This window comes from Lolium perenne, chromosome 2 (genome assembly GCF_019359855.2).
Source record: "Lolium perenne isolate Kyuss_39 chromosome 2, Kyuss_2.0, whole genome shotgun sequence".
In the NCBI taxonomy this organism is placed as follows: Eukaryota; Viridiplantae; Streptophyta; class Magnoliopsida; order Poales; family Poaceae; genus Lolium; species Lolium perenne.
The window spans coordinates 48,372,167-48,444,255 of record NC_067245.2 but is presented as its reverse complement, the minus strand read 5'-3'; the positions used below and the strand labels follow the sequence as shown (position 1 = coordinate 48,444,255).

General features: G+C 43.9%; 2 protein-coding genes and 1 long non-coding RNA gene across 3 annotated transcripts; 2 read left to right on the top strand and 1 right to left on the bottom strand.

Moving 5' to 3' along the window:
• Nucleotides 1–36,215: 36,215 nt before the first annotated feature.
• On the top strand, nt 36,216–40,225 carry LOC127329921 (uncharacterized). The gene is made up of 4 exons (XR_011750870.1): nt 36,216–37,371; nt 37,461–37,601; nt 37,882–37,985; nt 39,938–40,225. It is a non-coding gene; the product is annotated as an uncharacterized lncRNA (long non-coding RNA).
• A 745-nt stretch (nt 40,226–40,970) lies between these two features.
• Nucleotides 40,971–43,893, bottom strand: LOC127332049 (uncharacterized). Its single transcript, XM_051358304.2, has 4 exons — nt 43,706–43,893; nt 43,002–43,183; nt 42,471–42,845; nt 40,971–42,367 (listed from the first exon to the last, which is right to left on the bottom strand). The coding sequence occupies exons 2-4, from the start codon at nt 43,177–43,179 to the stop codon at nt 41,652–41,654; spliced, it is 1,269 nt and encodes a 422-aa protein (XP_051214264.1). The 5' UTR covers nt 43,180–43,183; nt 43,706–43,893; the 3' UTR covers nt 40,971–41,651.
• Nucleotides 43,894–48,436: 4,543 nt separating this feature from the next.
• On the top strand, nt 48,437–50,172 carry LOC127332048 (putative E3 ubiquitin-protein ligase SINA-like 6). Its single transcript, XM_051358303.1, has 2 exons — nt 48,437–49,111; nt 49,272–50,172. The coding sequence occupies exons 1-2, from the start codon at nt 48,566–48,568 to the stop codon at nt 50,007–50,009; spliced, it is 1,284 nt and encodes a 427-aa protein (XP_051214263.1). The 5' UTR covers nt 48,437–48,565; the 3' UTR covers nt 50,010–50,172.
• The last annotated feature ends 21,917 nt before the right edge of the window (nt 50,173–72,089 follow it).

The following is a 72,089-nucleotide window of genomic DNA, read 5'->3' as shown; positions in this document are numbered from 1 at the left end:
AGGTGCGGGCACTATTAGTACACTATGCATGAGGCTTGCAACTTGTAAGATATAATTTACATGATACATATGCCTTATTACTACCGTTGACAAAATTGTTTCATGTTTTCAAAATCAAAGCTCTAGCACAAATATAGCAATCGATGCTTTTCCTCTATGGAGGACCATTCTTTTACTTTCAATGTTGAGTCAGTTCACCTATTTCTCTCCACCTCAAGAAGCAAACACTTGTGTGAACTGTGCATTGATTCATACATACTTGCTTATTGCACTTATTATATTACTCTATGTTGACAATATCCATGAGATATACATGTTATAAGTTGAAAGCAACCGCTGAAACTTAATCTTCTTTTGTGTTGCTTCAATGCCTTTACTTTGAATTATTGCTTTATGAGTTAACTCTTATGCAAGACTTAATTGATGCTTGTCTTGAAGTGCTATTCATGAAAAATCTTTGCTTTATGATTCACTTGTTTACTCATGTCATATACATTGTTTTGATCGCTGCATTCACTACATATGCTTTACAAATAGTATGATCAAGGTTATGATGGCATGTCACTCCAGAAATTATCTGTGTTATCGTTTTACCTGCTCGGGACGAGCAGAACTAAGCTTGGGGATGCTGATACGTCTCTGACGTATCGATAATTTCTTATGTTCCATGCCACATTATTGATGTTATCTACATGTTTTATGCACACTTTATGTCATATTCGTGCATTTTCTGGAACTAACCTATTAACAAGATGCCGAAGTGCCAGTTGCTGTTTTCTGCTGTTTTTGGTTTCAGAAATCCTAGTAACGAAATATTCTCGGAATCGGACGAAATCAACGCCCAAGTTCCTATTTTCACCGGAAGCATCCAAAACACCCGGGAAGGACCAGAGGGGGGGCACTGGGCCCCCAGACCATAGGCCGGCGCGGCCCAGGCCCTGGCCGCGCCGCCCTATGGTGTCGTCGCCCCTTCGACCCTCCTGTACCGCCTCTTCGCCTATTTAAAGCCCCTGGATCGAAAACCCTGATACGTTCGACGAAACCCACAGAAACCTTCCAGAGCCGCCGCCATCGCGAGGCCAAGATCTGGGGGACAGGAGTCTCTGTTCCGGCACGCTGCCGGAGCGGGGAAGTGCCCCCGGAAGGCTTCTCCATCGACACCGCTGCCATCTCCACCGCCATCATCATCACCGCTGCTGCTCCCATGAGGAGGGAGTAGTTCTCCATCGAGGCTCGGGGCTGTACCGGTAGCTATGTGGTTCATCTCTCCCATGTACCTCAATACAATAATCTCATGAGCTGCTTTACATGATTGAGATTCATATGAGTTTGTATCACAATTTATCTATGTGCTACTCTAGCAAAGTTATTAAAGTAGTTCTATTCCTCCTGCACGTGTGTAAAGGTGACAGTGTGTGCACCGTGTTAGTACTTGGTTTATGCTATGATCATGATCTCTTGTAGATTATGAAGTTAACTATTGCTATGATAATATTGATGTGATCTATTCCTCCTACATATGCATGAAGGTGACAGTGTGCATGCTATGTTAGTACTTGGTTTAGTTGTATTGATCTATCTTACACTATAAGGTTACTTAAATATGAACAAATTGTGGAGCTTGTTAACTCCGGCATTGAGGGTTCGTGTAATCCTACGCAATGCGTTCATCATCCAACAAAAGTGTAGAGTATGCATTTATCTGTTCTGTTATGTGATCAATGTTGAGAGTGTCCACTAGTGAAAGTCTAATCCCTAGGCCTTGTTCCTAAATACTGCTGTGTTACTACTGCTTGTTTACTGTTTCACTGTGTTACTACTGCTGCAATACTACCACCATCAACTACACGCCAGCAAGCTATTTTCTGGCACCGTTGCTACTGCTCATATATATTCATACCACCTGTATTTCACTATCTCTTCGCCGAACTAGTGCACCTATTAGGTGTGTTGGGGACACAAGAGACTTCTTGCTTTGTGGTTGCAGGGTTGCATGAGAGGGATATCTTTGACCTCTTCCTCCCTGAGTTCGATAAACCTTGGGTGATCCACTTAAGGGAAAACTTGCTGCTGTTCTACAAACCTCTGCTCTTGGAGGCCCAACACTGTCTACAGGAAAGGAGGGGGAACGTAGACATCAGATACCACCAACTGAAGATCCGAGCCACCGACATTCCAAAAACTGCCTTTACCACCAGATATGGGTTGTATGAGTACAACGTCATGTCGTTTGGACTGACCAATGCCCCCGCTTATTTCATGAATCTCATGAATAAGATCTTCATGAACTTTTTGGACAAGTTTGTCGTTGTTTTCATCGACGACATCCTCGTCTACTCCAAGTCCGAAGAGGAACATGAACAGCATTTGGAGATTGTCCTAGAAACCCTTAGACAGCACAAGTTGTATGCCAAGTTTAGCAAATGTGAGTTTTGGCTGGAAGAAGTTGGATTCCTGGGACACATCTTGTCTGCAGGAGGAATTGCTGTAGATCCCGCCAAAACCAAAACTGTTATGGAATGGCAAGCCCCAACCACACAGACCGAGGTTCGCGCTTTTCTTGGATTAGCCGGATACTACCGCAGATTTGTAGAAGGTTTTTCGAGCATCGCTCGACCAATGACCCAACTGCTGAAAAAGGACAGAAAGTTTGAGTGGACCGACAAATGCGAAGAGAGCTTTCAACAGCTCAAGAGTAGATTGAAAACAGCCCCAATCCTGATCATGCCAGATATCGCAAAACCCTTTGACGTATATTGCGACGCCTCCAAGACTGGACTTGGACGCGTGCGTATGCAAGAAGGCAAGGTTGTATCCTACCTTTCAAGACAACTCAAGCAACATGAACAGAACTACCCAACTCATGACCTCGAGCTTGCAGCCGTGGTCTTAGCCTTGAAAGTTTGGCGTCATTACCTCATGGGTAATCGATGCGAGATCTACTCCGACCACAAAATCCTCAAATACATATTCACCCAGAAAGAGTTGAACATGAGACAACGCCGATGGATCGAACTGATCAAGGACTACGACATGGAGATTCACTACCACCCTGGCAAGGCCAATGTGGTAGCGGATGCTTTGAGTCGACTGCCGTGCCAGTTGAACTCCATGCTCGCAACCGAACAGCCCAGCTTGCATCAAGAGTTTGAACAATTCAGACTTGAACTTGTTAGTGAGGGATTCCTAGCCAGCATAGAACTGCAACCCACCTTGGTTAGTCAGATCAAGGAAGCCCAGAAGGACAACGCTAGCATTGACGGAATCAAGAAACAGATAGCCGCAGGAAAAGCCCCCGGATTCACAGTAGACGAAGCCGGAGTTCTTTGGTACAAAGAACGTCTATGCGTACCATCGGACTCTGACTTGAAACAAGTCATCCTGCAAGAAGCCCATGACACCCTTTATTCAATCCACCCCGGAGGTACCAAGATGTACCAAGACCTAAAAGAACAATTTTGGTGGCACGGAATGAAGAGAGAGATCGGTAGCTATATCGCTAAGTGTGACATCTGTCAGAGAGTCAAGGCAGAACATCAACGACCCGCCGGACTGTTACAACCCCTCCAGATTCCGGAATGGAAATGGGACTCCGTAGGAATGGACTTTATCACCGGACTGCCCAAATCCAGCAAAGGCAATGATTCAATATGGGTAGTTGTCGATAGATTGACCAAAGTCGCCCATTTCATCGCCGTCAAAACCACTTATCAAGGCCCAAAGTTAGCTGAACTTTATATCTCCAGAATAGTCGCCCTGCACGGAACCCCCAAATCGATAGTGTCAGATAGAGGATCACAGTTCACCTCAAGGTTCTGGCAGAAAGTGCATGAAGGACTAGGCACTCGCCTAAATTTCAGCACCGCCTATCACCCTCAGACCGACGGACAGACTGAGAGAGTAAACCAGATACTGGAAGACATGCTTAGGGCATGCGTACTGGAATACGGATCCAAGTGGGAAGACTGCCTACCTTACGCAGAATTCTCCTACAACAATAGCTATCAAGCCAGCCTACAGATGGCCCCCTTCGAAGCCTTGTACGGAAGGAAGTGCCGTGCCCCCCTGAACTGGTCAGAAGTCGGAGAGAGCCAAGTTTTCGGCCCAGATGTTCTTCGTGAAGCCGAAGAGAAAGTCCACAAGATCCGCGAGTACCTCAAGACAGCGCAATCGAGACAGAAGAGCTACGCCGACAAGAGACGTCGGGAGATGACCTTTGAGATCGGAGACTTCGTCTATCTCAAGGTATCCCCCTTGAAAGGAATGCAAAGGTTCCAACTGAAAGGAAAGCTTGCACCCCGCTATGTCGGACCTTTCAAAGTCCTCAGCCGCCGAGGTGAAGTATCTTATCAACTGGAGTTGCCTGAAGAAATGTCGGCTGTGCACGACGTGTTTCACATCTCACTTCTCCGGAAGTGCCTTGAAGTCCCGGAGAAGACCGAAGTGTTCAAGAACATCGATCACCGATCGGTGGATATCAACAAGGATCTGACTTACCGCGAAGTGCCGATTCGCATCCTGGAAGAAGCTTACCGAACCACCCGCACCCGAAGCATCAAGTTTCTGAAGATCCAATGGAGCAATCATACCGAGGATGAAGCCACTTGGGAACGCGAAGACTTCATGAAGAAGGAGTACCCAGATCTCTTTAGTACCTAACTTTCTTTTCGATCTCGGGACGAGATCTTTTGTAAGGGGGAAGGGTTTGTAACACCCCAAATTTCAATAAAAAGAAAGTTAGAGAATTCCAGAAAGCAAAATTTCAAACCAACAAAAACTTTTCTATTTGCATATAGTACCATGCATAGGACTTGTGCATTTGAGTGATATGCCATGATGATTGTTATTACTGGTATTTGATATGCTCTAAAACCCTAGTGTGATCATATGAAGATCACCAACCAAATAAATCAAAGAGGAAGAAATTCCATAAAATGCAAAACCCTAAAAACCCTCACATATGCCCTATGGCATTTTTATAAATTTTGACCCTAGACCTATTTGGTCTTCACCATTAGTTGAGTAATGTTATTAAACACTTACTACAACTTTTGGAATCAAAGATTCACAATTCAAATGAAATTCAAACACAAATCGAACTCACATATGATAATGGTCATTTTGGACAATTCTAGTCTGATCACCACTTTGAGCCCTTGCCATTCATTTTTTCCCAAACCAACTCTTGCTAACTCTTTGCATCATTTCAAAGTCAACATCAAGGTGAACAACTTTGGTGAAGATCATCATGCCAAATTCATCTTTGATCATGAGCAAGGATCATCCAAAGTTCCAACTTTCTCACATATGCAACAATCTACACATAGCCATTTTGGCCAACTTTTGAATTCTAATTTTTCCACCACCACCTCAAAACCTCTCTGGTCATTTACAACTTATATCAACACTCACATTTCAAAAACTTTCACCTTTTGAATTAATTCAAATTTGGATATTTTTGCATTTTCCAAATTCGGGCACTATTTGCAATAGTTGCAAATAGTGATTCTACACACCTAATCTACTCCAACTCTAATCTAACTTGTTCCCTGGTCCCCTTAAACCTTAATTGAGGCATAGTGAGGCTAAGAGAGAGAGAGAGTAAGCTAGGGCATGGCCATGCCGGCCATGTCCCCGAGCTCGTCGACCTCCCTCTTCTCCCCTTGCTCCTCTGCCAGGACCACCTCGCCACCGTGCACCAACGCGTCCCCTAGCAAGCCCTAGCACCGCCATGGTCGAAGGAACGGCGACCAGACGCCGGACGACGCGCGCCAGCACACGCCCTGGACGCCGCTCACGTCGCACGCATGCACGACGCGGACACGCCCAGTACACGCGCCGCGCCACCACCTCGCTCACTCCCTGGCCCTGCTCTCAACGCCTTGAGCACGCACTCGACACCTGGACGCCGCCAGACACGGCCAAGACCGCGACCCGTGCCCACCGCCGCCGGAGAAGGAGACCCTGCTCCGCCGCGGGCGCCACAGACACGGAAGCAATGCGAGCGATTCCGACGCTCCCCGACCACGCTGTCACTTCCAGTAGCACCACCTGGACCCGTAGAGCATCGCCATAGCCTCGCCTAGCTCGACCAGCCGCCGGAGACGCCGCGCCCATGTCGACCACCTCACTGCCCCGCAACCTCCATGCGATTCTATAAATAGGGAGTTCCCTGGACCAAACCAACCACACCAGCTCACTCCCCACCTCTCACTGCTTCGCCACCACCACTCCACCCACTCGATCATCGCCGGAGTTGCCCCAATTTGGAGATCGAAGCCGCCAGTACCTGGTGGACGCCACCATCGATTGGAGCCACCCCAGGACGAGCCACTGCTACCAGTCGACTCGCCGTCGTCCACAACTTCATCGCGCACCTTGCCAACCCTAGCTGGAGCCACGGTGAGCTCTCCGACCCCCTACCTGAGCCGCCGGTGAACTCCCCTCTCGCCGGCGGGACGATGAACCACAGCCGTTTGATCGCGTTCTAATCCAACGCCTCAGACTCGCCCGTACCGCTTCGGCGTTTAACAATGGCTGACAGGCGGGACCCTCTGTCAGGCAGCCCGCGCGGCACTGGACCATGGCTGGGCTAGCCTTGGGCCGTTTTTAAACCTTTGAGCCCAACTAGCTTTTCCCGCCGGCCCTTTAATTCAAACTGGATCTATTTAATTCAAATAGTTTTGAATACTGCTGCCACTTTGAAATTCAATAGAATTAAATTGGCTAAACCAAATTGGGTGAACTTTATATGGATGGAAAGCTAGAGAAATTATCTAACCAATTCCACTGGTCCCATGGCCAGATTCTTTGTAGAATTAATGTGATAAAAATAACAAGACAGGGACTTTTCCCTATTCAAATAATTCTTAAAAATCAACCAAAATAGATATGAAGTTAATTCCAACTCTAATAGCTCACATTTGACTTACACTAATTGTTTATGCAATAAAATGGTGTGGTCACTTTGTATGATCATGCCATAGTTTAATGAATGGATATTATGTCTAGTTTAACTAGTTGATATTGTCCAAAACTATTAAAGTAAATTTTGTGAAGTCTTATACTTCATTTAAACTTGTCTCACATGAATTCATGGGATGTTTGGACCCCTGGTCCCAAACTCTCTTATATGAATTACTTGAGATTTAAATCAAATGTAGTGTTGTTTAAATAGTATGAGGTGATCTACCTCATTTAAATCATTATCACAAATGATGATGATGAACATTTGACTTAGGTCAATATGAGTTCATACATGATTGTTTGAGAAATGAAATCTTAAGAAGATTTTAGTGAGAGGAAATTATTTCTCAAGAACCGTATGGAAACTATCATTTACATATGAAATACAAAGAAGTGAATTCTATTTAAACCCCACAACCCATGCACCCTAGTTAATTTATTTGTGTGCATAGAGTAGTTTGTGTGTTATATGTGATGTATGGAATAGCCATTGAATTTGTGAGTAATTATACTCGTATTCAAATTTAGACGGTAGCACCGGAGAGTACGCCGAAGAAGAAGGTTGCTACCAAGAGGAAGAGGAGGAACAGTTGAGAGTGGATTTGGTGATCAGGGGGATACGTGAGCACCCTCTAGACACTGTTGGATTTGCTTTTAGATTCGCTCTCTGCTAGTAGATGCTCACGGCGAGCAAACAGCCGTGAAATCCCAATCCCCATCTCGATTCTCCTCTCCTCTCGTTCCGATCCTGCTCCTCACTGCTCCTCCCTCATTGACTTGAGCTCCGGTTTAATCCAATTTGACGAAGAGCTCATGTGGACTCCTCTGGCTAGCAACGATTCCTTGCTCTCTTTCCAATTCCGCTCATACCACAGCTGCTAGATGGCGCATATGTCCCCAAATCGAGATGAGCTCGCGCACGCGGCAGCTACAGCAGCCATGAAGAGCTCGGCCACGGACGAGCGGGTGTTCTGCCCGGACTGCCACCGCGCGACGGACGTGGTGCTCGACCATGCCATCGAGGACACCATCTGCACCGAGTGCGCGCTCGTCCTCGATGCGCACTTCATCAACGAGGGCTCCGAGTGGCGCACCTTCAGCGCCGACGCCGGCGGCGGCGGCGACGACTGCGACCCCAGCAGCGTTGGCTCCACGGGCGACACCTTCCTCGACGCCAAGCTCTCCATCGGCATCGCCTACGCCAACAAGCACCCCGCCGCAGGCGACAACGCCAAGTCGCTGCTCAGGATGTCGGTGCCCAGGATGTTGACCAACCGTAGCAGGGCATCCGGGCGGAGCGGCCAGATGTGGCAGACGGATTACATCCCGCCGGCCAAGCAGTGAAGCAGGCTGCGCACTTTATCCTCGATATCGGAGTGCTGGAAGCTCTTCTCCTCGAGGCCCTCACGGATGGATTCGAAGAAGTCGCTGTCCCCAGAAGGCGGCAGCGACCCGTGTTGGCAGCGGTGCTGAGCAAGCGCCTCGAGAACCAGGGCCTCGTCATCAGGAGCCCATACGCTCCTGATTCTCTTCGGCCTGGGCTCTGGCGACTCGCTGTGCTGCGCCGTGTTCTTTCTCTTCTGCCGTACCGGCGCCGGCACCAGCGACTTACCGATCTTGCCGGACGCCCTCTTCCTGCCGCGGGCGGGCGGGAGGTTCTTGGCCGCGGATTCCTCTGCCTCCGCAGGCCACCGCACCTCGCTTTTCGTGGCACTTTGCGCGCACGTCTGGAAACTCCTGGCGCGGGCCGTCGGCGAGTCCGGCCGGCACGAGATGGCGGAGCGAAGTAGGGCGACGAGGAGGCAGCTATTTGCCGGTCTGGGTGGCATTCCTGCTTTTCGGCCTGCCGGTCCGGGAGCCATATGGCTTGCTCGTCTGCGCAGCCGTATTCCGGCGATGCAACCGAACAGTGGCGCCTCGATGCGCAGCCCGCTCGGCCTCCCGACGACTCCACCAACCGCCGAGGCAAACTGCAGCGGCAAGCACACCGGCGTTGCGGCCGCACACTTTGTGATTCCACAAGCCGGCGGCACCGTCGAGGGAGCCCATGGCGGATCTCGTGGCCGAGCCAGTCCGTGCCTCGCCGCAAGAGGAGGTGTACGGGAGGTCTGTGGCAGCTAGCTTGATTGCATCCAAAACAATCGCAGGGAGCTAGGGGGCTCCGTCAGAAGGCAGAGACTAGGCTCACGTATTGGAGAGTGTTAACGGATTACCGGATGCCGTTAGACACGTGTCGAGTAGTTAGGGGGTGCTCACGTATCCCCCTGATCACCGGGCTTCATCCGAGGAACAGTTTGAGAACTACCAAGGCAAGCTAATATTCTTGCAAAGTGCAAAGCCCCTTGGGGCAAGGCACCATGATTCTTATCTTATCTTACATAAGCCCATCCCAAGTTTACTTTACAAGCTTTACTTGTTTTCTAAATGAGTTACTTTTATAGTTAACTTTGGTCAAAGTACAAGTTGGTTACTAGAGTAAGGAGTTAGTCTCTTCCAAGCAAAGCAAGGTAGCACCCCTCATGAATTAGAGCTAGTGCTAATGAAATAAAACTTGACTACTCTAGATGGGAACAGTGTGAATTTGAAATGAATTTGAAACCTTGGAATGATGATGCATTCCATTGAATGATTTTTGAAGGTGAATGTGAACAAGAGAAGATGGTGATTTTTGATAAACAATGATGTTGGTTTGAATGCGATACCTTTCCAATTACTAAGTACCCCCACAATACCTGATTATGGGTAGGGCTTAACTGGAAGTTTACGCGTCTTAGTATGGGTTCCCTCTGAACACACGTCATAGGGGTTACGCTTTAGGCTGCCTCCGTTGTTGAGAAATGATGTGAAATTGAGGTGAATTGTACGGCCAAGCCTGTGCGATTCGAGGTTGATGATTGGTCTTCACTGGGAGGCCAAGCTCATGGGGAGAGGTGCTCATACTAGGATTTGTAAGTGAAAGGTTATGGTTGATGATCCGCGTACTGTGTTACGATGATTCGGGGAAATCCCGACGGATGAAAACAAATGTTGTGGCACAAGTGTGCAACCTCTACAGAGTGTAAACCTATTCGAATAGCCGCGTCCACGGTTACGGACGGTTGGAAAGGCCATACAGTTTCCAATGTCATATCTTTGAAAATGATGTTGAAAGATGATGGTGAAATGACTTGTGGTGAATTGAATTGAAATCACCACTTGAATGGTGGGAATGACACTAATGTTCCCACTTGAGTTAGTTAGCACTTGAATAAGCTTTCCTCAAAACTTTGTGAACTAAAACTAGCTTTATGCAAAGAAACTAGAGCTTAGCCAACCATACTAGAATGTCTAGCACTTACTTTAGTATTAGTTTGCGAGTACTCAACGTACTCACGGCTTTGTCCCTGGCTATTCAAATGGCCAGAGTATGAAGATGAACAAGGAGATGACCAGCAGGACGCCTACGACAACTAAGCGCCTTCCGACGTCAAGCGTTGGCCTGTGGACTAGAGAGTCCTTGTATCTTACGCTTCCGCTATGTTGAACTATGAACTTGTGTTTGTTCGTTGATCAATAGATCAACTATTCGTGTAATATGGATCATATGATTCCAAATTTGTAAGACTTATGGTTTGTAATGAATGATGACTGTGATACTTAACTATTATGCCTCGCAACAACAATATTCCTGGGATTGCGATGTATGACATAATAGGCATTCGGACTTAAAAATCCGGGTGTTGACAGTCTTCTCTCTCTATTTGACATTTTTTATCAAGAGTATCATCTAGTTATGCTAGACGAACCATGAGATTTGAAACATGCCTTTTAGTGTCACCTTGTAAGTTAAGAATGAACTCATCAAAATCAAGCATTTCTTGTTTCACTTTTAAACTAGCATGATCAACCCCTAGATCGTTTGATATGTTAGGCATAGAGGGGTTAGGAGATGATACCTCGGAAGATTTAGCCATGAGGCAACTTTCTTCCTCCACATGAATGACTTCATTGGGGAATTCACTTGGTGATGAAGAGTTGGTGGAGAGGGAGGCAAGAGCAACCAATCCATTTGAAGTTGCATCTTCTTCATCATCAACATCATCATCTCCGGAGGTATATTCTTCTTGAGTTGGTAGCACAATAGATGTGTCCAAGGTGGACCTTGCCATGAAGCAATGTGCATTCTTGATATGAGGATTCTCATTGGGGGATTCAAAGAGAGATGAAGAGGGAATGCTGGTGGTGGCAATGGTGGCCACTTCCTTTGAGCTTTCTTCTTCATCACTACTACTTTCAACTTCATCGGAAGAATATTCTTCCTTAGTCACAAGCACAATCCTTGATGGCCTCTTGCCCTTCTTGCTCTTGTTGTAGAATTTCTTGTTGGGGGCCTTTGAATCTTTGCTCTTGTCCTTGGGAATGAGCCTTCCACCATGAGTTTCTCTATGCTCATAGGGACAATCGGCTATGAAATGGCGTTTGTCACCACAATTGTAGCACGATCTTGATTTTGGGCTCGAGCTCTCGAACCCACTTGAGTTGTTTCTCTTGATGTTGTCTTCCTTGGCCTTGGATGGATCAACCCAAAAGGTTTTTGCATGGAATGCCATGTGGTCATTGTAGTGGTAATCCAAATCATATGGATAGGACATACTCCAAGATGTCCTATATGGTTCTTGAGGGGTCACTTCTTCCACGGAATTGACTGCCAAGGCAAGTTTGGTCCCTCTAGACATTCCAATGGCACGATTGCGAGAATCATGAGAGTTTTGCTCGAGCACCTTGAGAGCTTGCAACTCGTGCACCGCTTGTTGAGAGGTGAGAGAGGGAAAGAATTATCTTCCAACAAGAGTCTTGACATCAACGGGTTCAAACGGCATCATGCAATCAATATGCTTATCTTTGATCCAAGAGTCATCAATGTGTTTGGCACCCACATTCTGGAAAGCATCGGCAACGGTGATGAGTCTTCTATACATGACTTCATGATCTTCATCCGGTAGCCTCATGAATCCTTCGGCTTGATTCCGAAGGGCATTATACTTGTTACTTCTCATGCTATCACTTCCCATGCAACTAGCGGCCAAACCATCCCAAGCTTCCTTGGCGGTGGATAAATTCCGAACACGAGACAAGTCCTTTGTCCCCACACTAGTTTGAATCATGTGCAAGGCAATGTCATTGAGTTGATTATCAACCGCTTCTCTTCTAGTCAACTTGTCGGGGTTGTAAGGCTTGAAGCCTTCCATGATGATTCTCCAAAGTTCATTGGAGGCACTGCGAACATGAGAGCGAAACTCAAATTGCCATGTATCAAAATCTTTATCATTAAACTTTGGTGGGTCGCCCGTAATGTTTATATGAGGATGAGGAACCGGGATATCGGAAGAGAGGAAAGGCGGAGCCACTTGATTGTAGCTAGCACCTCCACTAGTTCCCCTAGGAGATGCAATGGGAGTTTTAATAGTGGTTAAGTTATCACCACTCAAGGGATTGGTAGAGGAGGGTAATACCGAAGTATCTCCCTCTTCTACCGCACCCTTGTCCTTTTCCTCTATGACGGGAGCCATGGGAGGAACCGGAGTCAAAAGCTCGGAAATCATTTTTCTCATGTTTTCCATTCGAGCTTCCATGGAGGACCTCAAGGATGTTTCCAACGACTTGAGATCATCCATGGAGACCATCTTTGCGGCCCTTTCCGCAGACTCGTGGTCTGGCATACTCTTAGGCGGTTAAGCCCAAAATAAGAGCCGAGGCTCTGATACCAATTGAAAGGATCGTATGCCGCACCTAGAGGGGGGGGGTGAATAGGTGCTAACCAATTTTTAGTTCTTTTTCAATTTAGGCTTGACACAAAGGTAAATTCTCTAGGTATGCAACTATGTGAATTTACCTATATGACAAGGTTAACGACTAAGCAAGATATGGCTACGCAATATATAGAGGAGATAAAGGATAGAGGTAACCGAGAGTGGAGCACACGAAGACACGGAGTTGATTCCCGTAGTTCCCTTCCTTTGCAAGAAGGTATGTCTACGTTTGGAGGAGTGTGGTTGCTACGAAAGCCAGACCAACATCCACGAAGGCTTCACTCAGGTCTCCTGTGAGCAACGCCATAGAGGCCTAGCCTACTTCCACTAAGGGATTTCCTCGAGGTGGAAACCGGGCCTTTACAAAGTTCTTGGGGCACACATCCACAACCAAATTGGAGGCTCCCAAATCTGTAACAACACAACAACAACAAGAACAATATCAAGTACAAATAACTAGGGTTTCTCAAAAGAGGAACACTAGCAAAGGGCCCTCAAGCATATGAGGGGGAAATGAAAATCGCTTCGGTGAAGATGTAGATCGGGGTCTTCTCCTTCGAATCTCCAAAGATCAAGAGCTTTGGTTGGGTGGAGGAGGAGATCCTGAAATTCTTGTGTTTCTTGAGGTGCCTTGACTTAGCTCTAATGTGGATGAACTTCTGAAATGATTGAGCAGGTTGGAAAGAGGAAGAAGGGGGGTATAAATACCCCCTCTCAAAATCCAGCTGTTGGAAGTCTTCGAGGGCTGGATTATCCGGTGTAAGTTAGGGCCGGATAATCCGCCCCCGAAAAATCCGGCCTTGGGGAATTTCCGGGCAAAAATCCGGCCCCCTATCCAGTAAGCTCTGCCGAAAAGTCCTTAGCCGATTTTAATATCCGGCCCGGAATATCCGGCCTGGTGAAACACAACCTGCATCTTTTTGTCTCGTTTTTCCACGCAAGACACCCATATACATGTATATATATATATTCTTTGCACCACTACATCAAACATTAGTGTATCACATATATTGACATCAAACAATCCAAAACATAATGTGAGAGATGTTCTTTCAATGGTGTTCAAAGAATTCATACTAATACCATTTCTACCAGCATGCAAGTAAAGTTCCATAGGATTACGGTCTATGTATTATGTTGTAATACCCAAACGAATCTCATAGTAATCATCTTGTCATGTATGATCGGTATTCTGTCAATTGCCCAGCTATAATTTGTTCATCCAGGATGTTATTTATCTTTATGGAGAGACACCTCTAGTGAACTGTGGATCCCGGTCCTTTCCTTTACACTGATAAATTCATCCACTGCAATCCTTCTCTGTTACTTACCGCAAATCTCTGTTCTCTTTAATTACTGCAAACATCTCTTTCCACTCGATACATCTAATTCTTTGTGTTCAGCAAACCGGTGAGATTGACAACCTCACTGTAATTTGGGGCAAAGTATTTTGGTTGTGTTGTGTGTAGGTTTCACGTTGTTGCTGACTGATACGTCTCAAACGTATCTATAATTTCTTATGTTCCATGCTAGTTTTATGACAATACCTACATGTTTTATTCATACTTTATATCATTTTGATGCATTTTTCGGAACTAACCTATTAACAAGATGCCGAAGCGCCAGTTCCTGTTTTCTGCTGTTTTTGGTTTCAGAAATTCTACACAGGAAATATTCTCGGAATTGGACGAAACAAAAGCCCAAGGCCTTATTTTCCACGGAGTGTTCCAGAACACCGAAGGAGAGACGGAGAGGGGCCACGAGGTGGCCACCCCACCTGGCGGCGCGGCCAAGAGGGGGCGCGCCCAGCTATGGGGTGGGCCCCTCGGGACCCCTCCGACGCCGGCCTTTCGCCAATATAATCCTCCAGATGCGAAAACCCTAAAACAATCGACGATATTCCACGAAGAGTTCCGTAGCCACCGCCATCGCGAAGACAAGTTTCGAGGGACAGAAGTCTCTGTTCCGGCACGCCGCCGGGACGGGGAATTGCCCCCGGAGTCATCTCCATCGACACCACCGCCATCTTCATTTCCGCTGCTGACTCCCATGATGAGGAGGGAGTAGTTCTCCCCCGAGGCTGCGGGCTCTACCGGTAGCTATGTGGTTCATCTCTCTCTCCCATGGTGTGATCTTTATGTGATCATGAGCTTTGTATCACTATTAATCTGTGTGCTACTCTAGTGATGTTATTAAAGTAGTCTATTCCTCCTCCATGATGTAAAGTTGACAGTGTGTGCATCATGTAGTACTTGGCGTAGGTTATGATTGTAATCTCTTGTGGATTATGAAGTTAACTATTACTATGATAGTATTGATGTGATCTATTCCCCCTTTCATAGCTATTGTTGACCGTGTGTATGCTACGTTAGTACTCGGTCTAAATTGCAACGGTATTGTCTTGCATTATGATTTGATGAGAATATCCCTATGGATGGTGTTTGTCAAGTACTTGATGAACTTTGAGCGGAGCTTTTGTAGGCACTACATGATTAGTGATTCCAATAGGAGAGTAATTCAGAGTAGCACAAGTGAAGAGAAGTTATTTATTTATGTGATCATTGTTGAGAGTGTCCACTAGTGAAAGTATGATCCCTAGGCCTTATTTCTAAGCATTGAAACACCATTTTCAACAAGTTTTGCTACATGTTTGCTTGCTGCCATTTTTATTTCAGATTGAAATTACTACTTATAATCATCCATATTACTTGTATTTCACTATCTCTTCGCCGAACTAGTGCACCTATACATCTGCCAAGTGTATTAGGTGTGTTGGGGACACAAGAGACTTCTTGTATCTTAATTGCAGGGTTGCTTGAGAGGGATATCTTTGACCTCTACCTCCCTGAGTTCGATAAACCTTGGGTGATTCACTTAAGGGAAACTTGCTGCTGTTCTACAAACCTCTGCTCTTGGAGGCCCAACACTGTCTACAGGAATAGAAGCGTGCGTAGACATCAAGCTATTTTCTGGCGCCGTTGTCGGGGAGGTAAGGTAAAAGGTATTCACATCCTCCGACTACTAAGCTATTTCCTAGCACTGTTGCCGGTGTGTGAATGCTCGAAGGTATCTCCTTTAGATTCTGCAATTTTATATTTTTATTTCTTGTTTTTATTTTTCACTAGTTAGGCATAATGGAAAACAACAAAAAATTTAGTGAGCTTTTTAATCTTTTTCCTGAGTTAAGACATGGATTGTTTGATGCGAAAATTAAAAAACCTATGGAACCTTATTTGCATGCTAGTAGCAATGTTATTAGTATGAACGCAATTACTGCTAATGCTATGGAAAAGTCTAAGCTTGGGGAAGCTAGTTTATATAAAAATAATTTTTTTGCTCCTCAGCTTTGGAAGAAGTATTTTGCCTTGATAATGCTTTGTCTCCAATATGTGGTGATTCGAATGATGCTTGTGATATTCCAAATCCACCTACTGAAAGTATTCCCTTCAAGATACCTACGAAAATTGTTGAACTTGCTATGAACAATTGCTATTTTGGAGATGGGACTGTCCATCCTAGTGATCATTTACTCTTTATACATGAATTATGCGAGTTGTTCGAGAGTGCATGTATTTCAAAGTACCAAGTTAAGAGGAAGCTATTCTCTGTATCTCTGAAGGGAAGAGCTACGGAATGGTATAAGATGCTAAAGAATGGTAGATCTATTGGTTGGGAGGAAATTGTACCTCTCTTTTATTCTAAATTTTATCCTCCTCATGAAGTGCATGTTGATAGGAATTACATTTATAATTTCTATCCTCGTGATGGAGAGAGTATTTCCCAAGCATGGGGGAGATTGAAGTCACTAATGCTCAAATGTCCCATTCATGAGCTCCCTCGTAATGTTCTTACTAATAATTTTTATGCAAGGCTTTCAGGACATCACAAGGACTATCTAGATGCCTGTTTGGAGGGATCTTTCACAAGCAAGGAGGTTGAAGCTAGATGGGATCTTCTTGAAAGAATTCAAAGCAATACTGAAGATTGGGAGAACGACAAAGGTAAAGAATCAGGTATAAACTATGAATATGAATGCATTAAGTCTTTCATTGAAACTGCTGATTTTCAAGAGCTTAGTGCTAAATATGGTCTTGATCCTCAAATTATGGTCGATTCCTATAGAGCCTTTGGTTCTCATATTAATGCTCCTAAAGAAAATTGGTACATGTATCATGAACCTTTTAAAGACACTTGCATGGAAAATGAAATTGCTGTTAATGATTGCAATGAACATGCTCAAACTCCTGAGAATGCTATTTCCTATAAGCATGTTAATTTTTGTGGAGTTCATAGACCTTGTGAAAAGAATAAAATCGAAGAAGAATATTGTATCCATCACAGGAATGAAAAAAACTAGAAAGTGGTCTAGGGCTCTAGATGATCTTGGTGAAAAAGTGTGTGCCCTCTATCCTTTTATTTGTGAACTTTGCCATAGAGTGGGTCATTTTAATTTTCAATGCTCCTCCAATGATAATTCGAACCCCATGAGTGCTGCAAATTTGTATTGTGATGATGAAATCATTCCTAATCAGCATGATGAACTTACATTATTTTTGGAGTGTGAAGAGTTATTGAGAAAAACTTCTTTGGTGGATATGAGTGCTCTTGATATTAATAGTGTCCTGCATGGGTGTCTTTCTTATTGCATTGATAATTGCCATACAAATACTTACATACAAAATATTTTAGAAGATGACACTTTGCCAAAATATGATAGGACCGCTGTGTGTTTTGAACTTATTAATGAAGAGGAGGAACACCCTCCCAAGTTTCTTCTATTGTTTCTGGAAATAAATCAGGTTATGTGGAGAAGCCTCCCTTCAAGCCTCTTCCTCCTAAAGAAGGGAACGAGGAGAAGGAAAAGAAGAAGAAGAAGAAGGAAACGGAGAAGAAGAAGAAGAAGAAGAAGAAGAAGAAGAAGAAGAAGAAGAAGAGGGGGAATAAAAAGAAAGAGGTAACGGCATATCCCTGCGTGTATGAGATAACGATAGGTAACCGTAAGTATGTTGATCCTAATGATTATTATGATAATGAATCTGAGTACAATGATCTTCCTATGCCCTTTACCTACATTAGTGATCATGATTTAGAAGAGCACACTACTTTTGATATTGAAAATCTCTGGGAAACTAATTCTGAAAATGATGATGTTAATAATTGCCATAGTATTAGTACTATCCATGCTTCTTCCCATAATGATATAGAAAGCTCTATGCTTGGGGATGAGGTGTTTGAAAATCCTTTTGCTACTGATGATTATATGTTTGATACATCTCCTTATAGTAACAATGATGGTATGGTTACAGATGAACATACTGTGGAAGATAACTATTCTATTTCTTATGATGACACTATGCCTCCAATCTTTGACAATTATTATAAAGAATGCTATGACACAGGTTATAACTATCCTTATGAAACTTGTCATAGTTATGATGGGATTGCCAAAAACCATTCCCTTAGTATGCAACTTGTTTACCATGTTCAAATTCTTGATAATGATCCTGCTCCAATTACTATTAATGAGAAGAGTTTTTCTTACGCCAAAATTAATGATACTTTTATGCATATGAACCATGATAAGAATGTTTTAAGTGATGGGTATATTGTGGATTTCATCAATGATGCTACTGAAAGTTATTATGAGAGAGGGAAACATGGTTATATGCATCTTAATAATATTAAGTTTCCCCTCTTTATGTTGAGAATCTTGAAGTTGCGCTTGTGTTGTCTTTCTATGCTTGTTGCATTATGCGTACATGACTTGTTTATTTACAAGATTCCTTTTCATAGGAAGTGGATTAGACTTAAAATTGTTTCTTATTTGCTTTTGATGCTCTCTTTTTGCTTCAACTCTTATTTCTTGCGAGAGCATCATTAAATTTACTGAGCCCATCTTAATGGCTATAAAGAAAGCACTTCTTGGGAGATAAGCCATGTTTTTATTTTGCTACTGTTTTGTTGTGTCTTGGAAGTTGTTACTACTGTAGTAACCTCTCCTTATATTTATTTTATTGCATTGTTGTGCCAAGTAAAGTCTTTGATAGAAGGTTGATACTAGATTTGGATTTCTGCGCATAAACAGATTTTTAGCTGTCACGAATTTGAGTTGATCTCTCTGTAGGAGAGTCTAAAAATTCTGTAAAAATTCATGAGTAATCCCCAGATATGTACTCAACTTTCATTCAATTTGAGCTTCTTCATCTGAGCATGTTAAGTGCATAGAAAAAATTTGTCTTTACGGACTGTTCTGTTTTGACAGATTCTGCCTTTTATTTCGCATTGCCTCTTTTACTGTGTTTGATTGGGTTTCTTTGCTCCATTAAATTTCAGTAACCTTGGGTAATGTCCAGAAGTGTTGGGAATGATTGTGTCCTTGCTGAACATGTGAATTTTTGATTATGTAACCCTCTAATGAGATTGCTTTGAGTTTGGTGTGAAGGAAGTTTTCAAGGATCAAGAGAGGAGGATGATATGATATGATCAAGAAGACTCAAGCGTCTAAGCTTGGGGATTCCCAAGGCATCCCCTTCTTCATCAATAACTTATCAGGTCACCTCTAGTGAAACTATATTTTAATTCCGTCACATCTTATGTGTTTTACTTGGAGCGTCTGTGTGCTTTTATTTTCGTTTTGTTATCTTAGTTCTCTGAATAAATTGGATCCTATCATGTGTGGGAGAGAGACACGCTCCGCTTTTTCATTTGAACACTTGTGTTCTTCGTTTTACTTTTAATGTTCATGGCAAAAGTTAAAAGCTGCTGCATTTATTGCTATTTGGTTGGAAACAGAAAATGCTTCATGTGGTAGTTGGTATATTGTCTTGAATAATTTGATACTTGGCAATTGTTTTGAGCTCTCAAGTAGATCATGTTTAAGCTCTTGCATCATGTGGTTTAAACCTATTAGTGGAGAACTACCGTAGAGCTTGTTGAAATTTGGTTTGCATGATTGGTCTCTCTAAAGTCTAGATATTTTCTAGTAAAAGTGTTTGAACAACAAGGAAGACAGTGTAGAGTCTTATAATGCTTGCAATATGTTCTTATGTAAGTTTTGCTGTACCGGTTCATACTTGTGTTTGCTTCAAACAACCTTGCTAGCCAAAGCCTTGTACTGAGAGGGAATGCTTCTCGTGCATCCAAAACCTTGAGCCAAAACCTATGCCATTTGTGTCCACCATAACTACCTACTATGTGGTATTTCTCTGCCATTCCAAAGTAAATTACTTGAGTGCTACCTTTAAAATTTCATTCCTTGTCTTTGCAATATATAGCTCATGGGAAAGTAGCTTAAAAACTATTGTGGTAAAGAATATGTCGCTTATGTATCTTATTTCTTATAAGTTGCTTGTTGAGCGGTAACCATGTTTCTGGGGACACCATCAACTGTTACACTTCTGTTGAATATCATGTGAGTTGCTATGCATGTTCGTCTTGTCTGAAGTAAGGGTGATTTGCCCTGAGTTGAATGGTTTGAGTATGCATATTGTTAGAGAAGAACATTGGGCCGCTAACCAAAGCCATGTATCATGGTGGAAGTTTCACCTTGGACATTAATCCTCAATCTATTATGAGAATATTATCTGTTGTTGAATGCTTAAGCATTAAAGAGGAGTCCATTATCTGTTTTCTATGTTGTCCCGGTATGGATGTCCTCAAGTTGAGATTTATCAAAAACGAGAAATCAAATGCGATCTATCTCCTTGGACCTTTGTACAGGTGACATAGAGGTACCCCTTTGTGACACTTGGTTGAAACATATGTAATGCAATGATAATCCATGCAAATCCGAGCTAATTAGGACAAGGTGCGAGCACTATTGGTATTCGATGCATGAGGCTTGCAACTTATAGGAGGTTTATGCATAACACATATGAATTATTACTACCGTTGACAAAATTGTTTCCATGTTTTCAAAATAAAAAGCTCTAGCACATGAGTAATGCCCGCTTCCCTCTGCGAAGGTCCTTTCTTTTACTTTATGTTGAGTCTGAAGGAGATATGCCCTAGAGGCAATAATAAAGTGGTTATTATTTATATCTTTATGTTTATGATAAATGTTTATATATCATGCTATAATTGTATTAACCGAAACATTAGTACATGTGTGATATGTAGACAACAAGAAGTCCCTAGTATGCCTCTTAAACTAGCTTGTTGATTAATGGATGATTAGTTTCATAATCATGAACATTGGATGTTATTAAAAACAAGGTTATATCATTATATGAATGATGTAATGGACACACCCAATTAAGCGTAGCATAAGATCTCGTCATTAAGTTATTTGCTATAAGCTTTCGATACATAGTTACCTAGTCCTTATGACCATGAGATCATGTAAATCACTTATACCGGAAAGGTACTTTGATTACACCAAACACCACTGCGTAAATGGGTGGCTATAAAGGTGGGATTAAGTATCCGGAAAGTATGAGTTGAGGCATATGGATCAACAGTGGGATTTGTCCATCCCGATGACGGATAGATATACTCTGGGCCCTCTCGGTGGAATGTCGTCTAATGTCTTGCAAGCATATGAATGAGTTCATAAGAGACCACATACCACAGTACGAGTAAAGAGTACTTGTCAGGAGACGAGGTTGAACAAGGTATAGAGTGATACCGAAGATCAAACCTCGGACAAGTAAAATATCGCGTGACAACGGGAATTGGTATTGTATGTGAATGGTTCATTCGATCACTAAAGTCATCGTTGAATATGTCGGAGCCATTATGGATCTCCAGATCCCGCTATTGGTTATTGGTCGGAGTGAGTACTCGACCATGTCCGCATAGTTCACGAACCGTAGGGTGACACACTTAAAGTTGGATGTTGAAATGGTAGAACTTGAATATGGAATGGAGTTCGAATATATGTTCGGAGTCCCGGATGAGATCCCGGACATCACGAGGAGTTCCGGAATGGTCCGGAGAATAAGATTCATATATAGGATGTCATTTTATGTGAATTAAAATGTCGCGGAAGGTTCTATGGAAGGTTCTAGAAGGTTCTAGAAAAGTCCGGAAGAAACCACCAAGGAAGGTGGAGTCCACATGGGACTCCACCTCCATGGCCGGCCAACCCTAGTGGGGGAGGAGTCCCAAGTGGACTCCCCCTTAGGGGGCCGGCCACCCTAGGGTTGGCCGGCCACCCCCCCATATGGGAGGTGGAACTCCCACCTCTAGTGGGAGTCCTAGCTTGGCTAGGTTTCCCCTCCATATGGAAGGTTTTTGGTTCGGGTCTTATTCGAAGACTTGGAGACCAACTCTTGGGGATCCACCTATATAATGAGGGGCCAAGGGAGGGGGCCGGCCACCCCAAGACCACAAGTTGGCCGCACCCCCTTGAGGCCGGCCACCCCCTCCCAAACCCTAGCCGCCCCCCTCTCCTCCATATCTTCCGCGTAGCTTTAGCGAAGCTCCGCCGGAGTTCTCCACCGCCACCGACACGATGCCGTCGTGCTGTCGGATTCAAGAGGAGATACTACTTCCGCTGCCCGCTGGAACGGGAGGTGGACGTCGTCTTCATCAACAACCGAACGTGTGACCGAGTACGGAGGTGCTGCCCGTTCGTGGCGCCGGAACCGATCGTGATCAAGATCTTCTACGCGCTTTTGCAAGCGGCAAGTGAACGTCTACCGCAGCAACAAGAGCCTCCTCTTGTAGGCTTTGGAATCTCTTCAAGGGTGAGACTCGATACCCCCTCGTTGCTACCGTCTTCTAGATTGCATCTTGGCTTGGATTGCGTGTTCGCGGTAGGAAAATTTTTGTTTTCTATGCAATGTTATCCTACAGTGGTATCAGAGCCGTGTCTATGCATAGATGGTTGCACGAGTAGAACACAATGGTTTTGTGGGCGTTGATGCTCTTGTTATCTTTAGTTTGAGTACTTTGCATCTTTGTGGCATAGTGGGATGAAGCGGCTCGGACTAACTTTACATGACCGCGTTCATGAGACTTGTTCCTCGTTCGACATGCAACTTGTATTGCATAAGAGGCTTTGCGGGTGTCTGTCTCTCCTACTATAGTGAAGATTCAATTTACTCTTCTATTGAAAACATTAGTATCAACGTTGTGGTTCATGTTCGTAGGTAGATTAGATCTCTCTCGAAAACCCTAAACCACGTAAAATATGCAAACCAAATTAGAGACGTCTAACTTGTTTTTGCAGGGTTTGGTGATGTGATATGGCCATAATGTGATGATGAATATGTATGAGATGATCATTATTGTATTGTGGCAACCTACGGCGAGCCTTATGGTTGTCTTTAAATTTCATGTTGAGTAGTATTTCAAAGTAGTTGTAATAGTTGCTACATGGAGGACAATCATGAAGACGGCGCCATTGACCTTGACGCTACGCCGACGATGATGGAGATCATGCACGAAGATGATGGAGATCATGTCCGTGCTTTGGAGATGAAGATCAAAGGCGCAAAGACAAAAGGGCCATATCATATCACATATGAACTGCATGTGATGTTAATCCTTTTATGCATCTTATTTTCCTTAGATCGCGACGGTAGCATTATAAGATGATCCCTCACTAAAATCTCAAGATAATAAAGTGTTCATCCTTAGTAGCACCGTTGCCAAGACTTGTCGTTTCGAAGCATCTCGTGATGATCGGGTGTGATAGAATCAACAAGTGCATACAACGGGTGCAAGACAGTTTTGCACATGCGGATACTAAGGTGGCCTTGACGAGCCTAGCATGTACAGACATGGTCTCGGAACACGTGATACCGAAAGGTAGAGCATGAATCATATGGTTGATATGATGAACACTTTGAGTGTTCGCCATTGAAATCACACCTTGTCTCGTGATGATCGGACATAGGTGCGGTGGATTTGGTTCGTGTGATCACTAAGACAATGCGAGGGATATTGTTTTGAGTGGGAGTTCACCTAGATTTTTAATTATGTTGAATTAAAATTTGAACTCAATTTGTCATAAACTTAGTCTAAACTTTTGCAAATATATGTTGTAGAGATGGCGTCCCCAATCAATTTTAATCAGTTCCTAGAGAAAGAGAAACTTAAGAGCAATGGTAGCAACTTCACCGACTGGTTCCGTCATGTGAGGATCTTCCTCTCTGGCGGAAATCTGCAATATGTGCTTGATGCATCGCTAGGTGACCCTCCTGCAGAAACTGAAACCGATGAAGTAAAAGCTGTTTACGAGACTCGGAAAATTCGGTACTCTCATGTTCAGTGTGCCATCCTGTGCAGTCTGGAATCCGATCTTCAAAAACGTTTTGAGCACCACGATCCTCATGAGTTGATGAAAGAGCTGAAAGCTATTTTTGGGACTCATGCGGCCGTGGAATGCTATGAAGCATCGAAACAATTCTTCAGCTGCATGATGGAAGAAGGCAGCTCCGTTAGTGAGCACATGCTCGCCATGACCGGGCATGCGAAGAAACTCAGTGACTTGGGAATAGTGATTCCTAACAGAGGGATTAATCGTGTCCTTCAATCACTGCCACCAAGTTACAAGAACTTTGTGATGAACTACAATATGCAGAACATGAACAAGGAGTTACCTGAACTCTTTGGCATGCTAAAAGCTGCTGAGATTGAGATCAAGAAAGAGCACCAAGTGTTGATGGTCAACAAGACCACCAGTTTCAAGAAACAGGGCAAGTCTAAGGGAAAATTCAAGAAGGGTGGCAAGAAAGCTGCCACGCCTCCTATGAAACCTAAGAACGGCCCTAAACCTGATGCTGAGTGCTATTACTGCAAGGAGAAGGGACACTGGAAGCGTAATTGCTCCAAGTATCTGGCTGATCTGAAGAGCGGCCTTGTCAAGAAAAAGAAAGAAGGTATATCTGATATACATGTTATAGATGTTTATCTCACTGGTTCTCGTTCTAGTACACAGGTATTTGATCTTGGTTCGGTTGCTCATATCTCAGAACTCGAAACAGGAACTAAAGAATAAACGAAGACTACTGAAAGATGAAGTGACGATGTGCGTTGGAAATGGATCCAAAGTCGATGTGATCGCTGTCGGCACACTTCCTCTACATCTACCTTCGGGATTAGTTTTAAGCCTAAATAATTGTTATTTTGTACCCGCGTTGAGCATGAACATTATATCTGGATCTTGTTTAATGCAAGACGGTTATTCATTCAAGTCTGAGAATAATGGTTGTTCTATTTTTATGAATAATATCTTTTATGGTCGAGCACCATAAAAGAATGGCTTATTTCTGTTAGATCTCGATAGTAGTGATACGCATATACATAACATTGATGCTAAGCGAATTAAATTGAATGATAATTCTACTTATATGTGGCACTGTCGTCTTGGTCATATTGGAGTGAAACGCATGAAGAAACTCCATACTGATGGATTACTTGAATCACTTGACTTTGAGTCACTTGATAGATGCGAAGCATGTCCAATGGGAAAAATGACAAAGACTCCATTTTCTGGTATGATGGAGCGAGCTACTGACTTATTGGAAATCATACATACCGATGTATGTGGACCAATGAGCGTAGCATCACGCGGTGGTTATCGTTATGTTCTAACCTTCACAGATGATCTGAGTAGATATGGGTATATCTATTTCATGAAACATAAATCCGAAACTTTCGAGAACTTTAAGGAATTCCAAAGTGAAGTAGAAAATCAACGTAACAAGAAGATAAAATTTCTACGATCTGATCGTGGAGGTGAATATCTGAGTTATGAGTTTGGCATGCATTTAAAGAAATGCGGAATACTTTCACAATTGACACCGCCGGGAACACCTCAACGAAATGGTGTGTCCGAACGTCGTAATCGAACTCTCTTAGATATGGTTCGTTCTATGATGTCTCTTACTGATTTGCCGTTATCATTTTGGAGTTATGCATTAGAGACAGCCGCATTCACTTTAAATAGAGCACCATCAAAATCCGTAGAAAGGACACCGTATGAATTATGGTTTAATAAGAAACCTAAGCTGTCGTTCCTGAAAGTTTGGGGTTGCGAAGCCTATGTAAAGAAGTTACAACCGGACAAGCTAGAACCCAAAGCGGAGAAATGCGTCTTCATAGGATACCCTAAGGAAACTATAGGGTACACTTTCTATCACAAATCAAAAGGCAAAATCTTTGTTGCTAAGAACGGAACCTTTCTTGAGAAAGAATTTCTCACTAAAGAAGTGACTGGAAGAAAAGTAGAACTCGATGAGATTGATGAATCTATACTCGTTGATCAGAGTAGCGCGATCTTGGAAGTTGTACCAGTACCGCCTACACCGGCAACAGAGGAAGCTAATGATAATGATCATGAAACTTCGAACGAGGAAACTACTGAACCTCGCAGATCGACAAGGGAACGTACCACTCCTGATTGGTATGATCCTTGTCTAAATGTCATGATTGTAGATAACAATGATGAGGACCCTGCGACGTATGAAGAAGCGATGATGAGCCCAGATTCCAACAAATGGCAAGAAGCCATGAAATCCGAAATGGGATCCATGTATGATAACAAAGTATGGACTTTGGTAGACTTACCTGATAGCCGAAAGGCTGTCGAGAATAAATGGATCTTCAAGAGAAAAACAGATGCTGATGGTAATATTACTGTCTATAAAGCTCGACTTGTCGCAAAGGGTTTCCGACAAATTCAAGGAGTTGACTACGATGAGACTTTCTCACCTGTAGCGAAGCTAAAATCTGTAAGGATTTTGTTAGCAATAGCTGCATTTTTCGATTATGAGATTTGGCAGATGGATGTCAAAATGGCGTTCCTTAATGGAGACATTGAGGAAGAGTTGTATATGGTACAACCCAAAGGTTTTGTCGATCCTAAAAATGCTGACAAAGTATGCAAACTTCAGCGTTCAATCTATGGACTGAAGCAAGCATCAAGAAGTTGGAACCGACGCTTTGATAAGGTGATCAAAGACTTCGGGTTTATACAGTGTCATGGAGAGGCCTGTATTTACAAGAAAGTGAGTGGGAGCTCTGTAGCATTCCTGATATTATATGTAGATGACATATTATTGATCGGAAATGATATAGAACTATTAAGCAGTGTTAAAGGTTATTTGAATAATAGTTTTTCAATGAAAGACCTTGGTGAAGCATCGTATATATTAGGCATCAAGATTTATAGAGATAGATCAAGACGCCTAATAGGGCTATCACAGAGTACATATCTGGACAAGATTCTAAAAAAGTTTAGAATGGACGAAAGTAAGAAAGGGTTCTTACCTATGTTACCAGGCAAGGTCTTGAGTAAGACTCAAGGACCGGCTACGGCAGAAGAAAGAGAAAGGATGAGTAATATCCCCTATCCCTCGGCAGTAGGATCTATCATGTATGCCATACTATGTACTAGACCGGATATAGCACATGCTGTTAGTTTGACTAGCAGATATCAAAGTGATCCAGGAATGGAACACTGGACAGCGGTCAAGAATATCCTGAAGTACTTGAAAAGAACTAAGGATATGTTTCTTTGTTATGGAGGTGACCAAGAGCTCGTTGTAAGTGGTTACACCGATGCAAGTTGGAACACCGATCCCGATGACTCTAAGTCACAATGCAGGTACGTGTTTATATTGAATGGTGCTGCGATGGTGGGCAAGCTCGAAGCAGTGCACGGTGGCGAAGTCTTCAACAGAATCAGAGTACATAGCGGCTTCAGAGGCTTCATCAGAAGCGGTATGGATGAAGAGGTTCATTGTAGAGCTCGGTGTGGTTCCTAGTGCATTGGACCCATTAATCATTTACTGTGATAACATGGGTGCCATCGCCAATGCACAAGAGCCAAGGTCACACAAGAGGCTGAAGCATATCAAGCTGCGTTACCACTCGATTATCGAGTACATCGAAGATGGAGAAGTAAAGATTTGCAAAGTACACACTGATCTGAATGTAGCAGATCCGTTGACTAAAGCTCTCCCTAGGGCAAAGCATGACCAACACCAGAATGCCATGGGTGTTAGGTATATTACAATGTAATCTAGATTATTGACTCTAGTGCAAGTGGGAGACTGAAGGAGATATGCCCTAGAGGCAATAATAAAGTGGTTATTATTTATATCTTTATGTTTATGATAAATGTTTATATATCATGCTATAATTGTATTAACCGAAACATTAGTACATGTGTGATATGTAGACAACAAGAAGTCCCTAGTATGCCTCTTAAACTAGCTTGTTGATTAATGGATGATTAGTTTCATAATCATGAACATTGGATGTTATTAATAACAAGGTTATATCATTATATGAATGATGTAATGGACACACCCAATTAAGCGTAGCATAAGATCTCGTCATTAAGTTATTTGCTATAAGCTTTCGATACATAGTTACCTAGTCCTTATGACCATGAGATCATGTAAATCACTTATACCGGAAAGGTACTTTGATTACACCAAACACCACTGCGTAAATGGGTGGCTATAAAGGTGGGATTAAGTATCCGAAAAGTATGAGTTGAGGCATACGGATCAACAGTGGGATTTGTCCATCCCGATGACGGATAGATATACTCTGGGCCCTCTCGGTGGAATGTCGTCTAATGTCTTGCAAGCATATGAATGAGTTCATAAGAGACCACATACCACAGTACGAGTAAAGAGTACTTGTCAGGAGACGAGGTTGAACAAGGTATAGAGTGATACCGAAGATCAAACCTCGGACAAGTAAAATATCGCGTGACAAAGGGAATTCGTATTGTATGTGAATGGTTCATTCGATCACTAAAGTCATCGTTGAATATGTGGGAGCCATTATGGATCTCCAGATCCCGCTATTGGTTATTGGTCGGAGTGAGTACTCAACCATGTCCGCATAGTTCACGAACCGTAGGGTGACACACTTAAAGTTGGATGTTGAAATGGTAGAACTTGAATATGGAATGGAGTTCGAATATTTGTTCGGAGTCCCGGATGAGATCCCGGACATCACGAGGAGTTCCGGAATGGTCCGGAGAATAAGATTCATATATAGGATGTCATTTTATGTGAATTAAAATGTCACGGAAGGTTCTATGGAAGGTTCTAGAAGGTTCTAGAAAAGTCCGGAAGAAACCACCAAGGAAGGTGGAGTCCACATGGGACTCCACCTCCATGGCCGGCCAACCCTATTTGGGAGGAGTCACAAGTTGAATCCCCCGTAGGGGCCCGGCCACCCCCACCCCCATATGGGAGGTGGAACTCCCACCTCTAGTGGGAGTCCTAGCTTGGCTAGGTTTCCCCTCCATATGGAAGGTTTTTGGTTCGGGTCTTATTCGAAGACTTGGAGACCAACTCTTGGGGATCCACCTATATAATGAGGGGCCAAGGGAGGGGGCCGGCCACCCCAAGACCACAAGTTGGCCGCACCCCCTTGAGGCCGGCCACCCCCTCCCAAACCCTAGCCGCCCCCTCTCCTCCATATCTTCCGCGTAGCTTTAGCGAAGCTCCGCCGAAGTTCTCCACCGCCACCGACACCACGCCGTCGTGCTGTCGGATTCAAGAGGAGCTACTACTTCCGCTGCCCGCTGGAACGGGAGGTGGACGTCGTCTTCATCAACAACCGAACGTGTGATCGAGTACGGAGGTGCTGCCCGTTCGTGGCGCCGGAACCGATCGTGATCAAGATCTTCTATGCGCTTTTGCAAGCGGCAAGTGAACGTCTACCGCAGCAACAAGAGCCTCCTCTTGTAGGCTTTGGAATCTCTTCAAGGGTGAGACTCGATACCCCCTCGTTGCTACCGTCTTCTAGATTGCATCTTGGCTTGGATTGCGTGTTCGCGGTAGGAAAATTTTTGTTTTCTATGCAACGTTATCCTACAGAGTCAGTTTACCTACTTCCTTCTATCTTAGAAGCAAACACTTGTGTCAACTGTGTGCATTGAATCTTACATACTTGCTTATTTGCACTCATCATATTACTTTGTGTTGACAATTATCCATGAGATATACATGTTGAAGTTGAAAGCAACTGCTGAAACTTATGTCTTCCTTTGTGTTGCTTCAAAACCTTCTATTAAGAATCTATTGCTTTATGAGTTAACTCTTATGCAAGACTTGTTGATGCTTGTCTTGAAAGTACTATTCATGAAAAGTCTTTGCTATATGATTCAGTTGTTTAGTCATTATCTTTACCATTGCTTTGAATCACTTCATTCATCTCATATGCTTTACAATAGTATTGATCAAGATTATGATAGTAGCATGTCACTTCAGAAATTATCCTTGTTATCGTTTACCTACTCGAGGGCGAGTAGGAACTAAGCTTGGGGATGCTTGATACGTCTCAAACGTATCTATAATTTCTTATATTCCATGCTAGTTTTATGGCAATACCTAATATTTTATTCATACTTTATATCATTTTGATGCATTTTCCGGAACTAACCTATTAACAAGATGCCGAAGCGCCAGTTCCTGTTTTCTGCTGTTTTTGGTTTCAGAAATTCTACACAGGAAATATTCTCGGAATTGGACGAAACAAAAGCCCAAGGCCTTATTTTCCACGGAGTGTTCCAGAACACCGAAGGAGAGACGGAGAGGGGCCACGAGGTGGCCACCCCACCTGGCGGCGCGGCCAAGAGGGGGGGCGCGCCCAGCTATGGGGCGGGCCCCTCGGGACCCCTCCGACGCCGCCCTTTCGCCTATATAATCCTCTAGATGCGAAAACCCTAAAACAATCGACGATATTCCACAAAGAGTTCCGTATCCCCGCCATCGCGAAGACAAGTTTCGGGGGAAAGAAGTCTCTGTTCCGGCACGCCGCCGGGACGGGGAATTGCCCCCGGAGTCATCTCCATCGATACCACCGCCATCTTCATCGCCGCTGCTGACTCCCATGATGAGGAGGGAGTAGTTCTCCCCCGAGGCTGAGGGCTCTACCGGTAGCTATGTGGTTCATCTCTCTCCCGTGGTGTGATCTTTATGTGATCATGAGCTTTGTATCACTATTAATCTATGTGCTACTCTAGTGATGTTATTAAAGTAGTCTATTCCTCCTCCATGATGTAAAGTTGACAGTGTGTGCATCATGTAGTACTTGGCGTAGGTTATGATTGTAATCTCTTGTGGATTATGAAGTTAACTATTACTATGATAGTATTGATGTGATCTATTCCCCCTTTCATAGCTATTGTTTACAGTGTGTATGCTATGTTAGTACTCGGTCTAAATTGCAACGGTATTGTCTTGCATTATGATTTGATGAGAATATCCCTATGAATGGTGTTTGTCAAGTACTTGATGAACTTTGAGCGGAGCTTTTGTAGCCACTACATGATTAGTGATTCCAATAGGAGAGTAATTCAGAGTAGCACAAGTGAAGAGAAGTTATTTATTTATGTGATCATTGTTGAGAGTGTCCACTAGTGAAAGTATGATCCCTAGGCCTTATTTCTAAGCATTGAAACACTGTTTCCAACAAGTTCTGCTACATGTTTGCTTGCTGCCATTTTTATTTCAGATTGCAATTACTAGTTATAGTCATCCATATTACTTGTATTTCACTATCTCTTCGCCGAACTAGTGCACATATACATCTGACAAGTGTATTAGGTGTGTTGGGGACACAAGAGACTTCTTGTATCTTAATTGCAGGGTCGCTTGAGAGGGATATCTTTGACCTCTACCTCCCTGAGTTCGATAAACCTTGGGTGATTCACTTAAGGGAAACTTGCTGCTGTTCTACAAACCTCTGCTCTTGGAGGCCCAACATTGTCTACATGAATAGAAGCGTGCGTAGACATCACTGGCGTCGGTAGTGCGCCCTACCACTAGTCATCTAGCAACACCTTCAGAAGTTACGCCTTTCTCCTATTGGTCGATTAAACCTTGGTTTCTTGCTGAGGGAAAACGTGCTGCTATGCTCATCACACCTTCCTCTTGGGGTTTTCCAACCGCTTCCACAACAATCGCCACCAAGATTGTTTGGCGTTGTCCCCGGAGCACCATCAGTGCGCAGCGCAAAAGGTACAGCAGAGGGGAGGCGACGACAGGGCGGGGCCGTCGAACTCACCGCCGGGCGGCCAGTAGGCTAGGGTTAGATTAAATCTAGCCGTTTTCATTCAAATTTGTAAAATATAATCAAATTTAAATGAAAGAAGAGCGACGTTCCCAAACACGGCGTGAAAAAAACGCGTCCCCTAAAGTCTCGATTATGTACCCTTTGTGAATGGTTCGTTTCGGCAAGGCGAGTCGCGGGTGCTCCTAAGGGCATCTCCAGCGGCGCGACGCATTTTAATGTCCGCGACCGTCCGTTTGCGTCGCGCTGCGGACGCTAAAATGACCGTTTTTATCCGCGCGTCTGTTTGCGTCTGGGGTCTGCTCCAGCGGGGCGACGCATTAATTTTTCTTTTTCTTTTTTCCCCTCTTCTCAATTAAACAAAGTTTCAAATATTACATTCTGAACCATGATTTTACACAAACTAACACATAGTTAGAAACATGGTTTACACAAACTAACACATAGTTTGAACCATGGTCGACACAAATATATTTTTTTTTAAAAAAAGAAGCCAGTTGTGTTGATTTCCGTATGTTCGCTGCCAAGAAAGAACATTCGAGGGCACACCCAATCACCCAAATTGGAAAATCCAGCGGGAGGAGATGGTGCCCTTGTTGGTTCTACCGATGAGGCGAACATCCAGAAACCTCGACTACTGGCTTCGTCTGGCCCGTAGCCAGATTCGCTGCAAAGAAAGAACACTCGACGTTCTAACTATTGGTGTCGGAGCCGGAGTCGTTGGTGTGGTAGTGCCTGCGGCAGGATGTGTCGTCGAACACCTTGACGATCATCTCGCCGTCCCCCTCGTAGAGGAAGGTGAGCTGGCAGCCGGGCTCGAGCGCGAGGTCACGGGCGAACTTGTCCCACCCCGTGTGCAGGTACATCTTGCCCTGCCCGTCGAACAGGACCTCCACGGTCCAGCGGTAGAAGTTGCAGCTGGCCTCCCGTAGATGCAACTGCACCGGCTCGACGCCGTCGATGAACTCGGCGGGTAGCCGCTTGATGGCGAGTGGGTCGTCGTCGATGCGGAGGAGGAACTCGAAGCAGCACTCCTCCTGTGAGGACGAGGAGGGCGCAGGCGAGGGCGAGCGTGGGGCCGTAGCTGCTCCACCACGGCGGCCCCTGCCCCGGCCACGGGGGCGACCAGGGCCGCGGCCTCGACCGTCTCGCCGGCCACCAGGACCGGCCATGGACTTCCTCACGGGTTTGGCTGCGTCGCAGGAACACCTAGGCGGCGCTACGGTCGAGCTTTGTGGCGGCTAGGGTTTCTTTGGAGGAGTGGATGAGGAAGAAGAACGCGCGCCCCCTTTATATAGGTCGACGGCATGCGGTGGCTGCTGGACGCGTGGCGTCGCCATTAACGTGGTTAGCGGAGGTGGGCGGCCGCTCGACAGCCGAGGCATCGTCGCCATTAACGTGGCGCAGAGTGCCGAAGCGACGCAGCGGCGCAGTTGCTGGCGCGTTTGAGAAGACGCATCGACGCAGGGTCGCTGCCAGGCGGGCCCGACGAAACGTCCGCCAGAAGCGAGCGGACGTTTCCGGACGTCCATAGAGACGCATCCGAGATGCATATTTGACGGCCCGGTCACTTTGCGTCGCCCCGCTGGAAGTGGTGCCAGACACATTTCCGGTCACGGCGGACGAAAACGGTCGCTGAGCCTCCGTTTGTGTCGCGCCGCTGGAGATGCCCTAATTGACGCATTATGCGTCCGCGAGAGGGTCAACGCACACTGCAGGTTTTCGTGGGCCACAGCCCATCACCCTCTGCTTCCTGTTGTGAATCTTCTCCTTCCTCTGGTCTTCTCCATCGAGACCAAGTCAGTCCTGCTCCCGCCGCCGCCGGCCAGACCGCCTGTGGCCGCCACCGCTAACGCGGTGCCTCGCCGTGCCGCCCTACTCCACTGCAGCCCACCGCCGGTCTGCTGCCACCTTGGCCTTACCTCTAAACCTCCCCCAACTCCGGCGAGCCCTCACCCGCCCTCCCCTAAGTTCTCCGGCGATCCCCCACCTGCCCCTAAGTTTTCCGTTGAGCCCCGCACCCGCACCCGAAACCCTAAGGTTTTCGGCCTCACCTCCGCCGGCGACGCCGCGGCCAGCCGCGACGTCCCCGTCTCCGGTGAGGTCATGGCCTCGCCTCCGCCGGGGACGCCGCGGCCAGCCACGTCTTCCCGTGTCCGGCAAGGTGGGCGGTGGAGCGTGGTCGCTTTCTTCCTTCCCTGGCATCTTCTTTTCATACTACCATGAATATCTACTATACTAAACCTGAACGATTTCGATTTTTCTCAGAATTTTGGATTTTTTTTTGGATTAACCTCGTGTTGACACGTCGTTATCTGGTGGTCTGCTTTTTGCTGGTGTACGAATTGGGTGCCCCGTAGGAATTCTATTGTTCTGTCTACTTTCTGTCCTTCTCACTTCTTATATTTTCTGGGATGTTTTGGGGCTGCCACACCGCTTTGACCAAATTTATTGGATCCGTTTGTGAGCCCGTGTGGTCTTTCCAGAATTGTCTCCTCCTCTCCTTTCTTTCCCCATTGCCCTTCTCCACATAATCTCTCTCTGTCTCGCGTCGGCGAGGATACGGGGTGCGCACATGGAGCAGCAGCTGCGGCCAGCGAATTCTTGCCTTCCCTGCAGCCGGCACAACCACGGCTCCGCGGCGGCCGCCTCCTTGGCTCCCCGGACGCTGGCGAGCTCTCTGATGCGCGGTGGCCAGCGCATCCGCGGAGGCCGCCGCCTCCTTTGCTACCTGGCGGCCAGCGCGTCCTCGGCTCCCCGGGGGCCGGAGCTTCCTCTGATGTGCGGCGGCCGTCGCCTCCTTGGCTCCCCGGCAGCTGGCACAGCTGTTGCTTCGCGGAGGCCTCCTCCTCGGCTCCCTATACGCTGGCGAGCTCTCCGATGCGCGGCGGCCAGCGCGTCCACAAAGGCCAGCGGCTCCTCTGATGCAGGCATCCGGCGCGTCCTCGGCTTCCCGGCGGCCGGAGCTGGGCATGGCGGCGGATGTGTGTGCCGGTCACCTGCAAGCTGTCGATGTGGCAAAACGTACTACGGAGGTGGCTGGCGTTAAACGTGGAAGCCGGATGTGTTCATCGCTAGAGGCGGCAGCTGCTTGGGGGCGTTCGAGGGCCAACAAGTGGTCCGTGGTGAGCGAGAGGCCGGCTCACACTGAAGCTCCATCTTCATCTGCACGTCCTCAATTCCATGGGGAGCAGCGGCCCATCCCCAATCGCGACGGCGTAGAGGCAAGTGCAGAATCCGGCGGTGTCTCCTCCACGGCAACAACAAGCCCACCCTTCACCACCAGCACGTCTACGTCTACGTCAACGACAACACGCACGCGGGTACACAACCGCCTGGGTGAGGGTCAAACCATCTCTTTTGCCGATGCGTGTCCTCCGTCCGTGCGAGTTCATAAGTTTCTGCTCCTGCTCTCTCTCTATTTATTTCTATTTTTTGCTCACACGGGAGCAGCTACTGAACCATGCTCGTGCGAATTTGTAAGTTGCTGCTCATGCGCCCTCTCTGCTTATTTCTTCTTGCTCATGCAGGAGCAGCCAGGTAGCACAAGGAGCAGTGAGGACGGTTGTGCTACAGATCCTCACATGTATGATGAAATGTCCGACATGTACTATTTCTTTTATGATTTTGTTTGGAGTAAAATTTCAATTCAGTTTTCATCGTTCATCTGAATCTCTCAAGCACTCCTTTCTATTATTTTTTCTTCATTACGAAGGTTTGTGTGCTTCTATAAATACACTTCTTGGCAATTCATGGGATGTGGGCTAGCATTGTTGTATGGATCTGTTATGACAATAACTGAAACTGCATCGACAATCTGCCGTTTGAGATGATAACACTTGCACTGTATGAAATCAACAGGCTTGAAAAGATCTTAAACTATTCCATTTAGTTAATAAAAGGAATAGCAAAGGCAACGCATAGTCAGTTCTTGGAAGATAATGTGTGTGCCATGATTTATTACTTAATTACTTTCTGGCTGCATTAGATGATATTTTGTCCAATTGATTAAATAGTGGATATTTTCTAGCGGGAGTAGAGTACAAGCACTATGCAGGTTGAGGAGTATGGGTAGTATTATTTCATGGACGTATAAAGATTCAAATATTCAGTCCTATGTGATAAGAAGTAAAGATTTTCTTCTATCTGCAACGTAATTGACTGGCTTGACCTTAACAATACGTAAGCATCGTCTTTCGTATGTACCTGCTGGGCTCCATATATCACATGGTGTAGGGAATGGGACGGAGATTATTTTATTTGGAAACTTTATTTGTTATTTTTGTTTTCTTACAATATAAAAATAGAGTTAGATGCTTATCCAGTGTCTACATGATCTACAACATATTGCATCCTTGCTTCAGATCGCAAATCGGATAAGACATTGATTAATACTACATGCCAATTATATCAATAACACTCGTGTATATCTATAGTTGACTTTTAATGTACTGCCAGATTTTTTTATACGAATTCTAGATGCGCTCTCCTGAATCTTTGATAAATAGATTGTGCAATTATTAGGTATACAAGTAGTTTTTTATGGACTGCAAGATTTTTCTATATGAAGTCTACAAGCATTGTGGTGAGACTTTGATAAATAGATTGGGAAATTATTAGGTGTACAATGTTCATTCCATCACATTTCCTCGAATTGCCTCTACAAATAAGCTATATATGTTCGAAGAATGATTTTCACAATTACTTAAACATGAGAGCATATGTAAATCCTATTGCAGTTCCATCTTTTTCTTTGCATATAGAGAACATATAAAGGTTGAGATATATGCACCCACAAAGAGTACATTAATTGGGATGAGTTGCGCCTCCACCTTCTCCTTACACTACCAAAGTGTATGCGGGCGGCGCGAGTCAGGATAAAGCTATTTGGGCCTTTTCCACTGCGAGGTTTCTGTTCTGGCCGTTGGCAGTAAATCCTCTCTCCTCCATCACCAGCTTAGCCACCGAAAGCCTCTTATGTATGTTTAATAGCTAATGCTAGCTCCACCTCTGCTAATATATTTGCTCCCAATTTGTTCTATCGTGATTTTTAGAGCTTCGTACAAGCTGCAGGAGACATCGGCATGATACAGGTGCAAAACTAATCATACAACAGATTTGCCGGTGTATCTGCCTTCAACATGTTCCATGTAATGCATGATAGGTGCTAAGGTTCAGTTTTGTGTGGTTGCTTTTTCCTCTATTTTCAACCAAATTACTCATGTCCAAATTGATTTTGACACTAATGCCACCGAGATGCATGTGTGTTTGTTGCAATAAGAGTTATATTTTATATCTCCAGGGAAATAGTCGTTCTATGAATTTTTCTTCTGTGTGAGTGGAGCTTGCATGATGTTGGTGTACCTGGCATGATCTCTCTGTACATCTCCCTCTCTTCTTTGGTTTCTTTTAGTATATGGGTTAAGCAAAATTCCTCTGCCTTGTGGGACATTGTGAAATTAGGCCTGGCGACACGGGTGATGATGTGGGCTAGGAAGGGCGCGGCAGTGTTGATGTTGCCTCCAAGAAAAAAGGCTGCTCGAGAGAGGAGAGAGGAGACTGAGGTGGTCCGTGTGCTTTCGCGGATGGATTAGCCTTTTGTCTTGCTTTATGCGTCATCCGGGTATTGTACAGGTTGATCTTTTGAGTTTTCTTGAGATTTTTGTTTGGGTGTTTTTATTTAACCTATGCAATTTTTTTTGGTGATTTCAGACCCGTTGAGTCATGCGGTACATGGATACTACCACTCTCGAGATTGTGTTCGAGCTGCCGTTGAGGTTCAGTTTGTCGCCCTCAACCAGAAAGATGATATTAGAATCTATTTGGTAAATCATCGGAACCCAAGCTGCATAGGTAGGACTGTCCACATGGTTCAGTGGGTAATCTTTTCCTTTCGGATTCATGAATCTTGGCCTTCCCAGCAAAGCTTACATACTTGAAAACTGGCTTTACTTAAGGGATATGACTCTAAGTAGAGAAATTTATTTTGATCTCCCTTTCATGGATTATTTACAATTATTAGCAGATGGAAATGCAACAATATCAAACAGGCATAATTGTTCTCACATTATAACTGTAGTTTCTTGATTGAACTATGGAAATGTAAGACGACTTTGTTTGTTTTTTACAATAGGCATGGGTATCTTGGTGAGATGAAGTCTCTATTTTAGATTCAGTTGTAGTGGATATTGTTCACTCTGCCAACTACTTTCTACTCTGCCATTGCGTGCCAGCAAGGTATAGTTAGTTCTTACATATGCAGTTAGTCCTTAGATGTATTATACATATTATTTGTGGTCCATAACATTATTTTTAATTGGGTTGCTCATTTCCCACATCAAGATTGAGTTACTGTTATTGATCTCTCTTTTGACCGCTGCACTTTATAGCTTGACTTCTCTTCTTAACTGCAAGCATATGCTTTCAAATTCTTATTGATACAGCAAAATTCGAGCATCTTGTGTGTTAAATATTTAGTGACAAAAAACGAATGCTACATACTAATTATCATAGACCCTTTGACCACACCCTTCTGTATATCGTGCTCACATATCATTCTCTGTATTATATTTAAAAGCTCATGACTGAGAGATACTTTACATGCAAATAACAGAATGCAGACCGGAGGTTGATACCATTTGCGAATAAAATGATCAAGTACAGGGCCTTGAAACCTCTTCAATTTCACTAGACAATAATGTACACCTTCTTTTTTACTGTGTTTTGGATGAGAAAATTAGCAGAATCATCATAGTTATACTTAGTTCATGGCCGGCATCATTTTACAGTTGTTAGTCTGTGGAGTTCACATTTTATTTCATATTCATGCACAATGTATCTAAATTGATACCTGATCATTCACATGTAACTCCGAATGAATAGTTTACATATTCGTGTGGTCATTGAGTGGTTACATTCATTTTGCATTCAACACCTGTTTCTTTTTGTTCTTTTGGGAACCTCAACTTTTGATTTGCAGGAGTAAAAAGTTAATTAAGTATGCATTCTTTGTTTTCCGGCTATGCTATTGCTTCATTCTTAGTTAAAGTATATATAGTTCCAACCAAACTTCTTATTCTAAATTTTTTGAAACGTGTTCTTTTGCTTGATGCTCATAGCGATACGTCTCTCTCCCTGATATTGTCACATACAATAAATGTTTTCTGCATTCGCCAATAAATTCGCACCCTGCCACTCTGCTTTTGAATTGACCAAGTAATCTGACAACCTGCCACTCCCCTTGCGAGTTGTACGTTTAACAACCATCCTGCTGTCTAGATAACACATGCATCCAACTGCACATGGAGTAGACAAACATAATTTGCAATTTCTTTTATGCACAGTTGTTCAAATTTCAAAAGAAAGTTTATATGCTTCAAAGAAAAGAAAATAAGTTACTCAAAAGGTGAATGGGCATGCATTCGGACCAAATCGTAGATTCATTATACATAGGTCTTTAGGTTATCATGTCTCTCACTGCACATTGTATGTAATTTGTTTGTTGACTTGGTGTCCATTTTTTCCTTACCACATGGTCCATTCATATCAAAGGTGGGATATTACTAATGAATCTTCGTCTTTCCCGCAAAGTTTATATACTTTATAAATTGCTTAGGTTAAGGCCTAATGCCAACTAAAATCATCTGGTGCCATTAGCAGCTGCTGGAAATGCAACAACATCGAACTTAAATGATTGCTCTTACTGTCTCACCTGAACACAAGGAAAGTATAATGAAAATAAGTGTGTAGTTTGTTCACTGTCCCATGAATATTTCCGATTGCTTGGTTTGTTTTCTACACTAGGCATAGGTGTATAGGTGAGAAGAGAGTCCTTATTTGAGTCATAGTTGAAATGAAATTTGTACACTTTACGACTAAGTACATTTGTTTACTTTGTCATCGTGGGCCAGCTAGGTATTATTAGTGCTTACACATAAGTGTTTCCTTAGAGGAGAATCCTGACAGTGCCACAGGTGGCGTCTTCTTCAGAGATGGAGATCCGGATTGAGCTGACTAAAAATAGACGAAGTAGGCATCGGGATTATATACTAGGAATTATGCACTACCTGTAGAGATATATACTGCAATTTACACTTTCAAGTATGTTATATTAAGTGCCATGACCATGCTTCCAGTATATGTATGTTGTACATCCAGTTAGTTACTGATGATTTATGCTTAATTTTTAGGGCGCATTTTGTACTGCTGACATCAGATGGTTCAGGGCTCCTTTTGCTATTTATTTGTGGCTTGCACTGAGGCTTACTGTGATAGCGGTGGTTGGTGTCGAATTACCAGTGGTATATGCTGGAAGCTAGCTTTGAAACACACACAGGTTGTACTCCGTACCGAAGGCTTTTGTAATGGCATGCTTTGTTTGTACAAGTACAAAACTATGTAATGAGTTTCTGTTGTTTAATCGTTCATTAGTAAAGAGATGGTGCAGCCAATGGATCTAACTTGAAGAATAATGTTGTTTGCTCCCAATTATTACTTCTACAGAATGAACTGCCTTTTTTTTTCTATACAAATTTCAATCAGTACATATTTGGTGTGATGATCCAATAAGAATATGAGCTGAATATGAGTCATTGCTATTTGGAGTCCTTGGTGTCGGGTCTCCTATGGTGCAGCTCCTAAGCGACATATACACTCATCCAAGACGTTCTCCGGTTACCAAGTGTGTGTCAAGCTCTTGAATCCAGGATTTTTATCATTTCGTTTATTTTCAAGGGTGTAATGAAATTTATGACAGATCACCTATACATGTACCACATGCATATACCCTTGCTTGGTAGATGGTTTCCCTGACAATCATGTTTGAATAATACTGAAAACGATGAACTGACATTTAGGAAACTATGAAATGCACTCCAGGAAAGTACCATCTTTCATTTCTCAACTTACAACCACGTTATCTGCGCGGCGTGCCGCCGCGCCATATTTTGCTAGTATATATAATGATGAACCAGTTGAATGCTATGTAACCGCAGAGAAAGAAAACAACGCTAGAAACCTGACAGATCACTCACATTACGATTCTAATACTTGAGACGTGACCTACATGTCATCCAGCAGATTTTGGCACAGATATCTTCCAGAGCATAAAAGGTATAGGAAACAGATTGCAATCAAACGAAAAGCACAAATATTGTTGGGAAAGCAGGGCACTAGGGCCATAATAAGCCTCAACGTTCACTGATATACTTAGGGGCCTAGATATACTATAGACAGTAACATTAATCGGACAAAAAAATCGATATCAATTTAGGGTCTATAATACACTTAAGTATTACAGGGATGGAAGACATACAACTATATTTCCAATTATAAGAACATCAAGCCTACAAATACAACAGCCTTGTAAATAGACATGTGTACTGTAATATCTACCGGTCCAATTGTGCAGTAAATTTGGCTAGTCTAGTTACAGAATTATAACATATGGTACTGCTAGAACTGTTCCTAATAACCATACCATCTCACCTAAATGAACATTTGGACCACTTGAGGTCTCTGGCAACTGCAGGGGTCACGGTCTACATGCCTATGAGCGCAGTCAAAGTACTCAAGTTTGCGTAGACTAGAGCTGAACGATCCAAGTTTGGGTTATAGTACAACAGGACAGAATTGTATTCATGACTTATCATCCGGACCTTTATTCTTGATTGATCCTCAAAAGCTTGAGAGATGAGTTTGTGTGGTTGTGCAAGCTGACGGTATGAAGTTACCACAAGGCTCAAGTGACAAGCATGTACTCTTCCATTCTATCTGAGAGCTTGTGGCCTCCTGCACTTTCGATACTTGGCTTCATATTTTTCTCAAGCTACTATTAGTTGCAACTTGTTGGTACCCTCTTATTTACATAATACAAGTACATTCAGAGAAATGTCATCAAGAAGCTCAGTCCAGAGATCCATCGTCATTCTCCAAATTGCTTTGCAAGGGTTTGAATGCTGCCAGAAGAACAGCAACCTTGTTCGCCAGGAACCCTGCAGCTCCAACAAAGAGCTCAGTCGGAGTCAGCTCGAAGCTGTCACCGCCAGCACCGTACTTCAGTGCAACAGCCCCAGCAACCATCAAAATCGATAATATCAACCATGGCCTTCTGATGCCGCTGAAATTCAGAGATGTCTCTGAACTGCTCGCTTCTGAAGGGGAACTAATTGCCGGCAACCCATCGACAGATCTTTGGAGCAGCAATAGATACAGGAATCCTCCAATACCACCGACAAGGAACGAGTAGGCCGCTCCATCATTCGAAGCCAGAGTGAAGGCCGAGAAACCTGTGATAACAATAGATATGTCGTAGAGCAGCAAGGATTGCTTAAGGTCAGCATACTCTCTCAATCCATCCTCCTTCATTTCCATGATGCTTTCAACTGTCCTTGCTGAGGATAACTGTCCTTCTTGAAGATCAGAAATGCTAATTCCTGACAGGTCAGTGACAGCAATAGGCCTTGCTTCCGCTACTGAAGCTCCATCCTCACCAAGCAGCGCATTGAGTTTGTCGAACGTGTACTGCAAACCGCTGAACCCAAGTGTCCCCTCAAGATCTGTAGGCGTATTCAGTGCTCCATGGATCACTTTCAAACTTAAACCATCTAATCTCCATGAACCTGATCTTCAAGGGTAATGTTAAGAAAATGAAGAGAGTACATTAGTATTAGTAAGCACCGAGCACATATTTGCACAGAGCAAACAACTAGGTGGATACTGTACCTGATTCAAGGCCGATCCAGATTTCTTTGACTGTCTGCAATTTGGGACCTTTAAAGGTGATGATATCAACTGAACCACTTTGAAAGGGAAGGGATTGTAATGGTTTGGTGCCATGTGCAGGTTCGTCTCCATAGATCGCAGGTACTCTTTGTAACAAGGAGTCGCCGTCAACATCAATTAAGCAGACTAAGATTGCGGCGTTCTTATCTAACAAAGAGGAGCTGAGTTCTCTACTGGTGCTAAGCTCTAGTATATAAAAGGCATCAGATTCTTCTAATCTGACTTTTGACAGTATCTCCTCAGGGACACTATTGGGAAATGTTTTTGGTTCAACTGTTGGCAGAAGACGAGATGGCTTTACAGAGGCCGCTGAATCTGGACAGTAAAATGGAAGGCAGCAATTCAGTAATTTTATGGTCTGAATATTAACAAGAAGTTTAGGTTCAGTCACAAATTCACAACTCACATCATAACAGTGAACATATATTTGAATGAAGAAGATGTTTTGCTATATTTTTTTAGGAGGCATACCTTGTAATGAAGAACTTTTTGCCAGAGTGATCATCCGCCGATGTCTGTTTAGGTTTCTGAGTTTCCTTCCGGTTGATTTCAGACCGTAAGGCATTCTGGAACTGTTCAGTGATAACCACCCAGATAAAAATTCAGAATGAACCGAAGGAGCAGGGTGGGCAGCACAAAGGATCACCATTTTGCTGCAACAGAATGAGTAATACAAATAAGATATAGTGTAACTGTCGATGGCTATCTGCAAATATGATTAATTAGTGGCAAACACGGATACACAAAGAAAGAACATAATCAAGAATAAGCATAAAGAAGCACAAAATCGGTGCGCTGAAAGTTGGTCATGAACCATGAATCCATGACCAACTTTGTAAGAAGTGTAACTAGAAAGTCGGACATGTGTTCTGCAAGATCATCCGGAACAGGGCATATTCCAACATTGAAAACAGTAGTTGACATGCAAATTTTGAGTTGCCACAACGCAATAAAAAAAAGACACTAATTGACAAAAAGGTTCAAGCTGTACGGAGATCCTCCAAAGACAAATTACAGCTAAAGTTGCTCCTAGAGACAGTTTACAAAACATACAGCCATGCTTTCCTGGCAAGATACTCGCAGCACAACAGGAACTACCAGAAGGAAAACTAAATATCTGAACTTCAAAAGATCAGGGAAAAAAAAGGTATTTGGTGAGGTGAGGCTCTCCATACCTTACGAGCTCAGATCCGAGCAGGGAAGGCGAGATTTTGCGGACGAATAAGGAATTCCGTGGGTAGATGATGCTCTGCCGCGTGAGAGAAACGAGCTAGTTGAGCGGGATCTGGGGAAGATGGCGGCTTCAGACTTTGAGTTTTTTTCTTCTGAGCTTGCTTCAGACTTTGAGTTACATCGTGAGGAAGGGAAGAGAGCCGTGCAGCGCAGGGGAAACTGGGGTGGTGAGACGACAAGCGGCCCAGCAAGGCCCAATTTCGGTAAAAACCAAGGAAAAAATGCAGGCGAGACAAGAAGCTAAAAACTTTCTTCCCTTGTTCGTACCGGATTTTGAGAATTGCTGCTCTCTCGAGATGATTTTTTAACAACTAGCACAAATGCCCGTGCGTTGCTACGGTTTTTTTAATACTCAATATTTTAAAATTGTGGAGAATATCACTCTAGAAATCAATTTTTCTTGGTGGGGTGAACCCTTCCTTAGCAGGGACACGGCTTCTTTGTTGGGCCATACTATTGTTAGAATGAAAGGTCTTTCTTGCGGATGTTGTTACATTGTTAAGACCACGTGATATTTCTTCCCCTTCGCTGAATGCACGGTCTCGTGGAGCTACTGGGTATCCGTGGGGCATTCTCGTAGCCCAGCTTTCTCACTATGATCAACATCTTGTACTTCAAGGGGCCTTGAGCAGATCGTCCTTGAGCTTGTAGATGAGCAGGTTCCTCCTCTCGTCTAGGAATCCTCCGCAATGTGACCTTCACGCCATTAGCCTTCGCTAATTCATCCATATCGCCGCTGACATTATTACCTACCTAAACCATTGAGTTTACGAAGTTGACTACTTCATCCAAGATGAGCTCCTAGTCGTCGTCAGCCTGACCACCATCATTTTAGTTCAAACTCAGAATCGGAATTTTCTTACGTGGTGCTCTTGCCATGCGCCTTGCTCTCTGAATTTTTTTTATGTTTTTGCTGCCTCTGATCGCCTTGCCCAAGGTCATTGTACCTCTGCTTCATGCGGTGAACCGATTCACGTGACGTTGTTGTCAACATCCTTCGTGGCACGACTGAAGCATGGGGTTTGGAAATCTAGGTAAGTCGGCAGAAGGGGGAGAAAAAAATGGCAAACACCGATTAAAGTAATATTTTAGGCGCACCAATCTCGAACACACAAACTTTCTGTTGAGTTGGCATTTCGATTGAGGGACTCGAGTTTTTTTTTATATGTGCATTTGGCTCGCGGAAAATAAAATGATCGTAAATAACTTAATCTTGCCTTCACGTATAAGCACATCAATATAACCTCCAAAAAATGGATTGAAATTGCATAACAATTTTAGACTAATACATGGAACCCATCTATTGACAAGCTTGATCATATTCCCTTTTTAAAAAAGCAAGTGATGTAGCTTGTTTAGTTTATTAGCTACCGGGCTTAGCTAGCTTAAATTTCTACCACATGTTTCTTATCCACCGCTTTTCCTATTCTTATTTCTTCATACCGAATAAGCAGAGCATGTACATCATCGTTCCCCATCTCCGCCGCTTGGAACTTTACACAGAATCAAAGCAAAGCAAGTGTGGCTCAAATCGACCACAGTCTCACCCTTGGACATTCCCGTCTACCTCTCATAGAGTCATAGCCACGCGAAATCCCAGTTCCGCTCTAGACCATCGCCTTCTTCTACTCTGCCGACAGTCCGACGAGTGTAGCATTATCCACGATGCTCCCGTCTCCAATTCCTTCCTTCTTCAAGATCCGCTTCTTTCTTCTAGCCCGTTTGGACGACCAATTTCAAGAATTGGGTCTCCTCAGTCCCAACCCTGTCAACCTCCGGAGGACAGGAGGAGTTGCGCCCGGGGGAGATCGGGTTAGAGGGGCGGTCGACGGAGATCAGGGGAGAGGGGACGATGAAGACGCTGTCGCCATCGATTTGGCCAGGGCAGCCACCGCGGCGTCTCCGGCCCTGCTGCCGCCGGGACAGGCTGCAGCTCGGCGTCCACAGTCTGCTTCCGACAAACTGGTCAACCACCGCCGAATGGCTGTGTAGCGCCGAACGGCGAACGTCCTCCCATGTCACGGCACCGTCTAGCCCACATCTGCGGGACGACCCTCTTCCCATGTTGCTGGGCCTGGCCGAACAGCGCCCTAGCTTCCAGTGGACGGATATGAAGGAGGGTGGCGAACTGTGGCGGCGCCGGAGCAGTCAACCTTGGAAGCGCAGGACCGACTCGTCGCGGACGGCATCATCATCGAGCAGGGATTGTGGAGAAGGAGAAACAGATCGGGGCCATGCCATCTGAGGCTTGAGGGGATCGTTCGGGAGCGGAGACACACCGGAAATAAAAATAGCGAACCGGTATAATGGCAAAGTGCAGTATTATGTGGTTTGGTGGGAGGGTAAATCCGTCCAATAAAAAGTTGGACGAAAATTTTGGCAGAAACCTTAGCTCCTTTATTATTAGGTATAGATTAAACGCGGTAAAATTTGAGGACTTCAAAATTCAGAGAAGTTACAGTTCAGGGTCATGGCTACTTGTTTTTTAATGTTTTAGCAGCTTTTTGTTGCCGGTATACTTTAAATTTTCTTGGAATAAGGATTTCTTGACATGCTTTGTATTTCTTGTTTCCAATATGCCACAAGATTCAGGCTGTGGCCATGTAATCTACCAGTATTGCTATGTATTTCTCCATTTCCTGCCTCTTATGCACACTTTTCTTTCTATTCTATTCAAACCTTTGTTCACAAAAGTTTCAAAAAAGAGCAAGATAGCTTATTTTCACTTTAAATGTCAATTTTCTTATAATTTCGTTACCTTTTTAAACATAAATGTAATCACTTTTACAAATACCGCTGATTTCATACAAGTTCCATATACCAGTGACGAATATTTAAGTTAAACTTTATTGTCTTTTAAAATATTTTAGTGGATTCAAAATATCAGTTCCATATATCAGTGATGCAAAATGAATTCAAACAAGTTTACAACAATTCAAAACCTGTTTTAGTGGATTCATAGAAAATATCACCATGTTTCATTTGATTCCAACTGTTATGTTAATATAGTCAGCAATATTGGTGCGACCTAGGGTTTTTCCTTTGTTCCATTAGTTATTCGCATTTTATATACTTAATCTCAGTGCACATGAAGTTGTACTATGAATATATGGAGTGTAACGGAGTGAGCTAGCTCAATTGGTTAGAGAAGTGGATGTATAACCTATGTTTAAGTCTTCACGGACTTAGAATTTAAGTTCTTATTATTTCAAAAAAAAAAATCACCATAGAGGCTTCCCTACCACATTCCTTAAAAGACAATTCCTCTGCCGCATTCCTTTTAAAGAAAAGACGTGGAGTGTATTTATGTGAGGGCTGGAATAACACAAACTTGTGCTTTTAATACTAGTATGTGACACCCATAATTGCATATACATGCACTTGTAACAACACCAATGATTCTTTGTAAATTGGAATTTAAAATGTTTTAACTCTCAAACCGTGAACCCGATTTAGGATATCTCTTCATAGTTAGATTTATTTTAATGGGAGCTTCAAAAATACTTCCATAATAGTATGTGCCAACAACTTTTATTTCCTTCAAAGTTGGTACCCATTGATTTAAGCAGTTTGCACTGTACTTGTACTGAAGTTACACGTGGAATCTTTTTGTTCGATGAAGAAAAAGAAAAGTTACCAGATGTAACATGTGGTTACAAAATAAGTTGTCAACTAAAGAGACTAAAAATAAAGTCTGTTGAAACATACTGGATGCGATCTGATATTTCGAACCAGAGGACAAATTCATATCCAGAAATCTTACGGGCAGGCGCGTGCTGGATGGACGTCCCGGACACACGCACCAGGCAGTCCAGTTGTCAATGAAATGGTAGGCTAGCTGATAGCATGTGTCACTTTTAAAAAACTATAACTTTTAAACCGTGCAACCAAATTACAGTTCGTTTTCACTACTAAAATTCCCATGACAAGAGCTTCGAAACTAGACCACATTTTCATATGTTTCGACGAATTTTTTTAACAAGCAACTTTGATGCGCGGCAAAGCAACTTTATTGTGCAGCAAACTAACTTTAATGTGCGACAAAGCAACTTTGGTGTGCAACGAACATGTACATTTTTTGGTACACGAAGGCACAATTTTGGTGCCCGACAATAATTTTGGTGTCTATGGAAGCAATTTCAATGTGTGACGAAGCAACTTAAGTGCCCTGCAGAGCAACTTTGGTGCCCGGCGACGGAGTTTTTGAACCCTGCAGAGCAACTTTGGCGTCCGACCGAGCAATTTTTAGTGTCTTGCGAGCAACTTTGGTACTCGGCCGAGCAATTTTAGTGTCCTGTAGAGTAACATTAGGAGTTGTTGCTGCAGCTGGAATCAAGTGTTTTTGTTGCACACCAAAGTTGCTTTGCCGCATACCAAAATTGTTTTCCCGCACAACAAAGTTGCTCTGTCGTGCATCAAAGTTGCTTGTTAAAAAATTGCGTCGAAACATATGAAAATGTGGTCTAGTTTCGAAGCTCTCGTCGTTCGGATTCTAATAGTGAAAACGGATTGTAATTTCACCGCACGGTTTAAAAGTTACAGCTTTTTAAAAACAACAAAATGATATCAGCTAGCCTACCTTTTTGACACATCTTTCCGTGTGAGCACTTTCCATTTTGATATGACCGCTCAAAATAACTAACGGGCATGCGGCCACTACGTGTACTATATGGGCGAAGTACAGACTGAAGGAAGCTGCATTGGAGACATCGATAACAGTTGCGGTTAATCAGGAACCCAGGTCTGCCAGATCCGAAGTGGCTGGGGCGTGGTTGCCTCCCAGGGACAGCGTCGAGGTCGTAATGGACGCCGCCGGGGTCGGGGTTGGGGTCGTAATGGCGGCGGCGGGGCATGCACTCAACGGCGACCCTGGTTGGGAACGAGTCGGGTGTGAAGAGTGTGAGGTGGGGCGAGAGGGGGACGCCGCAGTACACGGGACTCCAGTAGTTATTAGTACCAGACTAGATATGTTTCTTCAGTCGTGTCCAGTTCTCATTGTTGTTTGTCTAGTGCTCTGTCATCCCCACTCCTCTACCCACAACCGAAAGAGGAGCACTCGGTTCCCCAAAATGTTCTCCTCTCCGGAGTCCCGGGCGAATATGAGGATCTCGCCAATGGAGGCCGGGGATCACAGCGGCGGCAACGGCAAGAGGGCGAGAGGGGATGAGGAGGTGAAGCCGGAGGAAGGAGAAGTGGTGATGCAGGACGGAGATGAAGGTAGAAATGCCTTGGCGGTGGTGGAGGCGCAGGCGCCCATGGCGGATCAGCCGCAGATGGACCTCAGGATGGACGTGGCTCTGCTCCACTGCCAGGCCTGCCTCCTTCCCCTCAAACCCCCCGTCTTCAAGGTACGGTCTCTCATCCCACCCACCAGAGTGATCCAAGATTTGTCTGCGGGATCACAAATTTGTTTGCAAATAGGAGAAAGAACGAACCTCTTTTCGTGTTCTTGCTATGGCCATGCATGAAAGATGATGTTTTTAAAAGAAAATCGTGTATCGATCGCAGTGCGAGGCCGCCGGGCACGTCGTGTGCTGCTACTGCCGGGCCGGCCACGGCGACATCTGCAGCCGCGCCAACACCCACTGCGGCGAGCTGGACGCGGTCGTCGGCGCCGCCAAGGTGCCCTGTCCCTACAAGGTGTTCGGCTGCGAGCGCTACGTCGTGTACCACGAGAGCGCGGACCACCAGCGCGTGTGCCAGTGCGCGCCGTGCGCCTGCCCGGAGCCCGGCTGCGCGTACATGGGCTCCCGCGGGATGCTGCTCGACCACTTCGCCGCCGCCCACTCGCGCCTCGCCACCGCGCTCCGGTACGGCCGCTCCTGGAACCTCAGCTTTCCCCTCTCCCACCGCTGGCACGTCCTCGTCGGGGAGGAGGACAAGAGCGTGTTCCTCCTGATCTTGGGCGCGCTGGGCGCCGCCACCGCCGTCTCGCTGGTCTGCGTCAGGGCGGACGGCGCCCCGGTGCCACAGTTCTGGTGCAAGCTCTCCGTCGAGCGCCCGGGCGACGACAAGGACAAGCTGGTTCTCATGGCCTCCACGGTGGGAACCAGCGCGCTCACCGGTGGCGCGCCGGCGCCAGGCAAGGGAATGTTCTTGGCGGTGCCCCAGGAGCTGCTCTACGGCGACATGCTCGCGCTCTGCATCCGCATTGATCAGCTCCGACCTGCCGCCGCTGCTCCCAGTCCCAGCCCCAGGTCGACGACACCACAAGCAAGGATACCCAGGAAGACTGTGTTCGTTTGATCTGGTGCATGCTATGGACACCGCCGCTCAAATGTTTTTTGTTCACATGAAGGGAAGTAAGGAGCTGTTGCATATCATTTTTTCCTTTCGGACTTTGAACGATTTAGATGCATATGTAACTATCTCCCTCGCCAAAGCTAACATCAATTCTTCATTTCCAGTACTTCCTCTGATTCATATTACTTCATGCTAAAATGGATGTATCTACAACTAAAATATGTCTAGATATATCTATACTAGTATAAGTAATATGAACAGGAGGGAGTATGAGATCGTTCTTTTTATGTGAAACATCCTACCTAGACATGATGCTCCAGATTATGCATTGCGTTCCCATGGATGACGGGGAGGAAACTCTAGCTGCCACCCACCGCGAGCATCCCCTTCCTTTCCACCCCCTCCTTGTTACTGCCGTATGGCGTGGCCAAAAAGAATCCCGGGCGCTAGTTCTAGCAGAGGCCCCTCCCCGCGAGGTAATTTAGGCACATGCCGAGATGGCCAGTGAGAGCGGTGCGCTAGCTTATGGGCGCAGTGGCGCGACTGTCTCGGGGGCGGCAGCCCCTGGCGCAACAGTTGTTGTGGGCGGACCAGGCTCGAGCCGGATGACAATGGAGCTGACACACGACGAACCTTGATATTGCCCGTAGCAGTGGGGGATTTACTAGCCCGACCTGGGCCTAGTGTGCTCCTACTGCTGCGTTCGGTCAGCAACCATTTCCGTCACACTTGGTCTCCTGATCACATCTAAGTTTATCAATGTTCATATGCATCCCTCGTGGCATCCTACTTGGACGCACTTTTTTTGCGAATAGGACACTGGCATCAAAAGAAACATCGAACAGTACAAAGAAGCCCAAGAAAAACGAAAAATACAACGAGATCCTTGAGAAGCTCTTCATCTTCAACCTCTAGACCGTGTCGGCGGCGCGCTGCCACTGCCGCTCCTCCCTGAGTCGGCCTAACGTTGTTGGTTGCGGACGGGAAGTCGCCGAATGGGTCGAGAAGACCACATCCGTCCCGGAGACGAAGAAGTAGGATGAACTGCCGATGAAGCTCCTTGACGATCTGAAGATCCCCACAGCCAGACGAAATCCTCGAAGACCACACCACACCCACAAGCTTCTCACCGTCGCCGTCGAGATGGGGTTGAAGCCAGGGAAACATTATTGCATGAGGCGTCGCCACCACAACCTGAGCGCCACCTCTACAAACAAAAACTCTAAAGACGGGGAACGAAGCACCCAAAGCTGGGAAATGAAGCCCTCCCGCCGACGAGAGCCACGATCTGCCGCACCTCCATGGCCCGAAGGCCAGATCGGTAGCCAGATCGGAGGCGGCCGCCGACGGGAGGCAGAGGAACCCTAATCGCTCCTCTACTTGGACGCACTTAAGGGTGAAGATTCAGCCTTAAGCTCTAACTCATCTATTTTAGTGAGTAGCCTCTCGTTTTCTTTTTGTACATTCCACTTAAATTTTGTGCCACCCCACTTTGGAAAAGTGTAAAGATGTCTAATTTCATTTTCAACATTATGATATGGGTAGCAAGACTAGTCATAGTGGGAAGTAACATAGAGTAGTAACATGTGTTACTACCTTCATAGTGGTTAGTAACATCAAAGTAGTATCATAGATGTCTTCATTAATTAGCTTGTAGACTCATTGTATCTTGAAAACCGTGATATTTCAGTAACTAGCTATGTTACTTAATTCTCCTCTCTCCTCATTAACTCACTGCAACATAAATAAATTTATTGAGTTGAACACTTAGTTACTAGTGAAGTTACTCCCACTATGAGTAGTCTAAGCAAGTTGCCAGCCTAACCATGTTGTGGGCCCTGACAACTGCCATAGAATTTATTTATTTTTTGGATTTTGCAGCCGCCTTTGGATCTTGATCGGGCAGCTGAGAGGGTGTCGCCCGCGGGGGACAAAAACCGAACATGCTCTCGATTTGTGTCTCGCCGCATGAAAAGTAAATATGATACTCCCTCTCTCACAGTTTATTAGGCGTGCGCGTACCCCTAGAGCGCAAATTTGATCAAGCTAGCATTAGTTATATGTTATAAAAATTATATCATTAGAAAGTTTAGATGTTCTATTTCCTAATGATATAGTTTTTATATTGTATAATTTAAATTATATAGGTTAAATTGTTGACCTAGAAATACGGGGAAGACTAGCAAACTGAGACGGAGGGAGTATAATACTCGTATTATTCAAAAGTAAATATAAACGACACGAAATCCATGTGCATGGATTAAATCAAGTAGCTTGACCTTGAGAGAAGAAATGTTCGGCAACCACTAGTAGCATTCTACGAGTACACTTCATGAGCGAAGAACTTTAAGAGCTCCGGATTCATACAATAGAAAAATCATAGGAATAGAAAAAATATATGATTAGTACGCCATGTCTAGTTGAATCCTATAGGAAGATGAGTCCTCTTTGATTATGCCAAAGAAATTTTATATGAGGTATGACCGCATGTTTATTTTCTATAGGATTTACACTACAAGATTTCTATAGGATTATTTCATATATGATATGTTCCTATTAATCAAACAACTAGTGTAGGAAAAACCTCATAGGATCTAAATCCTATACAGTTTCAACACTTTTTTTTAATGAATCAAAGGAGCCCTAACTGTTCTCATCTTTATTCCATTAATGATTGTCTTTGCAGCCACTTGTACCCTCATGGAGGCATCCGGGGCAACGCTAGGGATCGGATGCCGATAACTAGCTTCCCATCGGACTGCTCAAGAGACGTACGATTTGTTCAGAGTTGATTGTCCCATGGCAAAGAAAAGTATGTGGGCCTAGGAGTTCGCAATAGAAGTTCTCAACATTTTTTCTAGTAAAATAACTAGCTCTAATTTAGTGGGATTCATCTGCTCAATTTTTTTAGTGGGATTCGAAATCAACTATTCCAATCTGAAGTTCCTGTTATTTAGGAAACTAATGCTAGATTATACTCGGAAGCAAAATTGTTTCCTATTATTTGTATAATCAAAACAATTTCTTTCTAATATTTGTGTCTAATGTTAAAATATTTTCGATTTTCAAAGCAGCATGGTATTGCTTCAAGTGATCATACTGTTTCTTTCAACATAATATCGATTTGCTTCCACCCTCCATCAATAGTGAAATTATTTTCACTATCCTAACTAAGTATGCTTCAAAAGAATTGGTAATGTTTCTTTGAGAAAAGAATAAATATTTGTTACCATCGCTAAAAAAATTCCATGGACAAAATATTTCTACTATCTGAAATAACATCTAATGATAAATTTGTCCACTAGTTGTGCTACTTTCTTCTCGTATGCTGAAAATGATTCCACTGAGTATGCTGTGTGTTTCCTCCTTGCTTCATGCTTGCTTCCGTAAGATAAAATGTGTCGTATTGGGTAGGCTTTGGGTCGTCCAGGTAATCTGCAGACCCCACCACGCGATGGTGGACATGCTTCGGTTGTGCTTCCTTCAAACGGCGGATGTGCTTCCTTCAGACGCCACCGGCGGATCGTGGCCTTGCTTCCCCCGATGGTTAATGTGCTTCAAATCTGCTTTGCAAGCCATATACGATGCAATACACGGTAGCTAATCAGTCCGATGTTTTGTCTCCTATCGGATCACGATATAGTGTTTAGCCAGAGTGAAGGCTCATGTGTCCTAACTGATGAATGGCATCGTCCTCACGAAGGGAGCACCATAAGTCCATAATCCAGATGGTGCTGCATCAAATTACAGGCTTGAGTTTTGTAACGGTGAGCGCATAACAATGATGTTGTCCTGGCCATCCCCCAAGCAAATCCATAATGTGTCTGATTAGGAGGTTAGAAGATTCACATAAGTACTAGCTCTGATTAGTAGGCGAGAAGAAGTGTCTCTTTCATCACTTCAAACAGTTCCTTCAATTCTACCTGAAACGCAGAGCTATCCTCCCGGAAGTCCACTACAAAGTGTATGCCTACGTATTAATTCACATGTTTGTACTTGTGTCACCAACTTCCATCTTAAGTGTGTACAACACTGTATTGGCATCAGCACACGCAAGATCGCATGGTATCGTTCATGTAGGGAGGTAAGACAGGACGAGGATATAAAGTGGCAGAGTGGTCTCCATCCCCAACTCATACCTTAGTACCCCAAAACAAATGTAGCTTCTTGTGTGGCACATACTAGTGGTAGAGGAGATCAACACACAACGTATGCTTTTCAAGACTAATTGATAGATTAGGGTTGGGAGGTCTCCGGAAATCTTACAGAACATCATTCATGTGTTTCTGATCTTCACACCGTATCAAAAAAAAAATGTGTTTTTGATCTTCCTTTCAGAACATCATCCATGTGTTTCTAATCTCCCTTCCTGAGAAAAGGGAGCAACAACTGATAGTGCAGAGCAAGGAAGACTAGCGGTGGAACTCATTGTAGTATCGGACCTGACAAAGTAAATTGGTGGCGCATAGCTCAACAACAGCATGGATCAAAGCAAACCCAAGCATGAATGTTGTTTGGCTTTTGCTTTGGGTTGTAGTTGTTGTCAAGCTTTCTTGAGTGAAGTCTGCTCTGCTACCCCTTGTAATATTGCAAACTCCCTTCAAGAGGATCGATGAGAAGACTCCTTACAATGTATTAGGGTTGTCTCTTTCTTTTTGAACCTGGGAAAGAAGCTGAAGGGTCTAGTTGGTGTTTTCATAAAAAGGCAGTTACAGTTTAAAGAAGACCCCATGAAATAACTGAAAATTACAAGGCAGACCTTCTCTTTTACATCAAGCACCCTGAAATAAAAGATGAAAAAAGCAATTAGGTCCAGCACCGCCATCTTCATTGACTTTAAGGCCAACGCCGCTCATCCTCAGCGTCACCCAGGGTGAAACCACTTAGGATGTAGAGGATGGGAGTCGCCGCCGTGACTCCATTGATCAATGGCCTCAAATCTAGGAGGTTGAACGTGGCATCCGCGAAAGCCGTTCTCCGGCTATTAAATTTGGAGGAGAAGAAAGGGCCGCCAATATTGTGGTCGTCCTGAATCCGCACCTTACTCTGCATAGCCTAACGCCAGAGAACATATAGCCACTTCGCTCCTTTTTGCCGATGAAAGGCATTGATCCTCAGCGAGGGAGCACCATAAGTCCATAATCCAGATGGTGCCACGTCAAATGATACGATTGAGTCTTGTCAAGGTGAGCGCGTAATAACGACCGTGTCCTGGCCATGCAGCTCAACATCCCACAAACAAATCCAATAACTGTTAAAACCTCCCATTTCCCCTAGTAGCAACTGGAACGTGTTAAGTACCTAGCTGATTAGTAGGCGAGAAGTGTCCCTTTTGGCATTTCAGGTCGTTCGTACTTATACAGTTAGGCTTATCAAATTGATAATCGTGGCCTATCATGCGGAAGTCGTCTAGAAAGTTTGCCTACACACTACAGGAACGGTGACCAGAGTGTACGCCGACGGCCAAATGTCGGGGCCGTCGGCGTACGGCCTCGCCGGGCCAGCTCGAGACGCCGACCGTCGGCGTATACATACCGTCGGCGTACAAGTTCCTACGCCGAGGGCCGCCGTCGGCGTCTACCTGGCCCTTGGCGTAGGCAGTAGCATCGTGCCTGTTCCAGCGGCGGCATGACGGCCCTCTCACGGCGTCACACAGAGGCCGATGGCCACCCTCGGCATAGGGCATGGCCCCCCTATGCCGACGGCCACCCTCGGCGTATAGGGTTTTTTTTCTTTTCTCTCTCTCTCATATTACTTTATATTATGTTTCTATTATTTATTTACTAGTATGAATTATGTAAAAAAGGTTCTATTTTTTAAGAATTCGTAGATGGCATATATGTAGGTCCCACGGGTGACGCTCTTCGCAGACGGGTCAACCGGAGCCACCTGGGGTGGTGCTTCATGATGCCCAGATATATGACATGATGCGGACAAAGCAGAAGCCCAATCCCGCATTGCCTCAGCCACAGTACTACGGCAATACCAAGGCCGCCAAGGAGGACTACTGCGACATGGTGTTATCTCGTCACCCGAAGGTGGATGACCCCTTGAGCATTCCGATCGACGAGGAGTCGTTGGTCCTGTCGGGGCGCGGGCGTCCGCATGGCCGTTACCCCTTTCTGAATAAGGCGGTCAAGCCTACCCCAGCCACGAGCTACACGCGTCTCAAGCATACCCTCACCGCCGACAGCCCCCAGCCTCGTCCACGGCCTGCTCGTCCACCCGCCTACGATGTAAGTTTTCCTCATTTTCATCCTCTTTCCGGTTTTCCTTCCTACATGGCTAAGTGTTGACGAGATTCATTGTTTCTGAAATTGTAGCCTGAGTTCGAGGCGGCCTTCGAAGCCTGCAATGAAGCGTATCAGCAGGCTGCTGCCCAGTGGAATAGGCAGAATACGGCCTACATGGCGTATATAGGAGTAAGTCTGAATCTTTCTTCTCGCAAGTAGATGACAAGTCTCAGTTTGATGCTTTATTTCTGCAAAGCCTAACTTGTAACCTATCTTGCAGGAAATGATGATTTCTATGTCTACTGGTACATCGCCACCGGCTCGAGTTACCGTGGCGGGGGACATGCCTATCATGCCATCGAGGGCAGCTTTCGCTGCGACTTACTACGGATTCACACCGGAGGTAAGTTCTTTGCCAAACCGGTAGTTACCACTTTCCTTTGCCTCGCAAGTTGCTAACATGTAGGGAACACGTAGGGAATGGGATGCTCCGGGAACCGGGCCTCACCGGGTGGGCGCGAGGTCACACCGGTTCATGAAGGTGGTCAGTCTGCTGGGCGTTCTGCTGGTGCCTCTCCTTCGACTACTCCTGGGACTACTCCCGGTGCCTCTCCGTCGACTTCTCCTGGGCGTAGCACCGGTCCTTCTCCAGGTGGTTCTTCTGCAGCTTCTACCGGAGCGCAACCCCGGGCTGCTCGTTTCGCCAACGATAAGGGCGGACACACCCCGCCCGGGTCCTTCCTCCGCTAGTCAGCTTAGAACTAGGGTTTGCTTGCTACTACTATGTATTTGGATGACATGGCACTCTCCGCTCTCCGCTTGTATGCTATTATGTGGATTATATGATATTTATGTGAATTATGGCGAATTTGGTCGATTTTGGATGAATTTGGATGAACTGGATCTGCTGAATTGAATTTGAATTGCAACAGGAACAGAAACAGGGGTCAGTGTCTATGCCGACGGCAATGCCGTTGGCGTAGACCATGCGTCTGGACGGCCGCCACGTGGCCATGCCATGCACGGCCCTATGCCGAGGGGGTTGCCCTCGGCATAGACGCCCACCTGGCTGCACCAGCTCGCGCCACGTCGCCCCGTTCGTCGCCGGGCCGCTGCCGTACGCTGAGGGCAGGCCGTCGGCGTCTGCCGACGCGCCGTTAATGGTGACGACGCGCCGCCAGGAGACGCCGAGGGCAGCTACGCCGAGGGGCTGACCTGGCCGTCGGCGTAGGGCGTGTACGCCGAGGGCCGGCCATACGCCGACGGCACGCCGAGCTACGCCGAGGAGCCTATACGCCGAGGCTCTACGCCGAGGGCTGCCGTCGGCGTAGCCTACGCCGAGGGCCAGGCGCGGCTACGCCGAGGGCAGCTGGCCGTCGGCACCTCGTGGGATTCCTGTAGTGACATATTAATTCACATGTTTGTACTTGTGTAAGTAAGTTCCGTTGTAAGTGCATACACACGTACCATAGTACCATATCATTCATGTAGACCCATGGCGTGGTGAGGCAAATAAATAGCAGGGTGGTCTCCCTCCGCACAACTCATACCTTGATAACCAAAAATAAATGAAGATTCTAACGTGCAACGTAGCACAAGTTAGATGTAGAGGAAATTAACACGTAGAAGGTATATGCTTTTATGAATCAGTAGCTGCTATTGTTGGGCGATCTGAGAATATAGGTGATGTGTTTCATGCTGAATTATCGGCGGTGGTACAAGCTCTACATTTGGCTGAATATTTGGGAATCATCCATGTTGTCCTGAAAACCGATTCGCAGTTGCTGATGTTTGCACTACACAACAGACAAGCTGATGCATCGCCACAAGCTTTGAGGAGTTAAAGTTCCAGATTAGAACTAGTTTTTTTCTTTTTTGTGATATCATTGCATGTAAACATGAGCTAAATAAACCAGCCCATGAACTTGCGATGTCAACGGAGATATGCTCTGGGAGTATGAGGTACCAGCATCTATTGCTGGTCTTGTGTCGGACGGAATGCCCTAATAAAGCTTTGGCTTTCTCTAAAAAAAAATAGAGCGCATTAGGGTTGGGCGGTCTCGGGTAATCTTTCAAAACAAGGACTCTAGATGTCTTGGCTATTCCTTTCTTGGAACCACAAGCGATAACTTATAAGGTGGGGCAGGGGGGCGGCCCTAGCTGGCGCTCGCGCGCCAGGATTAAATCGAGCGATCGGTTTCGGACAACCCAATTTGGGAATAAAACCGCGTTTCCCTTTCGTGGTAATTGTGGACCACAGAGGTTACGTGCCTTAATTGATTTTGCCTTCCGCAATTCCCTTTCCGCTCGTGACACAAGTTGGGTTGTCGTACGTTAATTTGCTTGCTGCACGTGGGCAATTCCCTTTACATGTTCAAGTAGTAAAATATTAACTATTTCCTTATTCTCTTTTTGGGCTAGTGAAATTTTAGGGTTCAAAAAAAGGGAGGGGAGCAGCATAATCCACTTGCAAATGAAATGAACTACGACTTGCAACATGACAATTCCCTTCTTCCGCAATTCCCTTCTTGGTAACATAATAATGTAGGTGTTGGTTAAGCTTCCATATACATGTTGATAAAGACTGAATGGGAGTGTTGGTAACATATGGACTAAGGTGTTGATGAAGAGTTCATGGGAGGGTTGATAAGTAGGGTTGATAAACATTGAGTCACCTGTTGATGAATAGTGCATGAGATGGTTGATAAGTAGGTTCCCTTGTTCCCTTAAGAAACAAAAAGGACCACCTTTGTCTACAGAAAAAGAAAGAAAGAAGATGGTAACAAGAGAGTAGATGGGTTGATAAAACATTGAGTCACCTGTTGATGAAGAGTGCATGGGAGGGTTGATAAGTAGGTTCCCTTGTTCCCTTAAAAAACAAAAAGGACCACCTTTGTCTACAAAAAAAGAGAAATAAAAAGAAGGAGGTAACAAGAGAGTAGATGGGTTGGTAAAAATATTGAGTCATCTATTGATGAAGAGTGCATGGGAGGTTGATAGGTAAGGTTCCCTTGTTCCCTTAAAAAACCAAAAAGGACCACCTTTGTCTACAGAAAAAGAAAGAAAGAAGATGGTAACAAGAGAGTAAATGGGTTGATAAACATTGAGTCACCTGTTGATGAATAGTGCATGAGATGGTTGATAAGTAGGTTCCCTTGTTCCCTTAAGAAACAAAAAGGACCACCTTTGTCTACAGAAAAAGAAAGAAAGAAGATGGTAACAAGAGAGTAGATGGGTTGATAAAATATTGAGTCACCTGTTGATGAAGAGTGCATGGGAGGGTTGATAAGTAGGTTCCCTTGTTCCCTTAAAAAACAAAAAGGATCACCTTTGTCTACAAAAAAAGAGAAATAAAAAGAAGGAGGTAACAAGAGAGTAGATGGGTTGATAAAACATTGAGTCACCTGTTGATGAAGAGTGCATGGTAGGGTTGATAAGTAGGTTCCCTTGTTCCCTTAAAAAACAAAAAGGACCACCTTTGTCTACAAAAAAAGAGAAATAAAAAGAAGGAGGTAACAAGAGAGTAGATGGGTTGGTAAAACATTGAGCCACCTATTGATGAAGAGTGCATGGGAGGGTTGATAAGAAGGTTCCCTTGTTCCCTGAAATAACAAAAAGGACCACATTTGTCTACAGAAAAAGAGAAATAAAAAGAAGGAGGTAACAAGAGAGTAGATGGGTTGGTAAAACATTGAGCCACCTATTGATGAAGAGTGCATGGGAGGGTTGATAAGTAGGTTCCCTTGTTCCCTGAAATAACAAAAAGGACCACATTTGTCTACAGAAAAAGAAAGAAAGAAGATGGTTAGAAGAGAGTAGATGGGTTGATAAAACATTGAGTCACGTGTTGATGCAGAGTGCATGGGAGGGTTGATAAGTAGGTTCCCTAGTTGCCTTAAAAAACAAAAAGCACCACCTTTGTGTACAGAAAAAAAGAAGGAGGTAACAAAAGAGTAGATGTGTTGGTAAAACATTGAGCCACCTATTGATGAAGAGTGCATGGGATGGTTGATAAGTAGGTTCCCTTGTTCCCTTAAAAAACAAAAAGGACCACCTTTGTGTACAGAAAAAGAAAAAAAGAAGGAGGTAACAAAAGAGTAGATGGGTTGGTAAAACATTGAGCCACCTATTGATGAAGAGTGCATGGGAGGGTTGATAAGTAGGTTCCCTTATTCCCTTAAAAAACCAAAAAGGACCACCTTTGTCTACAGAAAAAGAAAGAAAGAAGATGGTAACAAGAGAGTAGATGGGTTGATAAAACATTGAGCCACCTATTGATGAAGAGTGCATGGGAGGGTTGATAAGTAGGTTCCCTTATTCCCTTAAAAAACCAAAAAGGACCACCTTTGTCTACAGAAAAGAGAAATAAAAAGAAGGAGGTAACAAAGAGAGTAGATGGGTTGATAAAACATTGAGTCACATGTTGATGAAGAGTGCATGGGAGGGTTGATAAGTAGGTTCCCTTGTTGCCTTAAAAAACAAAAAGAACCACCTTTGTCTACAGAAAAAAAAAAAAAGATGGTAACAAGAGAGTAGATGGGTTTGGTAAAAAACATTGAGTCACCTGTTGACGAAAGAGTGCATGGGAGGGTTGATAAGTTGGTTCCCTTGTTCCCTTAAAAAACTAAAAGGACCACCTTTGTGTAGAGAAAAAGAAAAAAAAAGGAGGCAACAAAAGAATAGGTGGGTTGGTAAAAACATTGAGTCATCTATTGATGAAAGAGTGCATGGGAGGTTGATAAGTAGGTTCCCTTGTTCCCTTAAAAAACCAAAAAGGACCACCTTTGTCTACAGAAAAAGAAAGAAAGAAGATGGTAACAAGAGAGTAAATGGGTTGATAAAACATTGAGTCACCTGTTGATGAATAGTGCATGAGATGGTTGATAAGTAGGTTCCCTTGTTCCCTTAAAAAACAAAAAGGACCACCTTTGTGTACAGAAAAAGAAAGAAAGAAGCTGGTAACAAGAGAGTAGATGGGTTGATAAAACATTGAATCACCTATTGATGAAAGAGTGCATGGGAGGGTTGATAAGTAGGTTCCCTTGTTGCCTTAAAAAACAAAAAGGACCACCTTTGTCTACAGAAAAAAGAGAAATAAAAAGAAGGAGGTAACAAAAGAGTAGATGGGTTGGTAAAAACATTGAGTCATCTATTGATGAAGAGTGCATGGGAGGTTGATAGGTAAGGTTCCCTTGTTCCCTTAAAAAACCAAAAAGGACCACCTTTGTCTACAGAAAAAGAAAGAAGATGGTAACAAGAGAGTAAATGGGTTGATAAACATTGAGTCACCTGTTGATAAATAATGCATGAGATGGTTGATAAGTAGGTTCCCTTGTTCCCTTAAGAAACAAAAAGGACCACCTTTGTCTACAGAAAAAGAAAGAAAGAAGATGATAACAAGAGAGTAGATGGGTTGATAAAACATTGAGTCACCTGTTGATGAAGAGTGCATGGGAGGTTGATAAGTAGGTTCCCTTGTTCCCTTAAAAAACAAAAAGGACCACCTTTGTCTACAAAAAAAGAGAAATAAAAAGAAGAAGGTAACAAGAGAGTAGATGGGTTGGTAAAACATTGAGCCACCTATTGATGAAGAGTGCATGGGAGGGTTGATAAGTAGGTTCCCTTGTTCCCTGAAATAACAAAAAGGACCACATTTGTCTACAGAAAAAGAAAGAAAGAAGATGGTTAGAAGATAATAGATGGGTTGATAAAACATTGAGTCACCTGTTGATGAAGAGTGCATAGGAGGGTTGATAAGTAGGTTCCCTTGTTGCCTTAAAAAACAAAAAGGACCACCTTTGTGTACAGAAAAAGAAAAAAACAAGGAGGTAACAAAAGAGTAGATGTGTTGGTAAAACATTGAGCCACCTATTGATGAAGAGTGCATGGGATGGTTGATAAGTAGGTTCCCTTGTTCCCTTAAAAAACAAAAAGGACCACCTTTGTGTACAGAAAAAGAAAGAAAGAAGATGGTAACAAGAGAGTAGATGGGTTGATAAAACATTGAGTCACCTGTTGATGAAGAGTGCATGGGAGGGTTGATAAGTAGGTTCCCTTGTTCCCTTAAAAAACAAAAAGGACCACCTTTGTCTACAGAAAAAGAAAGAAAGAAGATGTTAACAAGAGAGTAGATGGGTTGATAAAACATTGAGTCACCTGTTGATGAAGAGTGCATGGGAGGGTTGATAAGTAGGTTCCCTTGTTCCCTTAAAAAACAAAAAAGACCACCTTTGTCTACAAAAAAAGAGAAATAAAAAGAAGGAGGTAACAAGAGAGTAGATGGGTTGATAAAACATTGAGTCACCTGTTGATGAAGAGTGCATGGTAGGGTTGATAAGTAGGTTCCCTTGTTCCCTTAAAAAACAAAAAGGACCACCTTTGTCTACAAAAAAAAGAGAAATAAAAAGAAGGAGGTGATACGTCTCCGACGTATCGATAATTTCTTATGTTCCATGCCACATTATTGATGTTATCTACATGTTTTATGCACACTTTATGTCATATTCGTGCATTTTCTAGAACTAACCTATTAACAAGATGCCGAAGTGCCGATTCTTTGTTTTCTGCTGTTTTTGGTTTCAGAAATCCTAGTAAGGAAATATTCTCGGAATTGGACGAAATCAAAGCCCAGGGGCCTATTTTTCCACGAAGCTTCCAGAAGTCCGAAGACGAGACGAAGAGGGGCCACGGGGTGGCCAAACCCTAGGGCGGCGCGGCCCCACCCCTGGCCGCGCCGGCCTATGGTGTGGGCCCCCCATGCCGCCTCTTGACTTGCCCTTCCGCCTACTTAAAGCCTCCATGACGAAACCCCCAGTACCGAGAGCCACGATACGGAAAACCTTCCAGAGACGCCGCCAACGCCGATCCCATCTCGAGGTATCCAGGAGATCGCCTCCGGCACCCTGCCGGAGAGGGGAATCATCTCCCGGAGGACTCTACGCCGCCATGGTCGCCTCCGGTGTGATGTGTGAGTAGTCTACCCCTGGACTATGGGTCCATAGCAGTAGCTAGATGGTTGTCTTCTCCCCATTGTGCTATCATTGTCGGATCTTGTGAGCTGCCTAACATGATCAAGATCATCTATCTGTAATTCTATATGTTGCGTTTGTTGGGATCCGATGAATAGAGAATACTTGTTATGTTGATTATCAAAGTTATATCTACGTGTTGTTTATGATCTTGCATGCTTTCCGTTACTAGTAGATGCTCTGGCCAAGTAGATGCTTGTAACTCCAAGAGGGAGTACTTATGCTCGATAGTGGGTTCATGCCTGCATTGACACAGGACAGTGTGAGAAAGTTCTAAGGTTGTGTTGTGCTTTGTTGCCACTAGGGATAAAACATTGATGCTATGTCTAAGGATGTAGTTGTTGATTACATTACGCACCATACTTAATGCAATTGTCTGTTGCTTTGCAACTTAATACCGGAGGGTTCGGATGATAACTTTGAAGGTGGACTTTTTAGGCATAGATGCGGTTGGATGGCGGTCTATGTACTTTGTCGTAATGCCCAATTAAATCTCACTATACTCATCATGATATGTATGTGCATGGTCATGCCCTCTTTATTTGTCAATTGCCCAACTGTAATTTGTTCACCCAACATGCTGTTTGTCTTATGGGAGAGACACCTCTAGTGAACTGTGGACCCCGGTCCAATTCTCTTTACTGAAATACAATCTACTGCAATACTTGTTCTACTGTTTTCTGCAAACAATCATCTTCCACACAATACGGTTAATCCTTTGTTACAGCAAGCCGGTGAGATTGACAACCTCACTGTTTCGTTGGGGCAAAGTACTTTGGTTGTGTTGTGCAGGTTCCACGTTGGCGCCGGAATCCCTGGTGTTGCGCCGCACTACATCCCGCCGCCATCAACCTTCAACGTGCTTCTTGGCTCCTCCTGGTTCGATAAACCTTGGTTTCTTTCTCTGAGGGAAAACTTCTTTGCTGTGCGCATCATACCTTCCTCTTGGGGTTCCCAACGAACGTGTGAGTTACACGCCATCAAGCTCTTTTCTGGCGCCGTTGTCGGGAGATCAAGACACGCTGCAAGGGGAGTCTCCACTTCTCAATCTCTTTACTTTGTTTTTGTCTTGCTTAGTTTTATTTACTACTTTGTTTGCTGCACTAAATCAAAATACAAAAAAAATTAGTTGCTAGTTTTACTTTATTTGCTATCTTGTTTGCTATATCAAAAACACAAAAAAATTAGTTACTTGCATTTACCTTACTTGATTCATCATGTTTCCTTTTAATTTCACCACAAAAGACATACTGGTAGGACGTGGGTCTATAGTTGGGAGAAATAATATAGAAGAATTTTTCAATCATGTTAGTACCATTGAAAATTTTGAAGATAGACACTTGGTAGACCTTGCGCCTACTTATGAAATTGCTGCTGCGCATTTAGTTCGCCTGTTGGAAACTAAATTTGTTAATCTGAATCCTATAATCCAACACATGTTTCTCACACTTGGTGATATGGAAGAAGGGGAAAAGAAAGATTTTGTTTTAGAAAGCCTTCTTAGAGAATTTGGTGGTCTAGCAAGAGAAGCTAGAAAGGTCTTTGCTAAATTTAATATGCTTGGCTCTCATACTAATTTTGTTAGTCTCCTTGAAAAGATGGACATGGATAGAATAAGATACACTAATAATATTGATGATGGTGGGGAGATCAAAGCGCCAATACCATGTAAACTCTTAGCTATGAATGATGCACTAGAAAATAACTATGCTTGGCCTGTTCCTGAAAATTTGTTTGATGAGAGTAGCACGCCTAAGACTAATGAAAAGGGAGATGCTAAAACTTATGTATCTAATATACTATGCCTAGTTGAGAAAACTCCGCACCCCGCTGAGAATGCACCATCGTTTGATAATACTTGATACACACTTTCTGCGCCTAGCTGAAAGGAGTTAAAGAAAAGCGCTTATGGGAGACAACCCATGTTTTTACCTACAGTACTTTGTTTTTATTTTGTGTCTTGGAAGTTGTTTACTACTGTAGCAACCTCTCCTTATCTTAGTTTTGTGTTTTGTTGTGCCAAGTTAAGCCGTTGATAGAAAAGTAAGTACTAGATTTGGATTACTGCACAGTTCCAGATTTCTTTGCTGTCACGAATCTGGGTCCACCTCCCTGTAGGTAACTCAGAAAATTAAGCCAATTTACGTGCATGATTCTCAGATATGTACGCAACTTTCATTCAATTTGAGCATTTTCATCTGAGCAAGTCTGGTGCCATTTTAAAATTCGTCAATACGAACTGTTCTGTTTTGACAGATTCTGCCTTTTATTTCGCATTGCCTCTTTTGCTGTGTTGGATGAATTTCTTTGATCCACTAATATCCAGTAGCATTATGCAATGTCCAGAAGTGTTAAGAATGATTGTGTCACCTCTGAATATGTCAATTTATATTGTGCACTAACCCTCTAATGAGTTATTTCGAGTTTGGTGTGGAGGAAGTTTTCAAGGATCAAGAGAGGAGTATGATGCAACATGATCAAGGAGAGTGAAAGCTCTAAGCTTGGGGATGCCCCGGTGGTTCACCCCTGCATATATTAAGAAGACTCAAGCGTCTAAGCTTGGGGATGCCCAAGGCATCCCCTTCTTCATCGACAACATTATCAGGTTCCTCCCCTGAAACTATATTTTTATTCCATCACATCTTATGTGCTTTTTCTTGGAGCGTCGGTTTGTTTTTGTTTTTTGTTTTGTTTGAATAAAATGGATCCTAGCATTCACTTTATGGGAGAGAGACACGCTCCGCTGTAGCATATGGACAAGTATGTCCTTGGTTTCTACTCATAGTATTCATGGCGAAGTTTCTCCTTCGTTAAATTGTTATATGGTTGGAATTGGAAAATGATACATGTAGTAATTGCTATAAATGTCTTGGGTAATGTGATACTTGGCAATTGTTGTGCTCATGATTAAGCTCTTGCATCATATGCTTTGCACCCATTAATGAAGAAATACATAGAGCATGCTAAAATTTGGTTTGCATATTTGGTTTCTCTAAGGTCTAGATAATTTCTAGTATTGAGTTTGAACAACAAGGAAGACGGTGTAGAGTCTTATAATGTTTTCAATATGTCTTTTATGTGAGTTTTGCTGCACCGGTTCATCCTTGTGTTTGTTTCAAATAAGCCTTGCTAGCCTAAACCTTGTATCGAGAGGGAATACTTCTCATGCATCCAAAATACTTGAGCCAACCACTATGCCATTTGTGTCCACCATACCTACCTACTACATGGTATTTTCCGCCATTCCAAAGTAAATTGCTTGAGTGCTACCTTTAAAATTCCATCATTCACCTTTGCAATATATAGCTCATGGGACAAATAGCTTAAAAACTATTGTGGTATTGAATATGTAATTATGCACTTTATCTCTTATTAAGTTGCTTGTTGTGTGATAACCATGTTTACTGGGGACGCCATCAACTTTTCATTGTTGAATTTCATGTGAGTTGCTATGCATGTTCATCTTGTCTGAAGTAAGAGCGATCTACCACCCTATGGTTAAGCATGCATATTGTTAGAGAAGAACATTGGGCCGCTAACTAAAGCCATGATCCATGGTGGAAGTTTCAGTTTTGGACATATATCCTCAAATCTCAAATGAGAAAATTATTAATTGTTGTTACATGCTTATGCATAAAAGAGGAGTCCATTATCTGTTGTCTATGTTGTCCCGGTATGGATGTCTAAGTTGAAGAATAATCAATAGCGAGAAATCCAATGCGAGCTTTCTCCTTAGACCTTTGTACAGGCGGCATAGAGGTACCCCTTTGTGACACTTGGTCAAAACATGTGCATTGTGATGATCCGGTAGTCCAAGCTAATTAGGACAAGGTGCGGGCACTATTGGTACACTATGCATGAGGCTTGCAACTTATAAGATATAATTTACATGATGCATATGCTTTATTACTACCGTTGACAAAATTGTTTCATGTTTTCAAAATCAAAGCTCTAGCACAAATATAGCAATCGATGCTTTTCCTCTATGGAGGACCATTCTTTTACTTTCAATGTTGAGTCAGTTCACCTATTTCTCTCCACCTCAAGAAGCAAACACTTGTGTGAACTGTGCATTGATTCCTACATACTTGCTTATTGCACTTATTATATTACTCTATATTGACAATATCCATGAGATATACATGTTATAAGTTGAAAGCAACCGCTGAAACTTAATCTTCTTTTGTGTTGCTTCAATGCCTTTACTTTGAATTATTGCTTTATGAGTTAACTCTTATGCAAGACTTATTGATGCTTGTCTTGAAGTGCTATTCATGAAAAGTCTTTGCTTTATGATTCACTTGTTTACTCATGTCATATACATTGTTTTGATCGCTGCATTCACTACATATGCTTTACAAATAGTATGATCAAGATTATGATGGCATGTCACTCGAAATTATCGTGTTATCGTTTTACTGCTCGGGACGAGCAGAACTAAGCAGGGATGCTGATACGTCTCCGACGTATCGATAATTTCTTATGTTCCATGCCACATTATTGATGTTATCTACATGTTTTATGCACACTTTATGTCATATTCGTGCGTTTTCTGGAACTAACCTATTAACAAGATGCCGAAGTGCCGATTCTTTGTTTCTGCTGTTTTTGGTTTCAGAAATCCTAGTAACGAAATATTCTCGGAATTGGACGAAATCAAAGCCCAGGGGCCTATTTTCTCACGAAGCTTCCGGAAGTCCGAAGACGAGACGAAGAGGGGCCACGGGGTGGCCAAACCCTAGGGCGGCGCGGCCCCACCCCTGGCCGCGCCGGCCTATGGTGTGGGCCCCCCGTGCCGCCTCTTGACTTGCCCTTCCGCCTACTTAAAGCCTCCGTGACGAAACCCCCAGTACCGAGAGCCACGATACGGAAAACCTTCTAGAGACGCCGCCAACGCCGATCCCATCTCGGGGGATCCAGGAGATCGCCTCCGGCACCCTGCCGGAGAGGGGAATCATCTCCCGGAGGACTCTACGCCGCCATGGTCGCCTCCGGTGTGATGTGTGAGTAGTCTACCCCTGGACTATGGGTCCATAGCAGTAGCTAGATGGTTGTCTTCTCCCCATTGTGCTATCATTGTCGGATCTTGTGAGCTGCCTAACATGATCAAGATCATCTATCTGTAATTCTATATGTTGCGTTTGTTGGGATCCGATGAATAGAGAATACTTGTTATGTTGATTATCAAAGTTATATCTACGTGTTGTTTATGATCTTGCATGCTTTCCGTTACTAGTAGATGCTCTGGCCAAGTAGATGCTTGTAACTCCAAGAGGGAGTACTTATGCTCGATAGTGGGTTCATGCCCGCATTGACACCGGGACAAAGTGACGAAAGTTCTAAGGTTGTGTTGTGTTGTTGCCACTAGGGATAAAACATTGATGCTATGTCTAAGGATGTAGTTGTTGATTACATTACGCACCATACTTAATGCAATTGTCTGTTGCTTTGCAACTTAATACTGGAGGGGGTTCGGATGATAACCTGAAGGTGGACTTTTTAGGCATAGATGCAGTTGGATGGCGGTCTATGTACTTTGTCGTAATGCCCAATTAAATCTCACTATACTCATCATGATATGTATGTGCATGGTCATGCCCACTTTATTTGTCAATTGCCCAACTGTAATTTGTTCACCCAACATGCTGTTTGTCTTATGGGAGAGACACCTCTAGTGAACTGTGGACCCCGGTCCAATTCTCTTTACTGAAATACAATCTACTGCAATACTTGTTCTACTGTTTTCTGCAAACAATCATCTTCCACACAATACGGTTAATCCTTTGTTACAGCAAGCCGGTGAGATTGACAACCTCACTGTTTCGTTGGGGCAAAGTACTTTGGTTGTGTTGTGCAGGTTCCACGTTGGCGCCGGAATCCCTGGTGTTGCGCCGCACTACATCCCGCCGCCATCAACCTTCAACGTGCTTCTTGGCTCCTCCTGGTTCGATAAACCTTGGTTTCTTTCTGAGGGAAAACTTGCTGCTGTGCGCATCATACCTTCCTCTTGGGGTTCCCAACGAACGTGTGAGTTACACGCCATCAGGAGGTAACAAGAGAGTAGATGGGTTGGTAAAACATTGAGCCACCTATTGATGAAGAGTGCATGGGAGGGTTGATAAGTAGGTTTCCTTGTTCCCTGAAATAACAAAAAGGACCACATTTGTCTACAGAAAAAGAGAAATAAAAAGAAGGAGGTAACAAGAGAGTAGATGGGTTGGTAAAACATTGAGCCACCTATTGATGAAGAGTGCATGGGAGGGTTGATAAGTAGGTTCCCTTGTTCCCTGAACTAACAAAACGGACCACATTTGTCTACAGAAAAAGAAAGAAAGAAGATGGTTAGAAGAGAGTAGATGGGTTGATAAAACATTGAGTCACGTGTTGATGCAGAGTGCATGGGAGGGTTGATAAGTAGGTTCCCTTGTTGCCTTAAAAAACAAAAAGCACCACCTTTGTGTACAGAAAAAAAAAGAAGGAGGTAACAAAAGAGTAGATGTGTTGGTAAAACATTGAGCCACCTATTGATGAAGAGTGCATGGGATGGTTGATAAGTAGGTTCCCTTGTTCCCTTAAAAAACAAAAAGGACCACCTTTGTGTACAGAAAAAGAAAAAAAGAAGGAGGTAACAAAAGAGTAGATGGGTTGGTAAAACATTGAGCCACCTATTGATGAAGAGTGCATGGGAGGGTTGATAAGTAGGTTCCCTTATTCCCTTAAAAAACCAAAAAGGACCACCTTTGTCTACAGAAAAAGAAAGAAAGAAGATGGTAACAAGAGAGTAGATGGGTTGATAAAACATTGAGCCACCTATTGATGAAGAGTGCATGGGAGGGTTGATAAGTAGGTTCCCTTATTCCCTTAAAAAACCAAAAAGGACCACCTTTGTCTACAAAAAAAGAGAAATAAAAAGAAGGAGGTAACAAAGAGAGTAGATGGGTTGATAAAACATTGAGTCACCTGTTGATGAAGAGTGCATGGGAGGGTTGATAAGTAGGTTCCCTTGTTGCCTTAAAAAACAAAAAGGACCACCTTTGTCTACAGAAAAAAAAGAAAGATGGTAACAAGAGAGTAGATGGGTTTGGTAAAAAACATTGAGTCACCTGTTGACGAAAGAGTGCATGGGAGGGTTGATAAGTTGGTTCCCTTGTTCCCTTAAAAAACAAAAAGGACCACCTTTGTGTAGAGAAAAAGAAAAAAAAAGGAGGCAACAAAAGAGTAGGTGGGTTGGTAAAAACATTGAGTCATCTATTGATGAAAGAGTGCATGGGAGGTTGATAAGTAGGTTCCCTTGTTCCATTAAAAAACCAAAAAGGACCACCTTTGTCTACAGAAAAAGAAAGAAAGAAGATGGTAACAAGAGAGTAAATGGGTTGATAAAACATTGAGTCACCTGTTGATGAATAGTGCATGAGATGGTTGATAAGTAGGTTCCCTTGTTCCCTTAAAAAACAAAAAGGACCACCTTTGTGTACAGAAAAAGAAAGAAAGAAGCTGGTAACAAGAGAGTAGATGGGTTGATAAAACATTGAATCACCTATTGATGAAAGAGTGCATGGGAGGGTTGATAAGTAGGTTCCCTTGTTGCCTTAAAAAACAAAAAGGACCACCTTTGTCTACAGAAAAAAGAGAAATAAAAAGAAGGAGGTAACAAAAGAGTAGATGGGTTGGTAAAAACATTGAGTCATCTATTGATGAAGAGTGCATGGGAGGTTGATAGGTAAGGTTCCCTTGTTCCCTTAAAAAACCAAAAAGGACCACCTTTGTCTACAGAAAAAGAAAGAAAGAAGATGGTAACAAGAGAGTAAATGGGTTGATAAACATTGAGTCACCTGTTGATGAATAATGCATGAGATGGTTGATAAGTAGGTTGCCTTGTTCCCTTAAGAAACAAAAAGGACCACCTTTGTCTACAGAAAAAGAAAGAAAGAAGATGGTAACAAGAGAGTAGATGGGTTGATAAAACATTGAGTCACCTGTTGATGAAGAGTGCATGGGAGGTTGATAAGTAGGTTCCCTTGTTCCCTTAAAAAACAAAAAGGACCACCTTTGTCTACAAAAAAAGAGAAATAAAAAGAAGAAGGTAACAAGAGAGTAGATGGGTTGGTAAAACATTGAGCCACCTATTGATGAAGAGTGCATGGGAGGGTTGATAAGTAGGTTCCCTTGTTCCCTGAAATAACAAAAAGGACCACATTTGTCTACAGAAAAAGAAAGAAAGAAGATGGTTAGAAGATAATAGATGGGTTGATAAAACATTGAGTCACCTGTTGATGAAGAGTGCATGGGAGGGTTGATAAGTAGGTTCCCTTGTTGCCTTACAAAACAAAAAGGACCACCTTTGTGTACAGAAAAAGAAAAAAACAAGGAGGTAACAAAAGAGTAGATGTGTTGGTAAAACATTGAGCCACCTATTGATGAAGAGTGCATGGGATGGTTGATAAGTAGGTTCCCTTGTTCCCTTAAAAAACAAAAAGGACCACCTTTGTGTACAGAAAAAGAAAAAAAGAAGGAGGTAACAAAAGAGTAGATGGGTTGGTAAAACATTGAGCCACCTATTGATGAAGAGTGCATGGGAGGGTTGATAAGTAGGTTCCCTTATTCCCTTAAAATACCAAAAAGGACCACCTTTGTCTACAGAAAAAGAAAGAAAGAAGATGGTAACAAGAGAGTAGATGGGTTGGTAAAATATTGAGTCACCTGTTGATGAAGAGTGCATGGGAGGGTTGATAAGTAGGTTCCCTTGTTGCCTTAAAAAACAAAAAGGACCACGTTTGTCTACAGAAAAAAAAGAAAGAAAGATGGTAACAAGAGAGTAGATG

What these genes read in the sequence shown, in the direction of transcription:
- LOC127332049 (XM_051358304.2), bottom strand. Translation starts at nt 43,179, where the DNA reads ATGGTGATCCTTTGTGCTGCCCACCCTGCTCCTTCGGTTCATTCTGAA. An exon ending in AAAAAGTTCTTCATTACAAG is followed by an intron (nt 42,846 to 43,001) that starts GTATGCCTCCTA and finishes TTTACTGTCCAG; the next exon opens with ATTCAGCGGCCTCTGTAAAG. An exon ending in CTGGATCGGCCTTGAATCAG is followed by an intron (nt 42,368 to 42,470) that starts GTACAGTATCCA and finishes CTTGAAGATCAG; the next exon opens with GTTCATGGAGATTAGATGGT.
- LOC127332048 (XM_051358303.1), top strand. Translation starts at nt 48,566, where the DNA reads ATGGACGCCGCCGGGGTCGGGGTTGGGGTCGTAATGGCGGCGGCGGGG. An exon ending in TCAAACCCCCCGTCTTCAAG is followed by an intron (nt 49,112 to 49,271) that starts GTACGGTCTCTC and finishes TATCGATCGCAG; the next exon opens with TGCGAGGCCGCCGGGCACGT.